Below are 71,780 nucleotides of genomic sequence, written 5' to 3'. Positions count from 1 at the left end.
GAAAAGCAGGGATCCTACACGCAGTGTCTGCAGAACGTATGTCTGCTAAAGGAGGAATCATTCCGAATAACCCAGTCAATGAAAAACGCTGAAGTCATAAGCAGCGAGATGCAGTGAAGAACCTTCAAGCGCCAAAGCCCTTGCTCCTGCTTCTCCCTTGAAGTCCTCAGCTCTGCCTGAGTAGTCGATCCTAGGGCACAGGACAGCCCAGGTGAGGGGGGTGGATTCTGGAGAACCTCTCCTCCAGCAGCACATACTTCTCTGTGTTGACCTCCAATCCAGATCGTTCCAATAGCACATCCTTGGTTCTCCCCCACCCTTTTTTTTTTTAATTTGGATCTAAATTTAATCTCAGGCAGGTTGAAGTCATGGTCTCCTGGTCGAGACCTCCAGGAGACTCATCTGACCCACAAGAGGGCCATCTGGGGGGACTCAACTTAAATACAGGAGCCAGCAGCCATGTCCCCGTCCAGAGAAAAAGAAGGAAAGAAAGAAGCCATGTCCTGCAGAAGGGAGTTCAGAGTACAGCTGAGGTCCCAACCCACATGAGAATCCCTGCATCATGAGGTTGAAAAACCTTATTATTTCACAGCTTTAGACTTGAGCAAATCCAGTAGCTGGCAGAGGGCAGCTCAGAGCACAGGTGTCTGGGTCAAATTCTCATTCCAGGTTTGACCAACTTCGGGACTGCAGGTAGTTGCCAAATCTCCTCATGAGGAAAACAGGGCTGCCCAAAGAGCTTCTGAAAACAAGAAATGATACTCATGAAACACTCAACATATTACACAAAGGCTCATAGCAGCACTAATCAATGCAGCCAAAAGGTAGAAACAGCCCACATGTCCATCAATGGGTGAACAGATAAACAAAATGGGTTCAATTCACATGCTGGAATATTACTCAGCCATAAAAAAGGAATGAAGTTCTGACACGCGCTGCAACATGGATGAACCTTGAAAACAACCTGCCCCATGAAATAAGCTGGTCCCCAAAGACCACATGTTGCACGATTCAATTTACATGACACATCCAGAATAGGCAAGTCCAGAGACACAAAGCAGATTGAGGATGATTGGGGAGTGACTGTTCCATGCATGTCAGGTGCTTTTATGGGGTGATGAAAAAGTTCTAGAAATAGATAGTGATGGTGTCATACAGCATCGAGAATGTACTAAATACCACTAATTGTATTAATTTTAAATGTTAATTTAAAATTAACCATTTTAAAATGGTTAATTTCTTTTAAGAGATAGGATCTTTCTATGTTGCCCAGGATAGCCTGAAACTCCTGAGCAGAAGAAATCCTCCTGCCTTAGCCTCTCAAAGCTCTGGGATTACAGACATGAGCCACTATGCCCAGCTAAAATGGTTAATTTTATGATAGGTGAATTTTACCTCCATTTAAAGAAAATACTCAGTATACCCTCTGCTATTAAGTGCCCAGGAAATGCTGGTAACAGATGTTTCTGATTTCTGAGGATCTTCGGTCCTTCCACGTCACTGCCAATGGGCTCTTCTCCACCTCCTCACAACAAAACATCGACAGTGGAATCACAGTGAAAAACTACAGTATTGCCTATTTTTAAACCACTTCTCCATTAAATTCTCAGCTACAAACATCACCCTATGTCTCAGTGTCTCAGATTTACAATGTAACAAGCTCGGGTCCAGGCCCCCCTTGTGACGTTCCCAGCCAGCTGGCTGTTCATATTCCTGGCATCTACCGCCTTTGTTCTGGGCCCACCCGACTCCCTGTCTCACTGTGTCATACGTATTCCTACTGACTGCTCTGAGGGCCATTGTGTCTGCCTCAGTTTCTCTTCTAACCACTCTGCACCCTTCTGTTGTACTAGCCTTCTGAACAGAGTGTCTCTTTTCGTCTTCCTGTTCAGTAGTTGCCAAGGGATGGACGGTGCTCTCCCTACAAAGAGCCCCAGAGACCGTCACGTGAAAACACCTGTTGGCTCCTGTCTGAGCACCCGGCATTCTCATGTGCTTTTCCCGGACAAGACTCATAGAATTTAGGATTTTGAGAATACAGAGAACTGGAATCAGACCCCTCATTCCATGAATGTGGAAATGTGTCCTAGGGAAATGCTGCTTTTGGTCGCAGGTGCCGGGTTCTGCCCTCACTGCTGTCTTGGGCTGCACTGAAGGCCACTCCGTGGGTTGGAATGAGCTCCTCCTCATCCCCCTCATCCCCTCTTTCCTCAACTGAACCCATGCCCTGGATCTCTCGCCCTTGGTTAGTTTCATTAAGTGTTTGCATCAGTGCTAAGACTCCAACATAGATAAACTCTGGGATTTCAGCTGCCGTTGTGGCAGGGACGCTTTCCCAGAAGGACAGGGGCTTCTAGCCCATCAGCCTAATCTCTAAAACAATCCCACTCTCAGTGCAGAAAGATAAGCCGCCAGAGTATCTCATTTTAGGGAGACACCCCCCTGCCTCCCAGGCTGACACAAATGGAAGCAAACCAGCCAGCCCCCGGCCCCCTCTCGGCCGTTTCCTCTGCCCCTTGCAGACGACTCCCTCTTACAATGGGGTCTCCCCTACGATGACCGCTGCAGTGAATCCCTCTGTCCCTCAAAGTCCACGTGACTCCTTTGCGAGGTAGACGGGAGCCCTGAATGTATTCCTCATTTTTGTTTGATTCACCCACTGTGTGCTGCGAGGTGTCTTGGCTGGAAAGCGGCAGAAGTTAAAGGTCCTGTTTTAAGTCTTGCTGGGGATGTCCTTATCAGGCGCTTACTAAAGATGTCCACTAGTGATGATGCTTCCCTGAGCTTTTCTGTATGTGTTTATCTCTTTGTCTATAAAATGGAAAGGGCCGTTTATTCTCCTAGATGTTTTGAAGATTAACTTAATGAAGCCTGCAAGGAGCAGAGTCGGGCGATACAAAAGACAGGTATTACTACCGTTTATCCACAGAGGTTCGCCGTCTCCCTGCAAAGCCACTTAGGTAAACAGGAAATGTATTGCAAGACAAAAATGACTCCATGCGTCTCAGGAGGTAGCCTTGGGGTCTTAGAGCCTGGCTGCCCAGGGCCCTGTGTGTAAATCCCGGCCAAGGATAAGAAGAAACCACCACGACAGTGGGAGCTAGGATCTTCAGATTCCAGAGCCAGATAATTTCCCTCAAAGAGAGAGAAAGCTTTCTCACTGGGAATCAAGGAAACAGAAAGCAATTGCATCAGAACCGCTATGGCTCACGAGCAGCCCAGGCCACCTAGAACACACAGACCGGTAATGCTGAGCTTTGAAATCCGGCTGACCAAACAGAAATAACGATCACAGGAAGACTGTGCACGCACCTCCGTGTCTGACTCGGTAGCCTCCAGAACACAACGGTGGCCAAATTAACATGCTTGGGAGCTCCATCCCCTGAGCTAATGATTTAAAGGGCAGTGAAACTGTTCACGATCATTTTTAAAATTTGGTCTCTGCCCCAGGAATGGAAATATTCTTTCCCATCAAGATGGTGAAATAAATACAAAAGAAAGATGCAGCCTATTTGGGAGCAAAATGTGGGAAAGATATTAACAGATCAAAAACCCTACCTGTGCATTTTTTTTTTCTTTTTTGAGACGGAGTCTCACTCTGTTGCCCAGGCTGGATTGCAGTGGCATGATCTCAGGTCACTGCAACCTCTGCCTCCCAAATTGAAGTGATTCTCCTGCCTCAGCCTCCTGAGTGGCTGGGACTACAGGAGTGCACCACCACACCCGGTTAATTTTTGTATTTTTTTTTTTTAATAGTGATAGGGTTTTACCATATTGGCCATGCTGGTCTTGAACTCCTGACCTTGCGATCCACCCACCTTGGCCTCCCAAAGTGCTAGGATTACAGGTGTGAGCCACCGCAACCAGCCTCACCTGTGCATTTTTGCCAAGGCTTGGCTTTTCAAAAAGTAGAGACTTATTTTTTTGATTTTTTTTTTTTTTTTTTTTTTTTTGAGACGGAGTCTCGCTCTGTCACCTGGGCTGGAGTGCGGTGGCGTGATCTCAGCTCACTGCAACCTCCGCCTCCCGGGTTCACACCATTCTCCTGTCTCAGCCTCCGAAGTAGCTGGGACTACAGGCGCCCGGCACCACACCTGGCTAATTTTTTGTATTTTTAGTAGAGACAAGGTTTCATCTTGTTATCCAGGATGGTCTCGATCTCCTGACCTTGTGATGCGTGCGCCTTGGCCTCCCAAAGTGCTGGGATCACAGGTGTGAGCCACCGCGCCCGGCCCAAACAGAAACTTATTCTTAGTGCATTTCCTCTTTCCTGACCATAGACCACACTCCTGCCATCTTCCCTCCAAACCTTCCCCGTGCCAGGCCCTTATGCAAGAGATTTTTGCTTTAGAGAAGATAATTTTAGAAAAGAGGTGTCCTGCTTGATGAAATCTTGTCTGTTCATACTTCTTAACTTGATCTCGTCTTTTAATATGTTTCTGCTTTTAGTGAAGAAATAGCAGGAAGCAATTATTGAAGCAGGTGTTTTTATGGGATGCATTTAATGAAGAAAATAATTAACATTGTTCAATCATTTAATGTTTTTACTAAAACTTGCAAACACTTAACATAATATTTGCTACATGCCAGAAACTCTTCTGTGTGTTTACATAAATATATTGGGTTGTTCAATCTCCACTGCTGATAGATGAGGAAACTGAGGCACAGAAGGGCTATGGATTTGCCCACAGTCATAAAGCTTGTAGGGCAAACTTGTCCAGCCCATGGGCTGCAGGCCATGTGTGGCCCGGGAGGGCTTTGAGTGCAGCCGAACACAAATTTGTAAACTTTCTTAAAACATTATGGTTCTTTTGTGATTTTTTTAAAGCTCATCGGCTATCGTCAGAGTATTTTACAGCGGTCCAAGACAATTCTTCTTCCAGTGTGGCCCAGGGAAGCCAAAAGTTTGGACACCCCTGTTTGTAGAGAGTGGAGCCAGAGTAAAACCCAGGCAGCTGACTCCCAAGTCCTTGCTGTTATAGACAGGACCACGTCATGAAAAGCTTGAGCTTTTTTCAGCTTTTATCCAAAAGATAGGCGATAACAAATGCTAGGTGGCGATGTGGAGAACCCTCTACACTACTGACAGAAATGCAAATTAGCACAACCACTATGCGGACAAGTTTGAAAATTCCTCAAAAAATAAATAAATCTACCATGTGATCCAGGAAACTCACTACTAGGTATACACCCAAAAGAAAGGAAATCAGGATATCAAAGAGATATCTGCACTCTCATGTTTATTGCAGTGCTATTCACGATAGCTAAAATTTGGAAGCAGACGAAGAATGGATAAAGAAAATATGGTCCATATACACAATGGAGTACTATTCAGCCATAAAAAAGAGTGAGATCCAGTTATTTGCAACAACATGGGAGAAACTGGAGGGCATTCTGTTAAGTGAAATAAGCCAAGCACATAAACACATATATTGCATGTTCTCACTTATTTGTGGGATCTAAAAATCAAAACAATTGAACTGATAGATATAGAGAGTAGAAGGATGGTTACTAGAGGCTGGGAAGGAGGGTAAGGGGGTGGGGGTAGGGAGAAGTAGGGATGGTTAGTGGATACAAAAAATAAAAAGAATTGATAAAACAGTATGTGATAGCACAACAAAGGGAATATAGTCGAGAATAACTTAATTGTACATTTAAAAATAAATACAATAGTGTAATTGGATTGTAAGAGAAAAGATAAATGCTTGAGGTGGTGGATATTACCCCGTTTACCCTGACGTGGTTATTATGCATTGCATACCCGTATTAAAATCTCTCATGTACCCTATAAATATATACACCTCCTATGTCCCCAGAAAAATTGAAAATTGAAAAGAAAAGAAAGCATGGACATTTTTTAAAGAGAAAGAAAACAAACTATAACCCCATAAAGTCCTTCACAGACACCCTTCTTTTTCACATTTATATGCTTTACAGAATTAAAATAATACTACACATTCACTTTTAGCTCCTAAATCCTTTGTGTTACCGTGTACTTCCCACGTGTTTTATTGCAACCGTTGCAGCCTCACCTAATAGTGACTCCCAATTTGCCTGGCTCCTCCCCTTTCGTGGGACATTGAGCTTGCTCCAATTTTTCACCGAAAATAAGAATTCTTCAGTGAGCATCTTTACATTGTATATTTTCTCACCATTTCTTTAGGATAAATGTAACAAATTATCATAGCCATAAGCAAAATCTAAAAGGTGTCATTAAAACCCAGTAGTTGTTCTTTTATACTTTAAGTTCTAGGGTACATGTGCACAACGTGCAGGTTTGTTAAATATGTATACACGTGCCATGTTGGTGTGCTGCACCCATTAACTCATCATTTACATCAGGTATATCTCCTAATGCTATCTCTCCCCTCTCCCCCTTCCCCACAATAGGCCCCGGTGTGTGATGTTCCCCTTCCTGTGTCCAAGTGATCTCATTGTTCAGTTCCCACCTATGAGTGAGAACATGCGGTGTTTGGTTTTCTGTTCTTGCAATAGTTTACTGAGAATGATGGTTTCCAGCTGCATCCATGTCCCCACAAAGGACACGAACTCATCCTTTTTTATGGCTGCATAGTATTCCATGGTGTATATGTGCCACATTTTCTTTTTTTTTTTTTTTTTTTTTTTTTTGAGACGGAGTCTCGCTCTGTAGCCCAGGCTGGAGTGCAGTGGCCAGATCTCAGCTCACTGCAAGCTCCGCCTCCCGGGTTCACGCCATTCTCCGGCCTCAGCCTCCCGAGTAGCTGGGACTACAGGCGCCCGCCACCTCGCCCAGCTAGTTTTTTGTATTTCTTAGTAGAGACGGGGTTTCACCGTGTTATCCAGGATGGTCTCGATCTCCTGACCTCGTGATCCACCCGTCTCGGCCTCCCAAAGTGCTGGGATTACAGGCTTGAGCCACCGCGCCCAGCCTGTGCCACATTTTCTTAATCCAGTCTGTCACTGATGGACATTTGGGTTGATTCCAAGTCTCTGCTATTGTGAATAGTGCCGCAATAAACATATGTGTGCATGTGTCTTTATAGCAGCATGATTTATAATCCTTTGGGTATATCCCCAGTAATGGGATGGCTGGGTCAAACGGTATTTCTAGTTCTAGATCCTTGAGGAATCGCCACACTGTCTTCCACAATGCTTGAACTAATTCACAGTCCCACCAACAGTGTTCCTATTTCTCCACATCCTCTCCAGCACCTGTTGTGTCCTGACTTTTTAATGACTGCCATTCTAACTGGTGTGAGATGGTATCTCATTGTGGTTTTGATGTGCGTTTCTCTGATGGCCAGTGATGAGGAGCATCCTTTCATGTGTCTGTTGGCTGTATGAATGTCTTCTTTTGAGAGAGAAGCGTCTGTTCATATCCTTTGCCCACTTTTTGATGGGGTTATTTAAAACCCAGTAGTTTTAAAGGAAAATTCTATAAAACCAAGGAACAAGTAATAATTCCTAGGGTACACTTCCAGAACACAACATTCACTTTACAAGGACATGCTGATACTCAATCTAAAAAGATTAAACTAACCTTTAAACTGAAAAGATTTAAACAAGCAGAAATACAAAGAGAGAGAGAGAGAGACTTTGCACCAATATCACTTATGAAAATTAATGCAAAAATTAGGCCGGGCGCGGTGGCTCAAGCCTGTAATCCCAGCACTTTGGGAGGCCGAGACGGGCGGATCACGAGGTCAGGAGATCAAGACCATCCTGGCTAACGAAACCCCGTCTCTACTGAAAAATACGAAAAACTAGCCGGGCGAGGTGGCGGCACCTGTAGTCCCAGCTACTCGGGAGGCTGAGGCAGGAGAATGGCGTGAACCCGGGAGGCGGAGCTTGCAGTGAGCCAAGATCCGGCCACTGCACTCCAGCCTGGGCGGCAGAGCGAGACTCCGTCTCAAAAAAAAAAAAAAAAAAAAAAAGAAAATTAATGCAAAAATTTAATTTAACAATATTAGCCAAATGAAATGTATTAAAAAATACACCACAAGCAAGCAGGTTTTATTCTAGAAAAGCAAAAGTAATTTCCTGGCCGGTTGCGGTAGCTCACGCCTGTAATCCCAGCACTTTGGGAGGCCGAGGCGGGCGGATCACGAGGTCAGGAGATCGAGACCATCCTGGCTAACCTGGTGAAACCCCGTCTCTACTAAAAACACAAAAAATAAGCCGGGCGAGGTGGCGGGCGCCTGTAGTCCCAGCTACTCGGGAGGCTGAGGGAGGAGAGTGGGGTGAACCTGAGAGGCAGAGCCTGCGGTGAGCTGAGATCACGCCACTGCACTCCAGCCTGGGTGACAGAGCAAGACTCCATCTCAAAAAAAAAAAAAAAAAAAAAAAAAAAGCAATTTCCTACATGTGTAGATTAAAGAAGACAAATGTTAGGATCATTTAGATAGACATTAAAATCACAATTAAAAATTCAACAGCCATTCCTGATGAGAGCCTTATTAATGAAAATTAGAAGGAAATTTGTTGAAAGTGACTGAAGACTTGAGAGAGAAGCAGACAACACTGCCTACTGTATTATCTTTAACTATTTTGGATATTCAATTATTACTATAAGAAAAAATAATATGAAAATACAGGGGGCCGGGCGCGGTGGCTCAAGCCTGTAATCCCAGCACTTTGGGAGGCCGAGGCGGGTGGATCACAAGGTCAGGAGATCGAGACCACAGTGAAACCCCGTCTCTACTAAAAATACAAAAAATTAGCCGGGTGCGGTGGCAGGCGCCTGTAGTCCCAGCTACTCAGGAGGCTGAGGCAGGAGAATGGCGTGAACCCAGGAGGCGGAGCTTGCAGTGAGCCGAGATCGCGCCACTGCACTCCAGCCTGGGCAACAGCGTGAGACTCCGTCTCAAAAAAAAAAAAAAAAAAAAAAAAAAAAAAAAAAAGAAAATACTGAAAGGTAAAAGCTAATGTTATCTTTATGAATAGATGATATGATTATAAACTTAGAAAAGTCCTATCTTACCAAAAAAATAGTATTAAGTGTTCAAAAAAGTTGCTAATGTTTAAAAATCACATTTTCTTTTTGCACGCATATGGACTTAAAAAATTTTATTTTCTATATATAATTATTAACAATAGCAATAAGGACTATATCACACCCAACATTTAACACAATGAGAAATGTACATGCATTAAACAAAATGATTATGTTAAAAGTTAAAAAGTGAAAGTGTCAGCTGGGTGTGGTGGCTCACACCTATAATCCCAGCACTTTGGGAGGCTGAGGTTGGCAGATCACAAGGTCAGGAGTTGAAGACCAGCCTGGCCAATATGGTGAAACTCCTGTCTCTACTAAAAATACAAAAAAAATTAGCCAGGTGTTGTGGTGGGCGCCTGTAATCCCAGGTACTTGGGAGGCCGAGGCAGGAGAATTGCTTGAACCTTGGAGGCAGAGGTTGCCGTGAGCCAAGATCGTGATACTACACTCCAGCCTGGGCGACAGAGCGAGAGTCCGTCTCAAAAAAAAAAAAAAAAAAAAAAAAAAAAAAAAAAAAAAACAGTAAAAGTGTCCCATGGGAGCTAAGAGAATTTGGAAAAAAAGAGTGAAGACCACCAGTGTCCTGCTTGGTTGGTTAGCTGTGAAAGTACATGTCTAATGCATAGGGAGACCAGTGATTTTTGGAACAAAATAAAAAGGCCAGAAATAAATCCATGCCCATATTGGAATCTTAGAAATTCATGGTAAAGATAATATTTCAGATCAAAGGGGCCAACCTCAATTACACAACAAATGTTAATGAGACATTGAATGATCTTTAGGAGGAATAGCTGGCTCTTGGCTTGTAAATTATGGGTGGAGTAAAGGTACTTATTTCAGAAAATAAAAATACAAACTAGAGAAAATTCTTTAATTTGGGGAGTGGAGAAGGTTTTACCGTGGTTGTTTTAGCATAAGACAAAGACCTCTCACCCCACCCCATCCCCTCCAAAAAGGAAATAAATGATTTGGCCAAAGATATCATCCATGGCAAATGGGGGAAATATGTGTAACGTATCCAAGAGATAAACTGTTAACCTCTCTAATACAGAAAGGCGAAAAAGTCTACAAGGAAAAGTCAACCTAAGGAAGAACTATGCAAAACGTATGAACAATCAGTCCCTAGAAATAGACAGGCAAGTGGCCAACGTACGCATGAAAGGGGCCGAGCTTTAACAATAAAGAAATAAATACAAATTAGAAGAACGAGATGATCATTTTCACCTGTCAGATGGGCAAAGACTGAAGGATTCAAATTCCTTTTTTGGTGAAGATATGAATGAATAGGTACATCCTGTTATGTGACACCACATTTTCTGGAGGAAAATGAGCAGTGTCTATCAAAATTTTAAATATACATACTTTTTGACATGGTGGTTCTACAAGAATTTATCTTTAAAAACAACGCAGGCATTGAGTCTATTTTCAATATATTTGTATATAATGATTTTTTAACAGAATTTTAAAATAGTGAACATTTGGTTCATCAAAAAGAGGCTAGAGAAATGTACTTTTGTCTAGACTGGAATTTTATACTGTTGCTACTAAAAATGAGATGGAATTTTGCTGTACTGAAATGTACAAATGATCACGACATATTTTGAAGTGACAGGACAAGTATGAACCCTTTTATTGTTAAAGTAACAATACATTTCTAATTGTCATACATATTGTTACATACTGTTATACATGCCCACACTATAAACAATTAGACATACATACATATATGAGTATTTACACACACACATACACACAATCCATCTATCTCCGAATCTTGGAGGACATAACAAAACAGTCATAACCATGAGTCTATTTTATTCTTTTGTGTTGTTTCAATTATTTATAGGTAGTTATTCCTCTTGTAATGAGAAAAATGTATAAAACAGTTCAAGTACTTAAAAATGAAGATAAAGGCTGGGCACAGTGGCTCACACCTGTATTCCCAGCACTTTGGGAGGCTGAGGCAGGCAGATAACTTGAATCCAGTTCCAGATCATCCTGGGCAATGTGGCGAAAACCCATCTCTGCAGAAAATACAAAAACTAGCTGGCCGTAGTGACGCGTGTGTGTAGCCCCAGCTACTTGGGAGGCTGAGGCAGAAGGATCCTTTGAACCTGGGAAGTTGAGGCTGCAGAGGGAAGTTGAGCAGAGATCGTGCCACTGCACTCCAGCCTGGGTGGCAGAGCGAGACCCTGTCTAAAAAAAAAAAGATGAAGATGAAAAGGTCAAAGGATCTAACATGTTTCTATAGCATTAGATGCATAGCACCAAACTACTTCCCGATGTGTGGATCTGGCTTGCCCTGCCCAAGTTCCATGTTGACTGTATCTTTTCATTCTCTTATGAAAACTGATCTCCGTGAATGGGGCGCTAAGAAAATTGCAGTGCAGCTCCTTCGTAGACAGGGTGCATTTATCCATGTGTGAGTTTCTCAAAATTCTTTCTCCTCCTTTTCTGCCGTCTACTGAAATGTGTGCCTTGGATGCTGCTGGTTACCCTCTAACCCACAGCATACTCGTGGGGATACAATCCAACAGCAACTAAAGTGAAATTCCAGCCTGTCCGTTTTGCTCTTTATTTAAACTACTCATAAGCAGGGACAGAGAGAGTTGAGCTGCACGGCTTACGCTGGGCCAGGGGAGTCTGAAAGTGCAGCAGGTCTCGGCTGTCCACAGAGCACCCTGCAGAAGAGCTTCCCCATCCCCAACAAACCCAGCCTGCTTGGCCCCCACCCCCATGCATCCGACTCGTGACCTTTCTCGTGACTCCTCCTTTCTCGTGACAACATAATTTATTTGTTCTTCACGTCCATTGCTTTTGGTCTGTGGCCTCCTGATAGAATGTAGGCCTCACAGGAGCAGGGATGTTTGTTTTGATCAATGATATCATCCAAGGGACCAGAGCTGTGCGTGGCACCTTGTGGGTGCTTGCTAGGTAACCTTCGGATGAACGAACAGCGGCTCTTCTCCCCATGGTAAAATGACTGATGTCCAACAGTCCCTTCCCAATGGCCATTCATAACTCAACGAGTTAGTGTAAAACTTTTAACGGATGGCAGATCTTGAGGATAAGATATCAAGTTGAAAAGATTAGTATCTTTCTTTGCTCACAGTTTAGATTCCTGGGATCTCAAGATTGGGAGGCCATAGAACCTAAACACAGATCAAAGGCTTGACTATGCCCTACAACACTCTGTTAAGTACTTGGCTGGCCTGGACTTAATCAAGTCCAGGGACAGAAAACTCTCCAGGCCATAAAAAACATGTTTCAATTTAAAAGTCTTTGTCTTTTTTTGCTTTTGAAAATTTGAACTTACATTAGTCCCAAACTTACCTGGCTGTGATCCCATTTATGAAGTAACTCTGCTTCCCCAGCCCCCAGCCCAGAGCCTTATGAGTCAAATTCCCTTCCTCTGTGGTGGGAGGAATTTGCCATCATGGTGCCTCTGAAACCCTTCCCTCTCCAGCCTAGGTCCGTTCAGTCCTTCATGGTGTGCTGTGTGTTTGCATTTCTAGATCTTCCAGAATCTCTGCTGTCCACTTTTGGCAAGTCCAGTTAGCCTGTGAAAATGTCATCCCCAGGGGTGAGAGGACTCTGGGTGGGTCCCTCCAGTGCCGAGGGAGACACCAGCCTCCAGCTTTCAGTAAATGCAGCCACAGACTACATTTGTGTTTTACAGTTTTGTTTGACTGTTTGTTAGTAATTTCATAATACTCCTTACTGATTTAAAAGTGAAAAACAAACTTTTATCACAATACAGATTCTTCTTGACTGATGGGGTTATATCCCAATAAACACATTATAAATTGAAAATACTGTAAGTCAAAAATCCATTTACTACTCCTAACCCACTGAACATCGTAACTGAGCCCAGCCTACCTTACACACGCTTAGGACATTCACACTAGCCTACGAATGGGCAAAAGGCTCTAACACAAAGCCTGTCTTATAATAAAGTGTTGAATATCTCATGAAATCTATTGGCTGTACTCAGTGAAAAACGGAATGGTTGTGTGGGTCCTCAAAGTAGAGACTCTGCTGAATGGGTTTCACTTTCACACCATCATCAAAGGGAAAAATCCTAAGTCAAACCATTGTCAATTGGGGATATCTGTACAGGAATGAGGCCTGGCTGACAGGCCTCTTGTGCTAACCATTCAGAGTTAGAGAAAATTAAGAGAGCATCCAGACATGGAGAATATCTTTGACCTAGATATTCGAAGAAGGAAACTAACTTATGGACCGGGAAATTGTTGAGGATTTCAAAGGTGGTGGGTGACAAGAGAGCCCAGGTGAGGAGGCACAGCATGAGTGCCAGGGCAGCAATCCCAGGCTCTGGCCCATGCTGCCGCTCAGGAGGAGGGCAGCTGGGTCCCATTTGCTCATCTCCAAAGTTGGGTTAACTAGATACGGTAATATCATTGAAGGACTTAGTTTATAAGTTTTCCAATTTATTGAACAATGCCTGCTCAATAAATGGTGGTGATCATGATTTCATTTGATTTAAACAACGGTTTGAGATAGGCAGGAGTGACACTAAAAATATTTAACAATCCACTGGGTATCAACCAACTAGCATGGACAAGGGACACGGTGGCAGCAGCCAGCTACACCCGGTAAATATTAATTGGCCTTGGAAATAGGTATTACTGCTGTTTTACAAACAGAGAAACAGACGCAGAGAGTTAATTGCCCCAAATAAATTACTGTGCATTTGAAATATGAGGACAGCTTGAGAGATTCAGAGAGACGAAACGTCTTTTACTGCCCTGCGCATTGGGTGTTTGGGTTGGAATACCGCATAGAACATCTTCTGCTTCCAATGCACCTATCTTCTAATCTTTTAAAAGCTTCAGTGTGAGGTCTGTTTCATAACAGGCTCTGAGAAGCAGCATCCCATTTTCAAAATGGATATGTGCCTTGTGATCTCCAGCAACGTTACATAATGAAATAATATCTGACCCTCTACATTGTCACCATTGACATGATATTTCAGCAGGGTGGGACCCGGCTGCCGTTTAGACCAAGCAAGAGAGGAAATGAAAACTATGCAGATACGGGGTTTAATAAATGCACTCCTGTCCCCGTGCTTGTCTCATGGAGAATGACCCAGAGTTAATGCACCTATTGTGCATCCACGAATGTTTCAGGATAAATATTTAAACTACAGCTTGAATCACACATGCTGGTGTTAAATTAAAGTCATTAGCTTCAAGGACTCTATTTCGGAAATGCACCGAGTCCATAAGCCACACTGTAATTCCAGTGATTTATACTGAACATACACCTATGCCTTTTTTTATTTAAATGCACAAAATATGCTAAGCCCCGAGGCGTTTGTATTGAGATACATTTCCCATGTATGACGTGCATGCCCTGCTACATGAGAATTAACTGCCTTCTTCCCAGCTACGTTATGGTGTTACTGATGGGAACAGGCTGTGATATTCCTGTGTAATTTCCATTCATATTGTATTAAAATGTCCAAGATGCATTTTATGTCAAAGAAAGCATCATTTAATAAAATTATTCACTATTACCCCATATGGAGATGTCAGACATTACTAATATAATCCTGAAATGATTGCACAGAAGTATCTTCAGGCTAAGAGGCGCAGTTCCTGTGCTGTAGTAGAAGTGGTTTGTTCACTCTATCCTCAGGTAACCAGTCTGAGTCTTGTTTGTTTTTACTCCATGTTTATATGGTGTCATCCCCACTGAGAGCCTTCTTTTTCCCTTATTTTCTCCTCTTAGTGATTCCATAGGCATAGAAATGGAAAAAAATAATAAACAAGATGCCTTATTTCCTTGATTCTGTAACACTATTTGTGAGTGATTTTCAGCTTCGGGCTGCATAGCGAGCTTGTGAAAGCATGCAATCCTGGGACTCCGCCTTAATGATTCAAAGTTAGAAGATCTAAGGAGGAGCCTAGGAGTCTGCATTTTTGACCAGCGTCCCAATGCCTTTTTTAAACCTATGTACTGTGTGGGTCATGCTTTAAGAAGTATTGCTAAGTACATTAACACTACTTTCATAGCTAAATTCAGTGTAAATTTCCTTTCCATTTTAAAGATGCCACTAAGTCAACTAAGACATACGAGTTTCACTCTCTTCTAATTTGTCACTGTTCAGCCTTCCCTCCTGCCCTCCATCATCTACCTATTCTTCCATTCGTCCATCCATCCATCCATCCATCCATCCATCCATTCATCCCTCCATTGGTCCGTCTCTCTATTCTTCTATCCATCCATCCATTCACCTATTCTACTATACATTCATCCATCCATCTATTCTTCTATTAATCCATCCATCAGTCAAGTCCATCCATCCATCCATCCATCCATCCATCCCTCCTTCTATCCATCCACCATCCATCCATTCTTCTATTTATCATCCATCAATCTATTACTCTATCATCCATCTATTGTTCTATCCATCCACCCATTCACCTATTCTATTATACATTCATCCATCCATCAATTATTCTATTAATCCATCCATCAGTCTAGTCTATCCATCCATCCATCCATCCCGCCTTCTATCCATCCACCCATCCATCCACCCATTCTTCTATTAATTCATCCATCAATCTAGTCCATCCATCCATCCATCCATCCATCCTGCCTTCTATCCATTCATTTATCCATCCATCCATTCTTCTATCTATCAGTCATCAATTTATTAGTCTATCAATCCATCTATTCTATCCGTCCATCCATCCATTCATCTATTCTCCTCTCCGTCCGTTTATTCATTATCCTTGTAATCATCCATTCATCCTGTCATCCATTCCTATTTTAACCATTTTTGAAGTATTATTACCTATCTCAGGATTCGGAGATTCTTGTCTTGAAGGGACTAAAAAACTTAAGAAGAGTTTGTAATTAGACAGCTTGTTTTCTCCTTTTATCTATTACTGAAAATCTAAACAATGCTCTGCTTTAAACAAACAACAACATAAAAGTAAAACAAAAACAAAATTGTTGTCTGCTTTACTTGAACTGCTTCCTATTACTTACATCCATGATGTCACTAACCATTAAAACTGAAAAGGCGTATCGAACTGTAATGAATCTAAGATCTTTATCCAAGTTACATGGCCTGAATGTGTGTGTCCTCTCAAAAATCACATGTTGAAACCTGATCTCCAGCGCAATAGTATTACAAGGTGGGGCCTTTGGGATTAGCTTATGAGGGCTCTGCCCTGGCTAATGAGATTGCAGCCCCCTGAAAGAGGCCTGAGGGAGCTCGTTCGTCCCTTCTGCCATGTGAGGACACATGGAAGGCTCCATCTGTGAGGAACGGGCCCTCACCAGACACCCAATGTGCTGGTCCCTTGATCGTGGACTCCCCAGCCTCCCCAGAACTGTGAGGAATACATATCCATTGTTCATAAATTACCCAGTCTAAAGTATTTTGTTATAGCAGGCAAGCAAACTAAGACACCAAGACCCTCCCCCACCAACACACACACACACACACACACACACACCTGTATAGCTATGGACATACTGACCCTAGTAAAAATCACCAACTGTTTGCCTTTGGTCCATTGAGAATTGAACTTAGCATTTTGAAGGATTTGAAGGACCTGACCCCTCTTTTATAGACTAGGAGGGTCAAGCATCCTGTGAAACACCCAGTAGGCCAGTACCTGCTGTATTATTATATTGATGCCAGGACATCTCACTCTCAGGTCCACTTGCTCGTTTTCTCATCTTGGGATAAATTTAGTTTGGTGAGGAATTTGTGCAAAGTAGATTACACAGAGTACCAATCTTAATGTTAAAGTCAGGTATATGCCTCTTTTTTTGCATGTGGACAATATAAGAATGTATCCTTTAATAAGGAAAAATAAGGTCTTAAACACTGCTTTTTGCAAAAATATTAAACCTGGATCCATTAATATTTTGAAAAGCTGTACTACATGAGAATTCATTTATTTACAGTAAAATTTTACTTATATGCATAGCACTATTTTCTTCAAAGTACTTTCTCATATATTAAACTGTTATAAGTATATCCTAGGAGTTAAGGTATATTCAGTTGTATATGTAATTTTAAGGAGGTCTAAAATCTGCATTCCCCCTGTCCTGCAAATCAGGAATTTATATGAGGTTAACCTCAAAAGTATATTTTAATTGCAATTTTGGGGCGATTTTTACTTTCTTAAAACTTTGCCCTTAGTGAGTTTTCCTCAACCACCACCGTGTGAGGAAGCACATTGCTGAAGGCCTTCCCATCCGCCCTGTGGTGGAGCCATCTTTTTCACATTGTTACCCAGGTATCTACTACTGACTCTTGCAAGGAGGAAAAGATGGCCTATTTTGACAACTACAAAACATAAGATTAACTATGTCCTCTAAAACGCTCAGCATTCACAATACCAAGACAAATGGCTATGGCTGGCACTGGTGTTGAAGGGCCACATGCCAAGGCAATGCTGATTCTCTTTAACCATCGGCTGCCAATTTCACCAGGGGCTGTGGCTACACAAAGTGAGTGTGTGGAGCACCACCTGGGGGGATTGTGTCCTCCAAACAAATTAGGTGTTTATCTTTAAAATCCTCACACAGGCTGGGCACAGTGGCTCAGGCCAGTAATCCTCACACTTTGGGAGTACAAGGTGGGAAGTTTGCTTGAGCCCAGGAGTTCAAGACCAGCCTGGGCAACATAGTAAGGCCTCACTGTTGCAAAAAAATATATATATATGTTTTTTTAATTAAAATTTTTTTTTTAATTTTAAAAAATATTTTAGGCTGGGTGCGGTGGCTCACGCCTGTAATCCCAGCACTTTGGGAGGCCTAGGTGGGTGGATCACCTGAGGTCAGGAGTTTGAGACCAGCCTGACCAACATAAAGAAACCCCGTCTCTACTAAAAATACAAAATTAGCCGGGCGTGGTGGTGGGCACCTGTAATCCTAGCTACTCGGGAGGCTGAGGCAGAATAATTTCTTGAACCCGGGAGGCAGAGGTTGCAGTGAGCCGAGATCGCGCCATTGCACTCCAACCTAGGCAACAAGAGCAAAACTTGGTCTCAAAAAAAAGGAAAAAAAAAAAAAAGAAGAAAAATTTTCAAAAGGACTACAGGCATAGTGGCACACACCTGTAGTCCCAGCTACTTGGGAGGCTGAGGTGTGAGGATCGCTTGAGGCCAGGAGTTAGAGGTTACAGTGAGCTATGATTGCAGCACTATATTCCAGCCTGGGTGACAGAGTGAGACCCTGTCTCAAACTAATAAATAAATAAATAAATAAATAAATAAATAAAACCCTCACACATGCACCAAACAGAAGGAATGATTGGCCACATTTTGATCTTTTCCGTCAAATCCACATATGCAAATAACAATTGCACCCAGAAGGGGCATCATTGACATAAACAAGTAGAAAGGGCCTCTGTGAAGGGCCTCACAGCCCAGGATGTGAAGGCAAGTGTCGATATCAGTAGCACCTCTGCTCCGTTCAGACAGTGATGGGCCATCCTGACTTTCTTCACCAGCAATCAAGACTTTGCCAGTGTCTATCCTAGAATATTGTGGTTTCTATGTAGAATATTTAAATATTTAAATTGTGTAAGTTTAAACTTCTAACTGGATTTCACAAACTCTTTGTTTTTTTGGAAGAGAGATGGTGGAAAGAGTGAAAACGGATCTGTGATATTCTACCCAGATCTTGGAGAAACACAAGTTTAGGGTATACGAATCCCGATCAGATTTCTCTAGACCCTCTGCTGGTGTCGGAGACTCTCAAGTCTCTGCTCCCCACATCCTCGCCTTCCACGTCTGCCCTTTTAAAATCCTTTCAAGGAACATTGACCTGGCTCAGACAAAACTGGCCTTTACAAGGGCGACCATGGGTAATGCAGACGGCATTCTTCAGAGAGGGCCGCCTGAGCTGCCCAGGTGATGGAGGCAACTGGGGTTGTCACCCAGGGACTAGGACCAAACGCTTGAAACCTGCCGTGTCCCCGCCCTGGGACCACTTGAGGACAGGCCTCCCAGGCGGCAGAGGGGCTGCGTTCCACCAGGTGGTGCTGCCTTCTGTGGCCAACCGTGGCCCCCAAAGCACAACTTGTTTCTGTTTTTCTTTTTCCCCCTGAAGCAAAGGAATTCATTTTATTCTTGAATTGTTCTACACACACACACAAAAGTCATCTCTTTTTTTGTCCTCAAAAAGTGTAAGTTTATTATTATTTTAAAAATTTGTTATTTCTATAGGTAATTGGGGAACAGGTGGTGTTTATTTACATGAGTAAGTTATGTAATGTGATTGTTTGTAGTATTTTATCCCTCACCCCCTTCCCATCCTTTTCCTCTGACTTCCCAAAGTCCACTGTGTCATTCTTTTTTTTTTTTTTGAGACGGAGTCTGGCTTTGTCGCCTGGGCTGGAGTGCAGTGGCAGGATCTCAGCTCACTGCAAGCTCCGCCCCCCGGGTTTATGCCATTCTCCTGCCTCAGCCTCCCAAGTAGCTGGGACTACAGGCGCCCGCCACCTCGCCCGGCTAGTTTTTTGTATTTTTTAGTAGAGACAGGGTTTCACCGTGTTCGCCAGGATGGTCTCGATCTCCTGACCTCGTGATCCGCCCGTCTCGGCCTCCCAAAGTGCTAGGATTACAGGCTTGAGCCACCGCGCCCGGCCCACTGTGTCATTCTTATGCCTTTGTATCCACATAGTTTAGCTCCAACTTATAAGTGAGAACATGCAATGTTTAGTTTTCCATTCCTGAGTTACTTCACTTAGAATAATAGTCTCCAGTCTCATCCAGGTCTCTGGTGAATGCCATTAATTCGTTCCCTTTTATGGTTGCGTAGTATTCCATCAGATAGATAGATGGATAGATAGATAGATAGATAGATAGATAGATAGATAGATAGATATAGATATAGATCACAGTTTCTTTATCCACTCGTTGATTGATGGGCATTTGGATTGGTTCCACACGAATGCTTATCTTACCATGCTAAATGCTAACATAAGGCTGGGTGCAGTGGCTCACACCTGTAATTCTGGCACTTTGGGAGGCCGAGGTGGGAGGATCATCTGGGATCAGGAGTTTGAGACCATCCTGGCCAACGTGGTGAAACCCCGTCTCTACTAAAAATACAAAAATTAGCTGAGTGTGGTGCTGGGCGCTTGTAATCCCAGCTACTGGGGAGCTGAGGCAGGAGAATCACTTGAACCCGGTAGGCGGAGGCTGCAGTGAGCCAAGATAGCTTTATTGCACTCCAGCCTGGGCAACAAGAGCAAAATTCCATCTCAAAAATAAATAAATAAAAAATAAATAAATGCTAACATAAGCATTTTGCAAAATACATGATAACTAACACTACAATTTTTGTTTCCTTTCCTGTTTCTATCTTTAGTTAAACTAACAAAATTTTGGTTTTCTTAGATTTCTGGGGGGCTATGTTGAACATTTGTTTTTCAATTGTGGTAAAATATATGTATAATAAAATGTGCTTTTTAACATTTCTAAGCTTACAATTAATTACATCCACGATGTTGAGCAACCATTACCCCTATCCATTTCCAAAACTTTTTCATCACTTCAAAGGGCAAATTTAAGTCCTGTAAATAGACATAGGCTTAATTAAGCAGATAAAAGAAGAAGCAGCGAGCTGTAATGGGTGATCAAGGTGTTACGTTTATAAGGAACATGAAACTTGGGGTTTTTTAACTAAGTGATTAAGCCCACAGTTCAAAGCAAAACCCAGAATTAAAGCTCAAGTTCACATGGAAGGGAACATTAGCTAATTCACTTGGACCCACCGGTTCTGAATTTGCCCCATTTCTTCTGAATACTTCTCTCTTCTCTCAGTCACATCGTTTGAAGGGCCTTCAGTTTGCCCCTTGTATTTAATTCCGGCAGGTCTTACTTGCCCAGTGCTTTCTGTTTTGTTGTGAGGTTATTTTTTTTTCACAGAGAATATGCTGCATTGAACACAGAACAACAAGACTCACTACGATGCTGCAGCCACAATAGCGTGTGATTTCAAGTCTTAAAAACCAGAATCACTTTTTTTCTCTGGACTGGAAGCCTATTTATTTTGGCCGGTAAACGAGGACTTGTCCCCTGCCTGGGGTGGGGATGCGGGGGAGAAGCTCTGTTCCGCTGGCTGTGGCAGCAGGCGGGCAGGCAGGTTCCAGTTTCAAGTTTGGCCCAGTTCCTCCAAGCTAGCCCTGCATTTGCAAGTCCCCTGACACCCAGCTGTCACCTGTGGAAAACAGAGAACCTGGGGGGATTTGCTGAAGGCAGCTCCTGAGACTTCCCACTCCCCACCCGCCCTCACAGCAGCAGCGGAGCCCGGGGCTGACGGAGTGGGTTTCTCTGGGAAGGACTCTGCCCTTGGATAGATCTGTATCTATGGTAACAGTAAGATGTTTGTGTGAATAACTGCAAAAAAAAAAAAAAGTCTTTCAAATCTCTTCTTCTAAACTGTCAAGGCATGTTATTTCCAGCTTCAAATATTATTTTTAATAAATAAATACGTATTTTTCCCATGTAAACACTCAGGCAACTCTCTTTAGGACTTACATGTTCCCAGGGTGCATAATGGGAGGTGTTTCAGTTACACACGAGGGAAACATGCTGTGAGTCAGAGGAAAGAGTAAATGATGTAAGAAAAGTGTTGTGTGTGTGCCTGCGTGTGTGCCTGCGGTGGGGGGGGCGATGTGCCTGTGTGGGGGACTCCCTGGAGTGATGGGCGTCAGCATTCTCATGACTGCAGCCTGGGAGTCTGGTTATTCCAAAGGACCTGGCGCTCGACGCCAGCATGACTGAAGCCTTGAAGGCAAGCAGGCACCCTCTGCGGGTGTGGTCTGCTGCCCAGAGGGCCAGGAATGGCATCCTTGCATTCCGATCATGCTGGTTCCCCAGACAAGGGCAGGGGTTCAAATTGGAATTCCTCCATCTGGGAAGAGAGGACTTTTGCGATTGGTGTATTCAGACCAGAGTATACACTCAGCGATATTCAGTCTGGGTGAAGTGGGGGCACTGGAAGGCAGAGGGAGACTGTGTGGTTGGTTCACTTTCTGGGGTGCCACTGAGTCCCCTCTACCCTGCAGATGCCTGCACACGGCTCTCTGAGTTGGACGTCACGGGAGGGAATCCTTTCTCCAGCGAGGCAGGTTCTCAAGACAAGCATATTCTTTCATACTTACACACAGGTCCAATGGAGAAAGGGGTTGGGGCCTCAGGTTAAAATGTGCCGCCGAGTTACACAGAGAGGCAGAGAGTGCCACTGAGCCCTGCCCAAAAGCTCATGACTGAGTGAACGTAGATGATGGTGATGTTTCCTTCCCCTGAAGCCCCACGGAACACATGTCCATTCCAGAGCACAGAGGAGGCGGGGTGGCCAGGGTGCGATGGGGCGGGAGAAGGTGTTGCCTGCAGTGCACTGAGGAAAGGTGGAAGGAGATGGGTCAGATGGCATTGAAGGGGAATTGTGAGAGAGCCGGGAAACTGACAATGGTATTTACCTGGCCAGGGCACGGGGAGGCCTCTCTCTATCCTGCTGATACTCGTCTGCTCCCTGGACCCATATTCCCTCTTTCCAGCTGCCTTAGTCTATTTTCAATTGCTTGTAACAAAACGCCTGAACCGGATAATTTATAAGAAAGGGAATTTATTTCTTCCAGTTATGGAGGCCTCTGAGAAGTCCAAGCTGGAGGTGTGGCATCTGGTGAGAGCCTTCTTGCTACTGGGGACTCACTACGGAACCCCAAGGCAATGCCGGGCTCCACATGGAGAGGGGGCTGAGCATGTTAACATAGCAACGTGCTAGCTCAAGCCTCTTCCTCCTCTTCTAAAGCCACCTGTTCCCCTCCCATGATAACCCATTAATCCATGAACCCATTAGTCCATGAGTGGATTCATCCATTCATGAGGGTGGAGCCCTCTTAGAGGCCCCACCTCTCAGTGCTGCCACACTGGGGATTAAGTTTTAGAGGAGACATTGAAGCAGAAACGCCTCTCTCCCTGCCTTGCTCCTACCAAACTTGTAAAACATTGCAATCAACTCTGAGGAAAGGAATGGAGGCAGGGGACACTAAGATGGGCACACACACACAGACTGGGTATTGGAGCCCACGGCAGAAGCGCTAGCATCCATCCAGCGCCCGCTGACTGCCGGGACTTGCACTAGGTGCAGCTGTGAAACGGCTCTTCAGGTGAGCAGACCTGTCCCGGTCTGCCGGTGCCGAAGCTAAGACTGAAGGAGGTCGTTTAGTGACACGGCCCGGACAGAAATCCAAATCTGTCCACTAGGCTTTGAGCCTGGAGTTTCTTTCTTCTTTTTTTTTTTTTGGAGACGGAGTCTTGCTCTGTCTCCCAGGCTGGAGTACAGTGGCCCGATCTTGGCTCACTGCAACTTCTGCCTCCCGGATTCAAGAAATTCTCCTGCCTCAGCCTCCCGAGTGGCTGGGACTACAGGCACCCACCACCATGATCGTCTAATTTTTTTTTTTAATTATTTCTTTTTTTGTATTTTACTACAGACGGGGTTTTACCATGTTGCCCAGGCTGGTCTCGAACTCCTGACCTCAGGCAGTCCACCCTCCTTGGCCTCCCAAAGTGCTAGGATTACAGGCGTGAGCCACCGCACCCGGCTGAGCCTGCAGTTTCTAAATGAGACGTTTGTCACAGTGGAGGGAGGTAGAGCACAAGGGTTAGGACTTGAGCCCTGGGCCAGGCGGTCTCGTGCAAGCCCCGCCTCTCCCGTACTAGCAAAGTTGTGAGGACAGCGCCTGCACGCAACACTGGCTCGCTAACTTGTAACTGTTGTTATTACAGAAAGCGTGGAGCCAAACAGATGGCAGAGGCCAAAGGAAGAGCGCGCTAAACCCGAGGTAGATCTGAGTTCGCATCTTGGCAATTGTTTAGCTGGGCCAGGGTAAGTGCCTCACTGTTCCTCATCTGTAAATGAACACTGGTGCTGAGGTTGGGGTGAGCACCTTGCCGGGCCTCAGTTTCTCATCTGTAAAACGGACTCCTGTGCTTGGCTTGTGGCAGGGGCTGGCGAGCAAGGGATGGGTCCTCAGGAGGCTGGGCCGTCAAGAGGCTGTGACCGCACCACCTGATGCTAGAGAACGAGAACGGCAGTGCGTGCCCAACCGACAGGAAGGACAGGGGACACTGGAACAGGGGAGGTGACACGGAAGAAATCAGGGGGACCCAAAAGTGGCCATGCCGAGGAGGAGGTCAGAGGGGGCTGGCAGAGAAAAGCCCAGGGCTGTGTACTCGCATCCCTCTGCTGCGGGCCCTTCAGGTACATTCAAATACCGGGCATGAGGCCCGCAGACAAGGCTTTGAAAGGCTATTGTTCTCCCATAAACAGAAGTGAAGGTGCTGGAAGAGGGCATGAGCAGGAAAATTATGGCTGGGCTGTGGACATCTATGGAGAAGACAGACATGGGTGTCACTGTTGAGCAAAGGAGAGCCCTGCACACCTGCCCAGGGAGAAAGCGCGCTGCCTTGGGCTGCTTCTGGCTGCAGAGCCAGCCTGGCAGATCTTATAGTCCCTCCCCTCCAGACTCAGTAGCAATTATGACGCCTCCATTTTTTTCTTTTTCTTTTCTTTCTTTTTTTTTTTGAGACAGAGTCTCGCTCTGTTGCCCAGGCTGGAGTGCAGTGGCGCTATCTCTGCTCACTGCAAGCTCCGCCTCCCCGGTTCACACCATTCTCCTGCCTCAGCTTCCTGAGTAGCTGGGACTACAGGCGCCCGCCACCACGCCCGGCTAATTTTGTTGTATTTTTAGTAGAGATGGAGTTTCACCGTGTTAGCCAGGATGGTCTCGATCTCCTGACCTTGTGATACGCCCGTCTCGGCCTCCCAAAGTGCTGGGATTACAGGTGTGAGCCACCGCGCCCGGCCCAACGCCTCCATTTTTATAGGCGTCTGAACTCCTTGTTTTCTTTGCTTCCTTTTGCTTTAGAGAAAAATGTAAGGAATTTGAAGACAGCCATCGTCCCTTACCCACCTACACATTCATATACATAGATGCAGAGACAGGCTACGTACCTTTAGATTATAGGAAAAAGTACCTTCTGGGGTGTCTCCTTGCAGCGCTACACGAGAGCAGAGTACGAGTCTGAGGTGGAGGGAGTCATGGCAGGACAAGCGTTTAGAAAATTTCTTCCACTCTTTGACCAAGTATTGGTTGAAAGGAGTGCAGCTGAAACTGTAACCAAAGGAGGCATTATGCTTCCAGAAAAATCTCAAGGAAAAGCATTGCAAGCAACAGTAGTCGCTGTTGGATCGGGTTCTAAAGGAAAGGGTGGAGAGATTCAACCAGTTAGCGTGAAAGTTGGAGATAAAGCTCTTCTCCCAGAATACGGAGGCACCAAAGTAGTTCTAGATGACAAGGATTCTTTCCTATTTAGAGATGGTGACATTCTTGGAGAGTACGTAGACTGAAATAAGTCACTATTGAAATGGCATCAACATGAAGCTGCCCATTCCACTGAAGTTCTGAAATCTTTCATCATGTCAATAATTTGCATATTTCTCTTTTATAATAAACTGATAATAACTAATGACAAAAAAAAGAAAAAAGTACCTTCTAAATTTGCAGCAAGAGGCAGGAGCAATCTTAAAAAGGGGGTTTGAGAAGCCAGCAGCCCACCCTTAGGTGGTCTCGGGATCCCTTCCTGCCACAGTAGAAGCCTGAATTTTCAGATTTTCTCCAAGTGTAAAGATAAAAAAGTAAATGGACCAAAACAGTTCAAAATTAAGTTGATATTATTTAAACACTTCATTATATACTCTGGCTTCTCTTCTGATTGCATAAAAACCAAAGGGAAACTCTCTGCCTTTTAGAAATGAGTTTGTCCAAAGGAATTTCTAGCCTTGAATTTGTACCAAAAAAAAAAAAAAAAAAAAAAAAAAAAACCCTAAAAACATATGAGTGATCAGTTGGCCCTGCTGGGGTCTTTCTGGTTGGAAGATGAATAAGGAAAGGCACATCTGACATTTCATTTCACTGACATTTTATTTTGTTCTCAGTCTTTTTTCCTCTGTTTCCTCAAGTACATTTTCTGCTATGATGCTGCAAACGGGCACCAGCGTGAGTCAGACCCATTTAAGACTGTTGAGCCTCACAGGTTTAGCGATTTAATTACGTGTTTTGTGGGATTTGCCAGCAGCGTGCGATCTCCCTGCATGCGTCAGGTCCACACATGGCAGTGTCCCTTGTCTCTCTCTGGGTTTGTTTGGTGGTACATCAGGCCAGTCTCTGGAAGCCTGGAATTAAGGATGCAAGCATGTCCATGCGCGTGGTGTAGGATGGATGGGGAAGGCAATCGCAGGAGACCTTCCGCTCCCTCCTCCACCTGGGGCTGGGCCCTGAAAACGTGAGTGGGATACGGTGAGGGTTTGTTGTGTGTGTTTGTTTTGTGAACATGCTGATTAAGGGTGCTGGCCAATCATACAGAAAGAAACATCTGGCAGGCACTTGGAAATGTGGAATGGGTGTTCAGGGCAAAGGGCCATCCAGTTCACCAAGTCAACAGATGCTGATCTTCACAGCAGTCTCTGCAACAAGATGCTGTTCCAGATGCCAGAGAGATTGCAGGAAGCAAACAAGTGCTTGGGGCTCAGTTTCTAGAGGGGGAGGGACCCCTGCAGAGGGACCAAGGCATCTGTCAGCCATGAGGCGCTAAGAGGTAGGAGGAAGCGCATGCAGAGGGGCAGGGAGTTAGGAAAGGTGGAAGGCAGATGGGAAGAGCACTGGAACAGGGGGAGGGCCCGAGGCTGCTGGGGCGAGAGGGCTTAGAGCAAGGGCACCTGTGCTGCTGCAGTCCCAAGAGCGGTGGTGACCGGTGCACAGTGTCGTGATGATACTAAGAACTGCTGCATTGTAAACTTTAAAGTGGTGAATGTTATGGTATGTGAATTGTATCTCAACACAAAAAAAGTGATTCATCACAAAATGGTTGAAAGCAGTTTAAAAATATTGAGTGATGTAAATTTAAAAATTAAAACCTCTTGATTCCTTCACCAACTACACCTTCCTGCTTTCCAAAGGGAAACCACGTTACCACTGTGCAGAAACCTTCTAGGACCCAAGTATATCTGTGAGTATCTTTTTTTCTTTTTGGCAAAAACAGGATGAAACTTTAAGTGGTGAGGCCAGGCGCGGTGGCTCAAGCCTGTAATCCCAGCACTTTGGGAGGCCGAGACGGGCGGATCACGAGGCCAGGAGATCGAGAGACGATCCCGGCTAACACGGTGAAACCCCGTCTCTACTAAAAAATACAAAAAAACTAGCCGGGCGAGGTGGCGGGCGCCTGTAGTCCCAGCTACTCGGGAGGCTGAGGCAGGAGAATGGCGTAAACCCGGGAGGCGGAGCTTGCAGTGAGCTGAGATCCGGCCACTGCACTCCAGCCTGGGTGACAGAGCAAGACTCCGTCTCAAAAAAAAAAAAAAAAAAAAACAAAAAACTCTAAGTGGTGTTTTGCAGCTCGCTTTGTTTATGGGGAGATAAACATTTCCATGTCAATTCAAGTGCCTTTGTTAAAGAAGTGCCTAGTATCCCCTTGTCTGGCAGTCCTCTCACTCACTTCAGCAGTCCTTTATCAATGGACACTTAAATGTTTCCAAAATTTTGTCATTAGACTCTGGACTGAACATGCTTGTGCTGGCATCTCTGTAACCTGATGCAAGCATCTGTGTTGCATGAATTCCTGGAAGTAAAACTGATGGGCCAAAGGACATGTGTGTTTTAGATCTTGACAAATATTGCCAAATGGCTTTCCAAAAACTGTTCCTAATGGGCAGGGTCCCAGCGGTCAAGCAGGCGCCGTTTCCTCCTACCCTGCGGGCTAAAGTCTTCCTCCTGTGAAGACGTCTCCAAGACCACTTGATTGGGGGTGATGGAGAAGGCAGGGCGTGGGGAGGGGAGCCTCAGCCCATCATGGCTTGAGCTAGGATGGCTGTATTTTCATTTGGATATAAACTGTGATTCTGATAACAAGGTTTTTGATCAAAGAATCCTGCTTTAAAAAAAAAAAAAACAGTAAGAAAAATAGGCCTGGCGCAGTGGCTCACCCCTGTAATCCCAGCACTTTGGGAGGCTGAGGGTGGATCACCTGAGGTCAGGAGTTCAAGACCAACCTGGCCAACATGGTGAAACCCCATCTCTACTAAAAATACAAAAATTAGCCCAGTGTGGTGGTGCATGCCTGTAATCCTAGCTATACAGGAGGCTGAGGCAGAAGAATCCGCTTGAACCTGGGAGGTGGAACTTGCAGTGAGCTGAGATCGTGCCATTGCACTACAGCCTGGGCGACAGAGCGAGACTCCATCTAAAAAAGAAAAAAATTTTTGAAAGTTTAAATAAGAAGAAGAAGAAGAAGAAAAAAAATAACATGTTTGGAAACCATTAACAGGTTCTTCTAAAGCCATGTTCCCTCTCCCTTCCAGAGTCCCATTTAACCCTGCTGTGGCCTCCAAATGGCACCCAATGAGCTTCACACCAGCGTTCACACCTGTGTAGCCCCATTTCACACCTAACAGAGAGGACCTGTGTTACCACAGGTAATGCAGAATGATGGTATTAAGGACATTGCAGCTTCCGCCTGGGGTCGTCTGATCTCCCATTCTCGAGTAAGATAGCACTGTGTCCTGAGGGCAAAGGGGCAGCCCTTTGAGATCCCAGGTGAGGCGGAGCCGGCCTGGAAGTCACCCTCAGTCCCTCAGCCTGACCCACACCATGCCTGTGGTCTCCTGGGAGACCCTGAGCCAGCACCACCCCACTGAGGTGCTCCTGAATCCCAGCCCACAGAAACTGTGTGAGATAACCTGTGTTGATTGTTGTCTAAGCTGTAAAGGTTGGGTGAGCGTTATGCAACAATGGATAACAGTAGACCTGGACTTGTGTGGTTTGGGGTCCTAGATGCTAAAAATCTGGTTTTATACTTGGATTTAAACCCACCTCTGCCTCTGCCCCGTCGGAGGTACTTGGCATTTCCTCCCGGGTTAGGACATCCAGCCCCAGGCATCTCCTCTCATGACCTCTACCAAAGTGGTGACAGTTCAGATGAAGGTCCTTGGTATGGACAGGAGTTGTGAGGGCGGACAGAGTGACTCGGTGATTGAATACTAAACCCAAATTTAAGATAAACTTGGGTCATTTGGTCCTATAATCTTTGAAAAAGCAATTATGTATAACGGCAGAAGGTTTCAGCTGGATGTCAGATTATACGGATCTGAGAGTCAGTAGGAGGCAAGAAGAGTGGGAACTATTCCTTTCAATGTGATGGTGGGAAGCGAAAACAGAGGGCTCTTTTCTATTGTTTCTTGGTTGGGTTGTCTATTAAGGCATGGAGAGGTGAGCTTGTGTTGTGGGACTAAAAAAAGGGATTCATAGGAGGAGATTAAAAATGCAATCGAGAGAGGGTTGTGGGTGGAGAGGGGTGCAGAAAGACCGGGGTCAACTTGACTCCTGTGGTTTCCCTGAACTCTGCCTCATTCTGGAGAGAACTGGGGATAACTGGCGTCTCAGTGGGACTGTGGAGTCCACAGGTACGGAACGAGGCGCTTGTCCAGCTGAGGTGGGTCTTCCTGGAGTTGGAAGCATGGATGTGCAGGAACCCCGGGAACCCCTGTCACGAAGGCTGGCAATTCCACCTGAGAGCCAACTCGAGAAGTGGCCATCAGAAACCTGTGATGATGAGCCCGGGGCTCTCCTTTTGCCTGGTGCACCCCAAATGTGGGGACTGTACTTGGCACACACACAATGGGCATTTAATGCACATTGAATAAATGACGTTTGAATGCGGTCTCTCAGAGTTGGTGATTACCGAAGTCAGAATGGAGGGAGGTCAAGGGGCCGTGGCGTGAGGGAGGGAGGAAGGAAGAACCTCGTGGCAATGGCCAAACTGGGAATCCAGAGGTAAACTGATCCAGCATGGGGGAGGGAGGCTTAGGATCTGGAGATGATGTAATAAGAGTAGCAGGGCCTGACAGGGAGGCAGCAGGAATGTGGCTGGAGGAGCCTCCAGGAGCCGTCTGCCAGGGTCGTGAGAATCCATGGGCTGGGGCCAGGGAGAGGAGAGGTCGAGGCTGGGACCACGGTGTCCTCTTCTTAATCAAAAGCTGATGCATTTTGTTTCCTCTTGAAGGCCTCCTTGTTCACAACAGTCAGGGCTTTGTGCTTCTCTCTGAAATAAAACTTTTATCTTAAAAAAAGAAAATGTATCCAATATAGTATATCATAATCACAGTATTGGGAACTTTCCCGACTTTGGTGGGAAGGAGGAGGAAGTCGTGGGCTCACTGGGGCACGGGAAAAAATACCAGAGAAGTCCACTCCTAATTTTATTTCTCTCCTCTTCTGCGTTTCTGCTGTAATGGATTGAAAATACACAGGAAATGTAATGCAAAACTTGGCTTTGATTTTTTTTCCCCCCACCTAACCCTGTAAAGGTTTGGAAAGACTTGATTACATGGCAGGGAAAGTAAAAATGCGGATGAAATTCCCTGACGCTCAGGCCACATGACCAGGTGATAAGGCCTTCTGAGACTACCAGCAGCTGCTGCTGGCTCAGGTGCGGCCTGTGTGGGAGGACTCGTGTCTCGGTGGTTACAGAGAAGCTGCTTTCCACTGTGTGAACCAGGACTGAATCACAGGCCGCTTGTTGTTCTCTCTCGGCCTTGGAGGGCTTGGGACGTTCCTGTTGCCCAACACCCTGGTGAGCTGAGAACATTCTGTAGATTAATGAGGTTCTCTCCTCCGGCTTAGCAGGTCTGTTCTAGCCATTTGACCAAACGTGCTCTGATATTTTCTACCAGCTTTAGAACGACAGACTGCAGATGTGGGCACATAAATGTCTGGGAGGGGCACACAGATACTGTGGGAGCAGTGGGTCTGGCTTAGCTATTGGGAGATCTCGGTCGTCCACATGGCGCTAGGTAGAAAGAATGCCCTGACGTGAAAGTGACAGGCAGCTCGGCAATTTCTTTATGGCCTGAACTTGAGTGCGGCCTGTGCTAGAGAAAATAGACGGTGCTTCTCAAAAACAAAAGCTAGCAGCCTGCGAGGAGCGCTGTGCCTGCGAGTTCCTGGGAACAGGAGGGGGCTGTTCCTCCGCCCCTGGCTCCAGTTTCACCCAAGTCACTTCACAGCAGTTGGAAGGAGGTCACCAATTGTGAGTGTGGGGCGGGGGGCGGGGAGGGAGAGGAAGTGAGATGAAAAGGGAAGGCCCCGTTCAGCTGGGAGAGGAGCTCGCGGGCTTTCCCGCGGGCCGGCCTGAAGTGGAAGGGCCCGGGGCTGCCTGCCACCCTCGGATGCCACGCAGGTGCTGGGAGGGCCCCCCGTCCGTGGGCTCAGGGACGTGTTCGCACCGACAGGCACAGAATGGAAAGCACCTTGGGGAAGAAGCGTGTCTCGCCATCTCAGGAGGCAGGCCGGGCCTGCAGACCGCCAGCCCCTCCCCGGCGCTCACTGCAGCTCCCCGCCGCCCCCCACGTGCTGGGGAGCGGGTCCGGTTCCCCACCAGTTTGCTTCTGGTCTTTGTGTTTGCTCTGGGGCCAGGCGCGCCCTCTGCTGCAGGCCTGGGCTCCTGTTTGGAGTTCTCCTTACATTTATTGCTAAATTGTCTTGAAAGGCAGTGGCCACACCAACAGAGGTCGTCCGGCCTTCTTCCCACGAAACGAAGCGCCCAAGTGAAAACGCATGTACCCGCGGCAGCTTCTCGGCGGCGGGCTTCCTGGGACGGAAGACACAGGCTCGCCCCAGGGAGACGGAAGCAGGGGATCGGCTGGAACTCAGCTCGCCTCCTCCTTTCTCAGCAGGGCAGAGAATCATGGGCTTGTGCTGACGAAAGCTCCAGAAAATGGACTCATTTAACCTTTCCAAAGATGTTATCCAAGCTGCAAAATCTTGGCAATCTGAAGACCTTTTAAGTCGATATACCAAAGAGCTTTAGTCGGGATTGAATGCAAAATGCCAAAATTTCACTTTTAAAATCGTCGTAACATCTAAATACAACCTAAGCACACTTGTAAACTGATGCCGAACAGGCACTTTGAGAGCCCTCCCTGCACCCCTTCCTCGCCCCCTCCTTTGTGCAAATGCTGTTTGCCCAGAACTTCAGCCACTGAAAATCCTGGGAACTTTCTCTTCCTGGCTGGCAACCTAGCAGTTTGGACTCCCAGAGGAGGTTTTGAAATCACTGAGGGATTTAAGCCTCTCTGTGTCATAGAAAAGCCAACACCCTCCCAGTTGAAGGTGGCCCCAAAGATGCGGGCCTGGGACCCAGGACTTCTGCGGGAGAGTGGAGGCCTGGGTGCCCCCCGCCTTGCCCTGCACATGGTAGGTGCTCAATAATTACATACTAAATATTCACACAAAGCAGTGATCCTGCCGAAGAGATCCACTGCAATGCACCTGGCTTCCTAGAAGCAGTAAATGAAAAGCTTTTCTATTTTTTAAAACAGAGAAGAGATTAATGAAGCCCTGACGTAGAGGCGGAGAGCTCAACAGAATCAAGACGTGCGCAGAAGCAATTTGCTTCTGAAACTCTAAACACGGGTGCTTTAGTACTTCCTGACACTCCTCAGCAGCAAGCAAATAAATATTTACATGTGGAAGGAAACTGTCCTTTGAAATGTAGGTTGTTCTATTCAGAAGAGAAATACGGCAAGGTTCCACTGCTTTAGTGGCAACACGCGTTATTTATGTTTTCCAGTTTGAAAATCATGCGCTTTCTATTAGGACCCTTACGTGGTAAACACCGATTCCCACATGAAGCGAATTAGTCTGGCGACCCTCCCCCACCCCACTCTTGCTGGTTCAGGGACAACAGCATAAGCTCTGACCAATCACCGTTTGTTTTATGCTTTGATTACCTGGTGAGCTAAAAGCAATGATAGTAAAAGCCTGGACCTGCCATGTATTCAGTCTGTATTTGTTACTCTCCCCTTTCTTCCATTTATGAGTTTGTTCCCAAAAGATTTTTTTTTTTAAACTTCTGACTCGAGTAACTTTTCCTCTGATCTGATCTGATGTCAAATTAGTGGGTGGCAGGAGAAAGCAGGCCACATGATATCATCGTTTCCTATTCAAACAGATGGCTTTTTTTTTTTCAATAAAATACTCTGACTGCAAGGCTATAAGTGTGCAGATAATTGTGCTGCTTACTCCGATTGGAGGTGTCTCCAGGGAGTTTCCACACGCAGGAAGCTTTCCTGTTCTGAGGTTTTGGAAGAACACTTTCAGCAGGATTTCGGGTCACTGAAATGAAAGTGAACTACGCTCTGTACAAATGCATCATGTTTAATTCAAGAGAAATTCATTCATTTCTTTGTTCTATAAATATTTACTGGCAGCCCGTTTTGTATAGGAGGCTGCCACCTCCCAAAAGCCCCCCGCTCCTCGAGTGGGTTAAGCCTGATACCCCTCGTCAACAGATGTGCCCAGAGGCCTGGGGTGCCCAACACAGGCTCGTTCAGGTACGACAAGATAACAGGGCATGCCTGGTCCTAGAGTTCAAGGGCTTGTCTTATTTTATTTTAAAAATCAGACTCTTAACTGCTTGTTTAATCTAGATGTTAACACTCAACCTACAGCTACCTGAAATATGTGAGTGGTGTTTAATAGATGATAAAGATCATATATTGCTCTCATGGAAAGAATGCAGAAATATAGGTGTCCCTTGTAGTCTTTAGTGTGTCCCCATAATCAATGTCCCCAGCTCATTAATGGAAAGGTCCCCTCCTCCTCCTTCCCCATCGCTGCCCTCATTCCTATAATGTAAACAGCCACCAATGGCTCCTATTTCTTTGTTCAAACAAACAATAGCCTTTATAACGAGGAAGAAAATTAGTATCAGGTGAAAGCCTCACTTCAGGGTGCTTATGGCTTTTTCTTTTTTCCAGAATAACAGAGCACGCCAGTGATCATAAGAAGAAAAATTCACACTTAAAGTTTGGAAAGCAACAGGACAAAGGTCTGTCTTTAGTGGTGCGTAGACATGCTCGTGATTGAACTGGAAATAGTTCTCTTTCCTTCTCTCTGCCTTCCTAACTGAAAAGCTGCAGCGTGGGGAGACAGGCTGCTCAGAGGCCTGGAGCCAGAACACGCACCCTGGCTTTGGTAGGGCCGGCTTGCTTGGTTAGAATCGAAGGAAAAGCCTTGTTATTTGGGAAGCTGGGCGTCCTCACCAAATTAGGGGATTTAATTTGCAAATATCCAAGGAGTACTTTGAAATGAAAGACGAACTAAAATGTGCTCCAAGGCCCTTGATTTTTCACCAGTGTAGGAGGATTCTCTTGCTGCTGGACATACGTGAAAAGCACCGTCTGATTTAAACGCAAGAGACAGAGGAGAGATTTTATAAACATTTTCTACCATTCCATGAAATCAATTCCATTCAGGGCTAGAATTCAAGAAATAATCCATGGGCGAGTATGTCCGATGGTAAACCCACACGATTATATTGTTATCCTTTTGTACATTTTTAAATTTTTTTATTATTTGATATTATCACAAAAATCGCTGGAACAGGACCCATGAGCTGTTCCTTCACTGCCTAGTGTTTTCAGAGGCTGAGAGAAGCATTAAGCTCCAATTGAATACATGATTTCCAATGATTCCATTAATTTTTCGGGTTTGTGGTAGGATTTGATTTACTTATTTTGGACTTTAACACACCAATAAAAAATAAATATCAAGAAATAGTAAAATTTGTTGCTTCAAAATAACCCTGAAAATATAGAGATTAGTGAAATTAAGCAAATTCAAATAGAGAAATGATTATCGTTCATTTCCTTAAGGCACAGAAATTTTTTTTTTTTTTTTTTTTTTTTTTTTGAGACGGAGTCTCGCTCTGTCACCCAGGCTGGAGTGCAGTGGCCGGATCTCAGCTCACTGCAAGCTCCGCCTCCCAGGTTCATGCCATTCTCCTGCCTCAGCCTCCCGAGTAGCTGGGACTACAGGCGCCCGCCACCTCGCCCAGCTAGTTTTTTGTATTTTTTTAGTAGAGACGGGGTTTCACCGTGTTAGCCAGGATGGTCTCGATCTCCTGACCTTGTGATCCGCCCGTCTCAGCCTCCCAAAGTGCTGGGATTACAGGCTTGAGCCACCGCGCCCGGCCGTTTTTTGTATTTTTTAGTAGAGACGGGGTTTCACCGTGTTAACCAGGATGGTCTCGATCTCCCGACCTCGTGATCCACCCGTCTCGGCCTCCCAAAGTGCTGGGATTACAGGCTTGAGCCACCGCGCCCGGCCGTTTTTTGTATTTTTTAGTAGAGACGGGGTTTCACCGTGTTAACCAGGATGGTCTCGATCTCCCGACCTCGTGATCCACCCGTCTCGGCCTCCCAAAGTGCTGGGATTACAGGCTTGAGCCACCGCGCCCGGCCGTTTTTTTTGTATTTTTTAGTAGAGACGGGGTTTCACCGTGTTAACCAGGATGGTCTCGATCTCCCGACCTCGTGATCCACCCGTCTCGGCCTCCCAAAGTGCTGGGATTACAGGCTTGAGCCACCGCGCCCGGCCGTGTTTTGTATTTTTTAGTAGAGACGGGGTTTCACCGTGTTAACCAGGATGGTCTCGATCTCCCGACCTCGTGATCCACCCGTCTCGGCCTCCCAAAGTGCTGGGATTACAGGCTTGAGCCACCGCGCCCGGCCAGGCACAGAAATTAAGACTAGGTTTGAGAACCTTCAGTTTTTAAAAACTGGACGATACTGGCTAAGTGAGGACTGGGCGGTCATACTCCACACACGCCCTGTGTGCTTGAAGTGAAGAGAGGACCGCACTGAAATGAGATGAGCTGGAAGGAGGTGCAGCAGTGAAGGAAATCCTTCTGTTGGGAGAATTCATGTTTTAGCATAATCCTTTCAATAGGACCCAGCAGTGATGTGAGGAGCGGCTCTGGGGCTGATTTAGATTCAGACAGTCTATCACAGGCTGTGTGGTTGCATCCCTTTGGGCCAGTCTCATTTTAGGTCCAAATATGCAGGAGTGGGGCTCTGGCTTCCAGATGTTTCAGGCTGCAAAAGGCTGGGGCCACCATCTTTAGAGAAAATCCATTAGTTTGATTTTCTTGGGGACCAGGAAGAAAACCAAGAACACTCAATGGACTGTGGGACTCAAAGAGTCCACAGGAGGCATTTGTAAGGGGCAAACCTGCATGTGCCCAGTAATTTTTGAAGCTCACAGTAGAAGTGGAGAAGCAGTGATGGGCCCCACAGAACCAGGGGCTTGGGAACGATGGAAAAGGAAAAAAATGATTGAAGGACAGCTGGAAGAAAAAGGGAAGCTTCCTTTTAACTGGATGCTGGGTCTCAACCTTGAATAGTTCCAGGCCTTCGGAAGCCTTTTCTCAGGGGGCATGGCCTGGGGACTCCCTGCTTGCGCTGCTGAACTTGCAGGGAAGGAGAAATGGGCAAGGCCAGAGGCGACCATCAGGTGCTCCATAGGCACAGAGGCAGAACTCAAGGTTTAGCTTTACCTTAAGAGGGTGACTGCAAAGTGTGCTCCCTGGACCAGGGGCATTGGCCTCACCTGGGAGCTTGCTAAAACTCCAAGTTGCTCTCACCCAGACTGAATCCAAAATGCTGGGTACAGCCCCGCAATCTCGGCTTTCACACTTTCTCCAGGTGATTCTGGTGCAAGCTAACCTTTAAAAAGTCCTGGATACCATTCCCAGAGGCTGTGATTAAGTTGGTCTAGGGCTGTGGCCTAGACCTGGGGGTTTTGGAAGCCCACAGGTGATTCTGATGTGTGGCCATGGTTGGCAGGCTGTTCGTAGTGCTGTCCAGAGGTCCTGCTGTGGGATGGAAAGGGTCTGTATCTGCACTGGCCAATGTGGGGGCCAGCCCTGTGGCTACTGAGCACTTGGCCCCTGGCTAGTGCGACTGAGAAGCTGAATTTTTCATTTCATTTACTGTTGATTAAGTTTAAATAGCTAAATGTGGCTAGTGGCTGCCTTATTGGATAGCAGAGTTCTAGAGCCACAGATAAATGTAATACTGTCCCATTAGTTGATTTAAAAATCCAATGCCTCTGTAATCCCAGCACTTTGGGAGGCCAAGGTGGACGGATCACAAGGTCAAGAGATCAAGACCATCCTGGCCAACATGGTGAAACCCCTTCTCTACTAAAAATACAAAAGTTAGCTGGGCGTGGTGGCAGGCACTTGTACTCGCAGCTACTCGGGAGGCTGAGGCAGGAGAATCACTTGAACCCGGGAGGCGGAGCTTGCAGTGAGCCAAGATCACATCACTGACTCCATCCTGGTGACAGAGGGAGATTTCGTCTAAAAAAAAAAAAAACGCCTCACAGAGTTAAATATTTAAGTTGATAAGAAAAATGGTAGTCAAGAGTCTTGGAGGATTATTTTAAAATCCACTTTTGGTGATAAATAGATAAAAACAGTGTAGTAGAGCCCAGAAGTTCCTTCTGATTTCTAGCTGTTGGAGCTGACTTCCTCAATTTTACTTGCAGGAGAACTGCTTCCTAAAGGGCACCTTACCCAGCCATTCCTGCATGCAAGTGTGTATGAGAATTGGAGGGGGCATTAGATGAAAATCCAATTCCTGGTCTCTATCCCAGATGTTCCTATCCAATAGGTCTGGGTTGGGGCCTTGGAAACTGCATTTTTGGCAAACCCCCTATTGATTTGGACGCACAAGTTTCAAGGAACAGGCGCTAAGGATCACTGATTTAGAATCTGTCCATCCAGGAAAGCCAGAGTCACCACACTTGAGTACAGTGGGTTTTGATGTAGGAAAGGTCTTTATAATTCTTTCATGAATTCACCAAACTTTAAAAGCCATACTATTTTCAAGACTGTGCTAAGCTGGGGGAGAAATTGGTGAACAGAATTCAGTGCCTCCCTTTAACTAATAACATAAATACACTTCTTGTTGCTGTGTAGTTAATATTCGCAGCTGCTGAAGGTGCTGCAATTCACCGGGTGATTGCTGAAAACTCCAATCAGTGCCTGACTTATGTTCCTTTCCACACTGCACAGGAAGGGCCTTTTTGGGTAGTGGCTACAGCTGTTAACTGTTTGTGGGCTCAGCCTTCACATGCTATGTTACAGAAAGCCTTTACCCTAATCCTAAATGCTGCTTCTTTTATTAATGTATTATTCAAACTGAAATACTTTTGAAAGTAAATGGGGACAAAATTAAAAATTCTTTCAGGACAGCAAGATTGTCTGGGACACACTGGGAGGTACTGTCACCCTAATTAGGCACCATTATTACTGGGGGAATGAGAATTATGAGGTCACACAGCTAGGAAGGGGCCGAGGCCCCTGCATAGGTCTGTCTGATTCTATCCTGGGTTGAATTCTGTGCCCCAAAATTCATGTCTACCCAGAACCTCATAATTTGACCTTATTTCGAAATACGGTCTTTGAAGATGTAATTAATTAAGATGAGGTCATATTGTCAACTGCCTGGCTAAGTATTGAAGGTGTGTCCCAACCTGCACAGGGTCCATTGGCAAAACCTGGAAGACTTACCGGTTCCATGTAGTTAAGGAAATCTCTAATTATTAGCTGACTTCTAAGCTAACTAAGGACAGACTTCAGTGGCTATACATGACAAAGAATAGAGACTTTACAGAATTAGTTCAGAAAAGGCACTAAAGAAACAGTTAGCTATACCTATAACAAACAACAACAAATCCTCAAGAAGGGAAAAATATTTCCAAAATTGTCACATTATATTATTTAAAATACCTAGTTTTAAATACAAAATTATGAAACATGCAAAGATACAAGAAAATATTACTCATTCATGGGATAGGAACTGTCTCTGAGGAAGCTTAGACATTGGGATTATTCAACAAAAACTTTGAATCAGCTGTTTTAAATATATTCAAAGAACTAAAGAAAACCATGTCTAAAGGTCCAAGGAAGGGATGATAATGCTGTTTCAAGAAACAGAGAATATTAAAAATGACATTTAAATTATAAAGAATCAAATAGAAATTCTGGAGTTAAAAAGTACAATAATGGAAATACAAAATTTGCCAAAAGAAAGTCTTAACAGCATACTTGAGCAAGAAAAGCAGATTTGAAGATAAGTCAATGGAGGTTACATAACCAGAAGAAAAGAAATTAAAGAATAAAGAAAAGACATGAAGCCTCAGAGACCTGTGTGACATTAACCATAACAATATATGCATAATGGGAATCCAAGAAAGAGGAGACAGAAAGAGGCAGAAAGAATATTGGAATAAATAATGACCAAAATCTTCCTAAACCTGTTGAAAGACATAAATCTACACATCCAAGAAGTTTGATAAACTCCAAGTAGAATAAACTCAAAGAGATCTGCATCAAGACACATCATAATTAAACTTTCAAAAGATAAAGACAAAGAGAGAATCTGGAAAGCAGCAAGAGAGAAGCAACTCCTCATGTATAAGCAATTCTCAATAAGATTTACAGCTCATTTCTCATAAGAAGGGAAGCCTTCAGGATAAGATGAAGATATCCTAGACAATAAATTGAATCCACACAAAGAATAAAAGAACACTGATAAAGGTACCTACAAAAGTAAACATATAGGACAGTTATTAATGTAATTTTTGTTTGTAACTTCTCTTTTTTCTTTATTTTGTATTTCAATATATTTTTGGGGAACAGGTGGTGTTTGGTTACATGAATAAGTTAATCAGTGGTGATTTCTGATATTTTCATGCATCCATCACCCAAGCAGCATACACTGTACCCAATGTGTAGTGTTTTACCCATCACCCCCTCCCACCCTTTCCCCTGAGTCCCCAAAGTCCATTGTATTATTCTTTTTTTTTTTTTTTTTTGGTACTTTAAGTTGTGGGATACATGTGCAGAACGTGCAGGTTTGTTACATAGGTATACATGTGCCATGGTGGTTTGCTGCACCCACCAACCCGTCATCTAGGTTTTAGGCTCCACATGCATTAGGTATTTCTCCTAAAGTTGTCCCTCCCCTAGCCCCCACCCCCTGACAGGCCCTAGTGTGTGATGTTCCCCTCCCTGTATCCATGTGTCCTCATTATTCAGCTCCCACTTATAAGTGAGAACATGCAGTGTTTGGTTTTCTGTTCCTGTGTTAGTTCGCTGGGAATGATGGTTTCCAGCTTCATCCGTGTCCCTGCAAAGGACATGAATTCATTCTTTTTTTTATGGCTGCATAGTATTCCATGGTGTATATGTGCCATTGTATTATTCTTATGCCTTTGCATCCTCATAGCTTAGCTCCCACTTATGAGTGAGAACATACCATGTTTGGTTTTCCATTTCTGAGATACTTCACTTAGAATAATGGTCTCCAATTCTATCCAAGTTGCTGTGAATGCCATTATTTAATTCCTTTTTATGGCTGAGTAGTAGTCCATGGGTGTGTGTGTGTGTGTGTGTGTGTGTGTGTGTATCCATAAGAATATGGAACCAGTCCACATGTCCATCAATCAACAAATGGATGAGGATAATGCCTTCCAGCTCCATCCATGTCCGTGCAAAGGACGTTATCTCATTCCTTTTTATGGTTGCTTAGTATTCCATGGTGTATATGTACCATGTTTCCTTTATCCAGTCTATCATTAATGGACATTTGGATAGACTCCATGTATAAAAGACACTTTTAATTCAAAGACGTAAGTAGGTTGAAAGTCAAAGAATGGAAAAAAATATTCCTTGCAAACGGTAACCAAAAGAGAACTGGAGAGCTATACTAACATTCGGCAAAAAAGACTTTTATGACAAGAATTGTTATAAGAAATAAAAGGGTCACTCCATTAAGAAGATATGACAATTAGGAACATATATGCACCTACAAACAGAGCTTCCAAAATATGTAAAGTTATGAGATAATTGAAAAGAGAGAGTTCAACAATAATATTTATTTGAAGATTTTAATATACTCCTTTCAATAATGGATAGAACAACTAAACAGAAGATCATCAAGGAAACAGAAGACTTGAAAAAATTACAAACCTACTAGACTTAATAGACATTTATAGGACACTCCACCTAACGACAGCAGACTGCCCATTCTTCTCAATTACACATGGAACATTCTCCAGGATAGACCATATGTTATGACATAAGTCTCTATAAACTCACATCATACAATCTTCTCCAACCCAATGGAATAAAACTAGAAATCAATAATAGAAGAAAAACTGGAAAATTCACAATATATGGAAATTAAACAACACACCTAAACAATCAATGGATCAAAGAAATCCCAAAGGAAATTACAGAATATTTGGAGATGTATGAAAGCAAAAACACAAAATACCAAAACCATGGGAAGCAGTGCTTAGAGAAAAATTTATAGTTGTAAAGTTCTGCTTTTGAAAAGAATAAATATCTCAAATCAATAACCTAGCTTTATACGTTAAGGAACTAGAAAAAGAAGAACAGGCAGGGCATGGTGGCTCAGGCCTGTAATCCCAGCACTTTGGGAGGGTGAGGCAGGCAGATCACAAGGAGGTGGAGGTTGCAGTGAGCCGAGATGGCGCCATGGCACTCCAGCCTAGGCGACAGAGCTGAGACTCTGTCTCAAAAAACAAACAAAAAGGCCAGTCGCGGTGGCTCACGCCTGTAATCCCAGCACTTTGGGAGGCCGAGGTGTGTGGATCACGAGGTCAAGAGATCGAGACCGTCCTGGCTAACATGGTGAAACCCCATCTCTACTAAAAAACAGACAAAAAAAATACCTGGGCATGGTGTTGGGCGCCTGTGGTCCCAGCTACTGGGGAGGCTGAGACGGGAGAATGGCGTGAACCCGGGAGGCAGAGCTTGCAGTGAGCTGAGATCACGCCACTACACTCCAGCCTGGGTGATAAGAGCAAGACTCCGTCTCAAATAAATAAATAAAAATAAAAATAAAGGAAAAGAGCAAACTGAAACCCAAAACGAGCAAAAGGAAGTAAATAATAAAGATTAGACTAGTGATAACAAAATAGACAGTAGAAAAACAATAGAGAAACGAAGTGAAACCAAAAATTGGCTCTTTGAAAAAAAAATCTACAAAATTGACAAACCTTTAGCTAGTCTGACTAACAATGAGAAGATTCAAATAACTAAAATTAGGAATGGAAGCAGGGACACTGCTACCAACTTCATAGAAAAAAAAAAGAATAAGACTATAATAATTGTATGCTACTAGGATTTGGATATGGTTTGTTCTTACCAAAACTTATGATGAAATTTCATTCCCAATATGGCAGTGTTGAGAGCTGAGGTCTAGTGAAAAATGTCTGAGTCATGGGGGTGGGTCCCTCATTAACACATTAATACCATCTTGTGGGAGTAAGTTCTCACTCTCATGGGACACTGTGAGTCCTGATTTCAGCAGCAGCTGTTCCAGATGTGCTCTCCTTATTAACATGCAGCTATTATTCTGGATGTTTCTGTATGGATAGTTTTAGATAAGATTAGCATTTAAATTGGTGGACTTTCAGGAAAGCAAATTGCCTTCTGTAATGTGGGTGGATCTCATCTAATCAGTTGAAGGACTGAATAAAACAGCCTAACCTGTCCAGAGCAAAAAGGAATTCTGTGGTAGACAGTCTTCAGACTTGAACTGCAGTCTTGGCTCTTCCTTAGCTCTCCAGCCCGCCAGTCCACCTGCAGATTTTGGACTAGCCAACCTCCACAACTGCATGAGCCAATTCCTTAAAATAAGTCTCTTTATGGATACACTACATATACACATCCTACTATTTCTCTTTCTCTGGAGAACTCTGACTAACACCATCTTCTACAGACAGGACCAACAAGCTCTCAGATTTACGAAGAATTAATATTTGGGAAGCCCTCGTGTATATAGACTTCAGACCATTTGAGGTGTTGACTGAAAGCAAAATAAACATAATAATAAAAAGAAGTCTTAAATATTAGCTTTGGCCTCATGAACAGCTGCAGAAATCCAGACTGTATCCTCTCCTAATACTTCCTTCCTGCTGTGTCATGTATATATTTATGAGTTAATTAATTTTCCTTTGACTCCTCTCTCTTCTCTCTCACTATTATATATACGGTTTGTTTACAGTTAACGATAATTTAGTTCATAGGTTTCAGAATAACACAACTACAGTGCAAGTGGAACTTGAGAATGAATGAACATCCGGGATTGAGGATGGATGCAGTCAGTAACTATTGTCACCCACTGGTGAGGGAGTGAGTACATTTTTTTGTTTGAAATAAGGAGAATGGCATTGTCTCAAACAGATCCAGTTTGTTACTGTTGTTATGGGTGGAAATGAATGTCAGGAAAGAAAATTATATATGTAAATCTAGAGAGTCAGATGAATAGATTTCAAAGGGTGTTTGTCATTCCTTTGTATTCTGGCAGACTCCCCAGGGTGTGTATCAGTGGACGGAGTGCTGGGTCTTCCCCTACCAAAGCTGAAATGCAAGTAAATCCTCGCTCTCCCTGCTCCTTGGTGGTCTGAACTCAGGAGCCGGACCTGTCCTTACCCTACAGGATGCTCCCACATGGATCTTTGACTCATCCACAGCAAAGTGATTCTTTGAATCCATTTATAGTGACTGTATTGTCCAATACTAGAACCCTGGCCAAACTTTTCGTGCAAAGAGAGAGCTGTGCTGCTTCCTGCTTCTTGACCTTCCAGAATTTCTGGAGTTCTTAGCAGCCTTCTGAGTTCTTAGTGCTGTGACCCTCGTCCCATTCAGTGTCCTACCAAGGAATGTTTTGTACTTAAGATGGTCAGAGGCAGTTGTTTTGGTTGCAACAAGAACCCTGACCAGTACAATGGTTTTGCACCACAGATTCAAGACCCAAGGCAGGAAGTACCAATGCTCTGGTGCATGGGCTGAGACCATGAGAGGAAGCTGCAGAGCAAAGGCCCATGTGCTTTCTGTGGCTAATCCAGTGTCCTACCTCCTAAGACACAACAAAAAGAAGTTTGGTGTTGGCCTATTGTATCAGGAGCAAAGAAGGAGGTTAAAATGTTTTTCTAGGATGTTCTCTGTAAAACCTTCCTGATGCAAAACACTTCTTTCTAAAGAGTTGGGATAGGCTGTTTAACCCCTAGCATCCCAGATTCTTCCGTAGACAAAGACTGTGTCCTGTGGTTCTGTTGCTGTGGGTACCTACTCCAGGCCTTACCCCTGGATGGTAAAAAGCTGTCAGGTGTTGATAGAAGAATTAGCACCATAATAAAGTGCCCCCCACCCAAGTAGTATTGGAAGAGTTTAAAGAGAATGGTAATAATAAGAGCACCTTGGAAGAAAAAATCAAACAAGCATCTGCCATTGCATTCTATGCTGAAATTAGATCAAATTTTATTTTTAACACAAACCTTTATGCTCGTTTAGGACTAAAAGACACACAGTGCCAACAGGTACTAACCTAGTTCAGGAATTTTACCTGCTCACCAGAATGTCTAAAACGTATTGTCCCACAAGTAAAGATTTTGCCCTATTGTGTTTGTTTGTTTGTTTGTTTTGAGACGGAGTCCCACTCTGTCGCCCAGGCTGGAGTGCAGTGGCCGGATCTCGGCTCACTGCAAGCTCCGCCTCCCGGGTTCACGCCATTCTCCTGCTTCCGCCTCCGGAGTAGCTGGGATTACAGGCGCCCACCACGCCCGGCTAGTTTTTTGTAGAGATGGGGTTTCACCGTGTTAGCCAGGATGGTCTCGATCTCCTGACCTCGTGATCCGCCTCCCAAAGTGCTGGGATTACAGGCTTGAGCCACCGCGCCCGGCCGCCCTATTGTTTTAAAACACCATTCATTCCCATGATAGAAACCAGTGCAAAGCATAGGATGTGTTTGGTGGAGATAAAAAATCCTTGAATGAATTTAGATGGTGATAGTGATGATAATGATGATGGATGTATTAAAGACTCTAGCCGGGAGCGGTGGCTCACACCTGTAATCCCAGCACTTTGGGAGGCCAAAGTGGGCAGATCACCTGAGGTCAGGAGTTCCACACCAGCCTGGCCACCATGGCGAAACCCCCCCTCTACTAAAAATACAAAAATTAGCTGGGTGTAGTGGCCGGCACCTGTAATCCCAGCTACTTGGGAGGCTGAGGCAGGATAATTGCTTCTTTTCTTTGAAACAGGGTCTTGCTCTGTTGCCCAGGCTGGAGTGCAGTGGTACAAACACGGCTCACTGCAGTCTCAACCTCCTGGGCTCAAGCAGTCCTCCCACCTCAGCCTCCCTAGTAGCTGGGATTATAGGTGCACATCACCACATGTGGCAATTTTTTTTTTCTTTTTTTTGTATAGATGAAGTCTTGCCATGTTACCCAGGCTAAGGTTCTTATATATTAAGTGACTTTGATTGTAGATAATAGATTTAGAACCAAAATATGGATCTCTTGCCTCTCTAGTCAGTGCTTCTTGTACTGGAATGGATCTCTAGACTTGGTGTAATACCTCCTCTCAGTAGTGTGTATCGAAGGAGAAGAGAGGGCAGAGTAGGGGTAGTAGGGTGAGCTGGCCATTTTCTTGTGAGTTGAAAGGCTTAGACTCAGACCCTGTTGGCACTAAGTCTCTTGTGATTTTTAAATAAGTCTCCCGCTGCCTCAGTTCCTTTCTGTAAATCAGAGCAGAAGGGAAATTGTAGGATACTCTCCTAATATGATCTCGTGTTCTAGGAAAGTCGTATGAAGGAGGAGGTGAAAGTAGATCATCTATTTTATTTCGTATGATTTTACCAACACATCTGTTGAAATTTTTTTAAAACGTCATCACTCTGGTTCACATTTGCTTTTTTACGACACATATTTGAGAATTCAGCCACTGGGCTTATTTATACTCATTATTATTCTAGGATAATCTTTAGGGTTTGAAATCACTTATAATCCCATAACACAAAACTGTGGCGAACATGTCCTCTGACCCACACTAATTATTTTCTATAAAAATGGAAGTCATGGATAGCCCTAATTAAATCCCTGCTTAGCAGGTGCAAGTGCTCAGGACAGCTCTCTACATGATCCATAGAAACAAATCAAGGTTTGTAGTTGGAGAACCACTAAAAGCAAGCCAATGAGCATTCCTGTGGCTTGTAAACACAAAAGAAAATATTAAAAAGCACACATGAGATACAAAGTATACTATTACAAGCAGGCCCGAGTCAGCCACTCAGCACAGGCCTTAGAGCTGTGTCAGTGTTGCTGAAGACCCTAAGGACTGGGCCTTCCTGGCACCATTTCTTCTCCTTCCTCCCAGAGCCACCATCGTCTAATGTTGTGTTCATAATTGACTTAATTTCCTTCCTCATTTTCCTATGTAACTATGTATCCTTAAAGCATATGTTGCTAAATCTTGCATATATTTGAAGTTTCTATTTAAGATAAGTGGCATTATATTGTAGATAATCCAGTTTGGGGATCAAGTTTATATTTGGGAAGTCATCCATGGGTGTTGACATTTTCAGCTGAATGTCATTCATTTTCAGTATCCTATAGAATTCCATTACATGAAGATCCCATGATGTATTTACTCATAGGAGGATTTTTTTCTTTTAATTACACAATTATATTATCTTAATATTATACACACATAACAGTTATCATACACTATTACCCAAAAGTTGTCAACATTCTGTGAATATAGGCTCCAATACATAGAAGATTGAGCTGTGAACTCGTTAATTTTCTATATAGTTTCTTTGGAAACCAAAGATTTCAAAGCCAGAGTTTTTGCCAATCTCCTCTTTCTGCTTCATTAGGCCTGCCTTTCACGGTAACCTGTTCCTCAAATAATATTTCTCCCAACTGTGACACCAACTAGATGTCAAAGCCTCAGTGATATCCGTTGATGTCAAAACATCAATTTATGTCAAATATAATTTAACCTAAAGCCAAGTTTCCTTTATTGGAATGATAATGTCATTTATCAAATGTCTTCTCTTTCACTTTCCCTGATTTTAGTTATTAAAACAACACCCCACTTCAATGCGTTCATTTGTAAAATAGCAATGCCATTACTAACTTGTGTCTGTTACAGGGAGTATCCTATGAAGATGGTCTCAAAGCACTTTGAGATGAACAGAATGTTCTATAAATGGGAATTGAAAATAATCAAGACATTCATGGATCCAAACAGGCCACAGAAATACCATAGCAACAAATGAACAATAATTGCTGCATTATGGGCTCTTTCCCCAGCTGCACTCATGCAATCAAAGCTCTGCTGCGTCTTCAGAAGGAGCCCAGGTCAGGTCTGGCTGCCATCACCCATGAGGAAGACGTGCGGAGCCAGACAGATGCCTGGAGGAAAGGTGGGTGTGTGCTGTCCTGCCCCATCCTCTCTGTTTCCCTCCCACGTGTTTGCAGAGACGTCCTCAGCGTGGAACCAGGGCCCTTGACAGAGACATTGTCATTCCGGACACCCCACACCCAAGCCAGTTCATCCAAGTCACCCGATAATGATGTGCTCTGAAGAAACTACCTGTTGCAGCAAACTCCTTACCTTACTGGACGTGTCGTGATAGCCAGCGCAGGATGAGGCCGTGGGAGGATCTTAATGACACAGTCCACCCTGCAAACCAAGGTCAACAAGGCGGCAGGTATGGCCACGGCCCCTCACCGTGGACTCTGTACGAGCCAATACACGGTGTGCTGTTCCCCAGTTATTTCTGAATACAGCCACAGGGAGATGTGAACCAGCCCCACTTCCCTAGGGCACACAGAGGCTAGAAAGGATCCACAGGACCTGTTCAACTTGCCAATGATCCCAAACTCCTGATCCAGGCAGATCACTAAGACAGAGAAATATTCCCTTTTCTAGGAATGCCCTCTGGCCTCACCCTGCTCAATGATGTGTCCACTAGCTCGACACACCCCGGTTAGTGGGGGCATCTTCTCCAGCGGTGGGGGGGACTGCAGTGGGGGCAGCTGCGGAGATGGCAGAATCTTTCCTGCGGGATTCTGGAATGTCGTATCCCCTCTGGAAGAGACACAAGGAGTGAGGGCGACACTGGGAAGGGTGTGGGAGGGAGAGCCTTCCTTACTGCCTGGCGTCCCTCAGGGGCCAGTGACCAACCTTATTAGCCACCTCTGTGCATTCAACCGCTTCCTCTCTCCTGAGGCAGCCAGAGCCTGAATATCTCAGCAAGGCATTAAGAAAGGCTTTAATAATTGATTTAATTAAAGTCTAAAAATTATAGAACCAGCTCCTATGCGTTGAGTGATTTCAGAGCTCTCCTTTTCTTTGCCATCTTCGAAGGGTAATCTGGATGCTGGAGGGTTGCTCTCTGGCTTGACAAACTCAGTTTGTTTCCATAGTTACAAAACACTTGTGCTCTTCCCGACCCACAATCCATCAGGAGGGGTACACTGGCTGCCTGGTAACTACGAGATCATTTCCTGAATTGGCAGACCTCTTTAACACTGTCTAAACATTAGAAAGGTGGGTGACCACACCTGTTTTGTGCACTCCCTGACAATCTCATTTTGATTTAAGTATTTTGTAGGAAGCAAAGTAAAGACGATTTGCACTACAAATTACAAATATTTATATCTAATCCCCCAATAAATGGGAATTTCAAGGGAAAAGGCGGGAACTTGAAAGAGCGCGAGCAGTCGCTGCCGTGCCCCAAGGAGTTTGCTCTCGCCCGGGCTGACTCCATGAGTCCAGCTCTCTCCTTGGAGAAAGGAAGCTGTCGGGGAAGCCGAATGCCATGGTAGTCAAGGGCCAGGCAGCAGATCTGAGAGACCTGGACATACATCTTTTTCTTTTTTCTTTTTTTTAGACAAAGTCTCGCTCTTGTCACCCAGGCTAGAGTGCAGTGGCGTGATCTCGGCTCACTCGCAGCCTCTACCTCCTGAGTTCAAGCTATTTTCCTGCCTCAGTCTCCTGAGTAGCTGGGATTACAGGCATGTGTGCCACCACGCCCGGCTAATTTTTGTACTTTTTGTAGAGACGGAGTTTGCCATGTTGGCCAGGCTGGTCTGGAACTCCTGACCTCAGATGATCCGCCCACCTGGGCCTCCCAAAGTGCTGGGATTACAGGTGTGAGCCACAGCGCCTGGCCACGTAAATCTTTTTCTCACTACATGTGGATAATTTATTCTCTCTTAACTGTATTAATAGTTCCCTTATCTTTGAAAGAAGTAACTCATGGCTTTGTTGAGAGGATTAAATAAGTGAAGGATTTAGTACAAGTATGTATTTTACACTCTATAAGTGATCATTGCTATTTTGCCCTATTGTTTCAAAACACCATTCCCGTGGTACAAAACAGTGCGAAGTATAGGACATGTTCAGTGGAGATAAAGAATCCTTGAATGAATTTAGATGGTGGTGATGATGATAATGACGATGGATGTATTAAAGAGTAGCCAGGCACGGTGGCTCACACCTATAATCCCAGCACTTTGGGAGGCCGGGGTGGGTGGATCACTGAAGTCAGGAGTTCCAGACCAGCCTAGCCAATATGGTGAAGCCCCCTCTCTACTAAAAATACAAAAATTATCAGGGTGTGTTGGCGAGCACCTGTCATCCCGGCTACTTGGGAGGCTGAGGCAGGAGAATTGCTTGAATCTGGGAAGTGGAGGTTACAGTGAGCTGAGATCGCACCAGTGCACTCCCACCTGGGCAACAGAGTGAGCCTGTCTAAAATTAAATTAAATTAAATTAAATTAAAAGTCTAGAGCCTTTCACGTAACTGTGGTTGCATTTGCTCCACTTCACATAAGAGGCTGTTTAGCATGTGATTACAAGTGGCCCTCAGGCCAGAGTGTATGAGTTCAAGTCTTGTCATTATTTCACACTAGATGTGTAATCTTAGGTAACCTCCGCAGAGTTTATTATACTTGCGTAGGTTTCCTTATCAGTAAAATGGAAATAATAATATAAATCTCATTGCACTGGTAAGAGGATTAAGTGCACTCAGATTTCTAAAGGGCTTAGACCAGTGCCTGCTATTTAAGGAACAGACTCCACCACGCGGAATGAGTTGGACACGCTGTGACACGCACAAACCTCTCAGTCTGCTGTGTGAGCTCTTTCTCTCCTGCCACCTTGGATGAAATCTTCTGCTGGTCCTCATAACTTTCATGGCCACTCCTGAATTGTGCAAAGTCCTCTGGTCACTTATTGAAGTAGTAAAGACCTCATCTCAGACACTAACGTGCCTGGCCCCACACGAGAAAGGACTAAACTTCATCGCATGTTTCTCTTCCTCCAGTTTATGCTGACCTAAGGGTACATGTGAATTTGTACCTTTTGCTAAGAAGGTTGGCGGAGGGACAAGAGTCATGGAATTGAATTTTTACCACTTCCTTTAAAAGTCCCTCGTAGGCCCTGCACCTTGCGTGGAATGTGGTTGTAGCTGACACTCATTATCTTGAGGCCTGGGCTGAAACGGGGGGAAAAAGAATCCCATTCCCCAAACCCCAGCTTCATGAAGGAATCATTGAAAAATAAAAATTGTGTGTATTTATGGTGTACAGTATGATGCTGTGACATATGTGTACACTGTGAAAGGGCTCGATGAAGCAAATTAACTCATGTATCACCATATATATACACACACATATATCTTACTATACACACACACAGATGAAAACATTGAAGATCCACTCTCTTAGCGATGCTCAAGTACACGATACATCACTATCACCTGTGGTCGCTGTGCTGCGCACTATAGAGCTTCCAAACTGCCTAACGGACGTTTGTGCCCTTTTACCAACATCTCCCCAGCCAACCAGCCCTCACCATTCTACTCTCTGCTATGAGTTCTGCTATTTTAGTTTTCACACATAAGTGAGATCATGCTGAATTTGTCTTTCTGTGCCTGGCTTCTCTCACTTAGCATAATGGCTTCCAGGTTTTTCCATATTATCACAAATGACAGGATGTTCTATTTTTTTAAGGCCGAATAGTGTTTCATTGTATATGTGTATATATAAGTCTGTATATACACATACATACCACGTTTTCTTTCTTTTTTTTTTTTTGAGACAGGGTCTCATTCTGTTGCCCAAGTTGGAGTACAGTGGCTCAATCTCGGCTCATTGCAACCTCCGCCTCCCAGTCTCAAGCAATCCTCCCACCTCAGCCTCCCCAGTAGCTGGGACTGCAGGCATGCAGCACCACACTTGGCTACTTTTTAAAAATATTTTGTTGAGACCAGCCCTCACCATATTTCCCAGGTTGGTCTCAAACTCCTGGGCTCAAGCTATTCTCCTTGGCCTCCCAAAGTTCTGGGATTATAGGCATTAGCCACCACGTGGGGCTATACCACATTTTTCTTATCCTTTGAATCATAGATGGACTTTTAGATGAATTCCAAGTCTTGGCTGTTGTGAAGACTGCCACAGTGAACACGGGTGTGCACACATCTCTTCGACATACTGATTTCACTTTCTTTACATATACACCCAGAACTGGGATTGCTGGGCCATAATGGTAGCCCTATTTTTACTTTAGGTTAGTTTTTTTTTTTTCCACCCAGGCTGGAGTGCAATGGCATGATCATGGCTCACTGCAGCCACAATCTCCTGGGTTCAGCCTCCCAGGTAGCTAGGACTACAGTGTGTGCCACCATACCCGGCTAATTTTTTAAAATTTTGTAACGACAAGGTCTCACTATATTGCCCAAGCTGGTCTCAGACTCCTGGGCTCAAGCAGTCCTCCCACCTTGGCCTCCCAAAGTGCTGAGATTACAGGCGTGAGCTACCACACCAGGCCTATTTTTAGTTTTTTTTGAGGAAACTTCATCTGTGTTCTATAATGGCAATACTAATTTACCTTCTCAACAACAGTGTACAGGGGCTCCCTTTTCTCCATATCCTTACGAATAGTTATCTTTTTTTTTTTTTTTTAATAATAGCCATTCTGACAGGTGTGAGATGATACCTCATTGTGGTTTTTATTTGCATTTCCCGACTGATTAGTGAGGCTGAACATTTTTTTCATATACCTTTTGGCCATTTGTATGTCTTCTTTTGAGAATGTCTATTCAGGTCCCTAGCTAATATTAAAATCTGGTTATTTGTTTCCCTTTAGTGGAGTTGAGTTTGTTTGTTAATTAATTAATTTATTTATTTATTTTAGTTATTTTTTCGAGATGGAGTCTCGCTCTGTTGCCCAGGCTGGAGTGCAGCGGCGCGATCTCGGCTCACTGCAAGCTCCACCTCCCAGGTTCACGCCATTCTCCTGCCTCGGCCTCTCAAGTAGCTGGGACCAGGCGCCTGCCACCATGCCCAGCTAATTTTTTGTATTTTTAGTAGAGATGGGGTTTCACCGTGTTAGCCAGGATGGTCTTGATCTCCTGACCTCATGATCCACCCTCTTCGGCCTCCCAAAGTGCTGGGATTGCAGGCGTGAGCTACCGTGCCCAGCCTTGAGTTTCTTAAATAGTTTGGATATTGGCCGGGCGCGGTGGCTCAAGCCTGTAATCCCAGCACTTTGGGAGGCCGAGACGGGCGGATCACAAGGTCAGGAGATCGAGACCATCCTGGCTAACATGGTGAAACCCCGTCTCTACTAAAAAATACAAAAAACTAGCTGGGCGAGGTGGCGGGCGCCTGTAGTCCCAGCTACTTGGGAGGCTGAGGCAGGAGAATGGCGTAAACCCGGGAGGCGGAGCTTGCAGTGAGCTGAGATCCGGCCACTGCACTCCAGCCTGGGCGACAGAGCGAGACTCTGTCTCAAAAAAAAAAAAATAGTTTGGATATTAACCTCTTATTAGACGTATAATTTTCAAATATTTTCTCCTGTTTTGTAAATTGTCTCTTCGTTCTGCTGATTGTTTTCTTGTTGTGGAGAAGGGTTTTGAGTTTGATGCACTCCCCTTTGTCTACTTTTGCTTTTGTTGTCTTTGCTTTTAGGTCATAGCCAAAAAAGAAAAATCCCATTTGTAATACTTATATATGTAAAACAAATGTGACATTATTACTCTCAAAATGACAAATCTTAAATGATACATTCTCAGTTTCAGTCACGTATTGGGAGTCGAATCTAATGTAGCCTGCACAAATACTAATTTTCAGTTACCATATATACATTCATACCTGTTATAATACTGGGTTACAAGATTTAGCAAAAAAAAATGTGAGAAACGTAGTTACATTTGAATACCAAATAAACACAAGTAATTTTTATATGAATCAATCCTCTGCCATACATGGGGCATACTTACACTAAAAATGTATTCACGGCCAGGCGCGGTGGCTCAAGCCTGTAATCCCAGCACTTTGGGAGGCCGAGACGGGCGGATCACGAGGTCAGGAGATTGAGACCATCTTGGCTAACACGGTGAAACCTCTTCTCTACTAAAAAATACAAAAAACTAGCCGGGTGAGGTGGTGGATGCCTGTAGTCCCAGCTACTCGGGAGGCTGAGGCAGGAGAATGGCGTAAACCCGGGAGGCGGAGCTTGCAGTGAGCTGAGATCCGGCCACTGCACTCCAGCCTGGGCGACAGAGCGAGACTCCGTCTCACAAAAAAAAAAAAAAAAAAAAAAATGTATTCACTGTTCATCTGAAATTTAAATGTAACGATGTTTTATATTTTGTCTGGAAACTTCCAATAATTCTTTTATTGGAGGTAGCTTGGGTTTTCAAGCCTAGATCAAGTAGAGCATTTTGGTTACAAATAACAGATGACACGTCTCATAATCGATGAGTAATTGGCATTATCCCACAGAATAAGAAATTGAAAAGAGGGTGGTTCCCGTGTTGGTGAAACACGTTCCTGGTCATCCCTTTTACAGTTTTCTCAGTTTCCATCACAGGTCAGATGCAGCCCCAACATCGCGTCCTCTCACAGGACATCTTAATGGGTGCGACCCAACCCTGGGCCGTCCTTTTGTAATTAAAGGAAGAGGTGTTTGAGACCCGTGGGAAATGGACTGGCCTCCTCTCCTAGGGTTGGCTGCTGCTTGTTGGGGATGTGGATAAGGCACTTAGGGTCTTCGCCCCACAACAGAGAGACGTTCAGTTGCCCCTGGAGGCTGTCCAGGGAGATGCTGAGTTGGTGCTGGCTCAGTAGTTCTGGTGGGTGGTGGCTGGAGGCCCAGGCCTGGAGGACCTGCCCGGTGAGGAGATATGGGAACGGGCACCCACATAACAATCTGGCCACTTTTCCATAGGGCTGCTGTGCTATGCCAGGGTCCACTCCAGTCTCTAGTCACCTCGGATTTTTCAGAACCCGGACGTGTTACTAGGGAAGGCTGAGAAACAGCAAAGATGCAGCCTGTCCCTCCCTCTGGGAGCTTGGTCCCGGGAGGAAAGGAATTGCTGCCTGGTCAAAGACATCTGTGGGAAGCGGCTGGAGACCCCAGTTGAGAAGCCCAGCCCAGCAGGAAGGAATGGGATCAGGACCGGCTTAAAAAAGCAGAGTCTGGCCACGTTCTGGCAGAGCGGCTGTGCTGTGTGGGGTCCACTTCACTCCCCTGTCGCCTCAGATACTCCGAAGTCCAAAGGCTGGAATGGCAAAGTCACCCAAAAAGCAAGGAGCTGGCAGCCCGCCTGTCCCCCTGGGCGTGCCATCCCAGGGGGAATTCAGATCTCTGTCAGCTGGAGAGCTCCGGCAGGGGTAGCTGGAGGCCCTGGTTGGGAGGTCCGGCCTGATGAACAAGACACCTGCTAAGCAGCAGTCCGGACATTTTTTTTTTTTTTTTTTTTTGAGACAGAGTCTCGCTCTGTCGCCGGGCTGGAGTGCAGTGGCCGGATCTCAGCTCACTGCAAGCTCCGCCTCCCGGGTTCCCACCATTCTCCTGCCTCAGCCTCCCGAGTAGCTGGGACCACAGGCGCCCGCCACCTCGCCCGGCTAGTTTTTTGTATTTTTAGTAGAGACGGGGTTTCACCGTATTAGCCAGGATGGTCTCGATCTCCTGACCTCGTGATCCGCCCGTCTCGGCCTCCCAAAGTGCTGGGATTACAGGCTTGAGCCACCGCGCCCGGCCTAGTCCGGCCATGTTTTAGCAGCTGTGCTGTGCTAAGGGATCTCTTCGCCCCAGGTTGGCTCAGACTCTCCAGAGCCTGGAGGCTGGAAGGGCTAAATCTCCTGAACAGCAAAGACAGCAGCCCACCCCTCACCCCGGGAGCTCCTTCTTAGGGAGGTGCAGGGCAGTGCTGGTAGCTGGCTGGAATTCCCAGCCAGGGGGCCTTTATCTTGTGGGGTGCCGTGGAAGTGGGCCTCTTTCCTAGGGGTATGTATGGGAGTCTAACCTCCCTGTTTGCCAGAGCTGCAGCTACTTTTTCCAGAAAGCCCAAGGATCTAAGACTCCAGGGTCTCCATGCATACCTGAGCAGCTGCTCTGCCCAGACTCCACGCAGCTCTGTGCTATACTAAAGACCGAAGGCCCTGGTGAGTGGGTTCACAAGGAGATCTCCTGACCCAAGGGTTGCAAAGATCTGTGGGAGAAGCTTGGTTTGCCAGGCGGTTCATTCATTCACTGCTTCCCTGGGTGAGGGAGAATCCCTGGCTCCATGTTGCTCCCAGGGGAGCCACTGTCCTGTCTTGCTTCTCTTCATTCTCTGTGGGTCAGATTGTTTCCTTGATTAATCCCAATGCAAGGACCTGAATGTTTCAGCTGCAGGAGTTGTATTTACTCACCCCTTCTGCTTCTCTCTGTGAGAACCGTGCACACTAGCTTCTAGCCGGTCACCTTGGCCCATCCCCCCAGATATTGGTGTTAACATTTTATTACTTCAAGTGAAGTGTGGAAATCTCCCGCCCTCGCTTAAAAAATGATCAACATGATTTATGCAACACAGGAGGGGAAGGATAATCTTTGGAATGCATACATTTCTGCTCTTCCAATTGTCCTTTCTTACTTCTTGATGCACCAAGGTTTTTTCTTTTATTGTTTTCTTTCTGTTTGAAAAACTTCCCTCAGCCATTCTTAACCCTCTTCCCATTTAGAAAACCAAAGAAAGTGCAGTTCACTTCCAGGTCTCATTTAGTTTTACATAAACACGCTCTTGGAGTCTGAAGCAAATCTGACTAACTTTCATTTGTTTTTCTTTTTTGAGATGGAGCCTCTGTCACCCAGGCTGGAGTGCGGTGGCTCGATCTCGGCTCACTGCAACTTCCGCCTTCTGGGTTCAAGCCATTCTCCTGGCTCAGCTGCCCCAGTAGCTGGGATTACAGGCATACATCACCATGCCCAGCTAATTTTTGTATTTTTAGTAGAGGCGGGGTTTCAGCATGTTGGGCAGGCTGGTCTCAAACTCCTGACCTCATGATCCTCCTGCCTCCGTCATACCAGAGTCCTGGTATGGCAGCCTCCCAAAGTGCTAGGATTAGAGGCGTGAGCCACTGTGCCCAGCCAAATCTGACTGACTTTCAATGTGAAAATAAAATATAAATGCTGTTGTTGGAGTTGTTTCTAAACAGAACTAACTTCAGAATTGTCTGAATCATCAGATTCACATATTTTGGAAAAATAGGATTCATCAAAAGAATCTTCGGCCAACAACATCATTTGGGAATGTTGTTAACATCACGTGTAGGAATGCTACGGTTTCTAGGATTTGACATTTTCAGTGGTTGAAAATTACTATATTTTGTAAATGGAAATACCACTAACTAAATCCAGAATGCCCTAAATAGAATGCTGTCTGTTGTTTCCCAAGTCAATATACTACAGTGATGTGAAAATAATAATAAACGCAAGATATTTCATGGCAAAGTTTTATCGGGGTAAACGCTGCTGCTGCAAGCACAGCTGGCGCGTATTCTTGGGGCAAATGGGAAAAGGGTTAAAGGTAAATATCTAGTGAAAATTCTTTTAGTTTTCCCTCATCTAAGGATGTCTTTATTTCCCCTTTATTCCTGAGGGATAGTTTCACCAGGTAGAGAATTAGCAGTGGACAGTTTTTTCCTTTCCTCACTTGGAAAGTGTTGTGCCACTTCTTTCTGGTCTCCATGGTTTCTGATGAGAAATCTGCTGTCATTCAAAACGGTGCTCACTTACAGTGAATGTGTTATTTCTTTCCGGAAGTTTTCAAGATTTTTTTCCTTGTCTTTAGTTTTCAGACGTGTATGGTTCCCTGGCATGAATTGATTTGGGTTTATTCCCTTTGGGGTTTTCTCAGCCTCTTGAATCTGTTGTTTGTGTCTTTCACCAATATTTGGAAGTTTTCACCCATAATTTTCTTGAACATCCTTTTGTCTTCTCTCTTTCTTCTTTCCTTCTTGAAATCTAATAATACAAATGTTGCATCTTTTGTTATTCTCCCCCTGGTGCCTGCAACTGTTTGTCTTTTTCAGTCTATTTTCTGTTGTTTCTTTTGGGCACATTGTTTTGCTCAATCCCCAAGTTTGCTCTATTTTATCTCCTGCCATCTTCACTGTACTAGTGAGCAAAGCTTGTGACTTTTTTTTTTTTTTTTTTTTTTTGAGACGGAGTCTCGCTCTGTCGCCCAGGCTGGAGTGCAGTGGTGCGATCTCGGCTCACTGCAAGTTCCGCCTCCTGGGTTCACGCCATTCTCCTGCCTCAGCCTCCCACGAGTAGCTGGGACTACAGGCCCCCGCCACCACGCCTGGCTAGTTTTTTGTATTTTTTAGTAGAGATGGGGTTTCACCAGGTTAGCCAGGATGGTCTCGATCTCCTGACCTTGTGATCCACCCGTCTCAGCCTCCCAAAGTGCTGGGATTACAGGCTTGAGCCACCGCGTCTGGCCTAATTTTTCGTATTTTTAGTAGAGGCGGGGTTTCACCATGTTAGCCAGGATCGTCTGGATCTCCTGACCTCATGATCCGCCTGCCTCAGCCTCCCAAAGTGCTGGGATTACAGGCATGAGCTACCGCGCTGGCCACTTGTTACCATTTTTTAAGTTCTGTAATTTCCATTTTGTTCTTTTTTATAACTTTTATTTTTTGGATCAGATTTTCTGATTTTTTATTTGTTTTAAGAGAATGTAATGCTTGTTGAAGCAGTTTTACAATGGCTGTTCGAAAATTCTTTCCAAGCAATTCAACCTCTGCTTCATCTCCATGTCAATGTCAGGTGATTGTAATTTCTTATTCAAGTTGTGACTTTCCAGAGTCTTGGTATGACAGGTGATCTTCTGTTGTATCTTGGACATTTTAACCACTAGGTTAGGGAACAATGGACCCTATTTAATTCTTTTGTTTTAGCAGGTAGCCATCCTGATTAGGTTTAAGCACACAGATCTTGGCCTTTTTTCATATGCTGTGGTTCCAACGACAATTTAATCTTCAGAGCTTTTGTGGAGTTATTTTGGGCTGCTCATTTTTCTTGTACTGCTGGATCTCCCAATGGTCCCTACTGGTGCTGCCTAAAGAGGCAGATCGTCTCCCCACGCCAGGTCCCTGGTGCCCACAGGTTGGGGAGAGGAGTCTGCAGACAGTGGGGCTGAAGAAACTTCCTAGGTTAGGTGCTTGTTGCAGTACGTCCTTCTTGCCTATGTCTCCCATGTCCCTGGTTAGGGGAGGGGAGGCTCAGGTTCTCTGGGGAAGTGATTCCTCTGGTTACTTGCTAGTGGAGCTTCTGAGTGATCCTTCTTCTTGGTGCTGCTGGGCTTACGGTGTTGCTGGTGGGATCCCACAAATCTGGGGGAGGAATGAAGTTACCTGAGCGACCTTCTGTGGCTAGGGTGTGGGTCACAGTGGATTTTCTTTCTCTGCTGGATGGTGGGTTGTAAGATGCGCTGCTATTATTTTGTTTCTCCAGTCCTGGGATCTCTAACCAGCTTGTCTTCCTCTCTCCATCTTCTTGCGGTCTCCTTTGGTTGCCTCTTGTATTATGATCAGGATCTATAGTTGTACTTAGTAGAAGGAGCAGGGAGAACAGCGTCCTTCCCATAAAAGCCTGGACTTGAAGTCCTCATTGGACCCCTTTTTATTAGGGGTGAACCCCTCTAATAAAACCCTCAACCAACTTCTTCCTAAACATTATGAGACAGCATTGTATTGACTAACCATACATAAAACAATCAGTAGCAAGGGGAGTAGAATTGCCACGATTGACTTACAATGACCAGCATCCACTTACTGGGTTGCTAAGACCTGAACAAAATCAAGATTCTATTAGCAAAGAAGGAAAAATAGAAAGTTGGCCAGCAGGCCGGGCACGGTGGCTCATGCCTGTAATCCCAGCACTTTGGTAGGCCTAGGTGGGCAAATCACGAGGTCAAGAGATCGAGACCATCCTGGCCAATATAGTGAAACCCTGTCTCTACTAAAAAAAGAAAAAAAAAAAAATTAGCTGCACATGGTAGTGGGCACCTGTGGTCCCAGCTACTTGGGAGGCTGAGGAAGGAGAATCCCTTGAACCTGGGAGGCAGAGGTTGCAGTGAGCTGAGATTGTGCCACTGCACTCCAACCTGGTCACAGAGGGAGACTCCATCTAAAACAAAACAAAACAAAAACAAGAAAGTTGGCCAGCAGTGCCTACCCTAAGTAGATTATTTCACTAGCATGATGCAAATAAAAATCCCAACATTTATCTTAATAATTATTATTGATGCAGAATTTGGGGTGAAAGAGCGTGTTTGCTACCTATAAATAGGATTCCCAGCAGAAGAGAGCGCATACTGGGTTATGTTTCCATGCTAGTGGGACCACAAGGAAAAGCACCAAATGTGGATACACAGACCTGGGTTCAAGCTTTGGCTCTGTCTCTTGATAGCTACATCAGGCAGAAATTTTGGCTTGTGAGTGACAGAAACCCAAGTTTAAGTTAAAGAGAGAAATTACTGGCTTTTTTTTCCCCCTTTTTTGGATAATTTTTTAACATTTAATTTTTGTGGTACGTAGTAGGTGCGTATATTCATGGGGCACATGAGATATTTTGCTATAGGCATATAATGCGTAATAATCACATCAGGATAAATGGGGTCTCCATCTCCTCAAGCATTTATCCTTTGTGTTACAAACAACCCAATTATACCTTTTTAGTTATTTTAAGATGTACTATTAAATTATTATTGACTATAGTCACTCTCTTGTGCTATCATGTACTAGGTCTTATTCATTCTTTCTATTTTCATGTACCCACTCCCCCCCACCCTGCCCTCACTACCCTTCTCAGCCTCTAGCAATCATCATTCTACTCTCTATCTCCATGAATTCAATTGTTTTCATTTTTAGCTCCACAAATAAGTGGGAAAATGTGGTTTGTCTTTCTGTGTCTGGCTTATTTCACTTAACATAATGACCTCCAGTTCCATCTGTGTTGTTGCAAATGATAGGATGTCATTCTTATGGCTGAATAGTACTCATTTCATTGTGTATAAGTACCACATTTTCTTATCCATTCATCTGTTGATAGACACGCAGGTTGCTTTCAAATCTTGACTATTGTGAATAGTATTGCAGTAAACATGGGAGTGCAGATATCTCTTTGATATACTGATTTCTTTTCTTTTGGGTATATACCTACCAGTAGGATTGCTGGATCATATGGTAGCTCTATATTTTGGCTTTTGAGGAGCCTCCAAACTGTTCTCCATACTTGATGTACTAATTTATATGCCCACCAACAGTGTAGAGGGTTTCCTTTTCTCCACATCCTTGCCAGCATTGGTTATTGCCTGTCTTTTGGATGAAAGCCATTTTAACTGGGGTGAGATGATATCTCATTGTAGTTTTGATTCACATTTCTCTGATTATCAGTGATATACATAAACTTTCATCTATCTGTTTGCCATTTGTATGCTTTGAGAAATGTCTATTCAGATATTTTGCCTATTTTATTTTTGTTTAATTTTATTATTACTGTTATTATTTTTTGAGATAGAGTCTCACTATGTCACCCAGGCTGGAGTGCAGTGGTGCAATCTTGGCTCACTGCAGCCTCCGCCTCCTGGGTTCAAGGGATTTCCTGCCTCAGCCTCCTGAGTAGTTGGTTCTACAGGTGCCCGCCAACACACCAGGCTAATTTTTGTACTTTTAGTAGAGATGGGCTTCCACCACGTTTGCCAGGATGGTCTCGATCTCCTGACCTCGTGATCCACCCGCCTTGGCCTCCCAAAGTGCTGGGATTTTGCCTCTTTAAGTTGGATTATTAGAGGTTTTCCTGTAAAGTTGCTCCAGCCCTATATATTCTGGTTATGAACCCCTTGCCAGATGGGTAGTTTGCAAATATTTTCTCTTATTCTGTGGGATGTCTCTTCACTTCATTGATTGCTTCCTTTGCTGTGCAGAAGCTTTTTAACTTGATGTGAAACCATGTCTCCATTTTTGCTTTGGTTGCCTGTGCTTGTCGGGTATTCCTCAAGAAATCTTCGCTCAGTCTAATATCCTGGAAAGTTTCTCCAATGTTTTCTTTTAGTAGTTTCATAGTTTGAAGTCTTTAAGTGGAATCCATTTCGATTTGATATTTGTATATGGCAAGTGTTGGGGTTTAATTTCATTCTTCTGCATATGGATAGCCAATTTTCCCAGCATTATTTATTTATTTATTATTTATTTAACTTTAAATTCTGGGATACAAGTGCAGAATGTGTCGGTTTGTTACATAGGTATTTGTGTTCCATGGTGGTTTGCTGCACCTATCAACCCGTCATCTAGGTTTCAAGCCCTGCATACATTAGCTTTTTATCCTAGTGCTCTCCCTCCCTTCACTCCCCACCCCTGACTATCCCCAGTGTATGATGTTCCCTTCCCTGTGTTCATGTGTTCTCACTGTTCAACTCCTACTTACGAGTGAGAACATGTGGTGTTTGGTTATCTGTTCCTGTGTCAGTTTGCTGAGGATGATGGCTTTCAGCTCCATCCATGTCCCTGCAAAGGACATGATCTCATTCCTTTTTATGGCTGCATAGTATTCCATGCTGTATGTGTACCCCATTTTCTTTATCCAGTCTATCATTGATGGGCATTCAGGTTTGTTCCATGTCTTTGCTGTTATAAATAGCCCAGCACTATTTATTGAAGAGACTCTCTTTTTCCCAATTCATGTTCTTGGCATGAAAATTAGTTCACTGTTAAGTGTATGGATTTGTTACTGGGCAAATTTTTCTTATTCTCTCTATTCTGGTCCACTGATTTATGTGTCTGTTTTTATGCCATTACTACACCATTTTGGTTACTATGGCTCTGTAGTATAATTTGATGTCAGGTAATGTGATTCCTCCAGTTTTGTTCTTTTTGCTTAGGATAGCTTTGGCTATTACAGGCCTTTTATGGTTCCATAAAGATTGCTTTGGGTAGTATGGACATTTTAACAATATTGATTCTTCTAATTCCATGAACATGGAATAGCTTTCGATTTTTTTGTATACTCTTCAATTTCCTTCATCCACGTTTTATAGTTTTCATTGTAGAGATCTTTTACTCCTTTGGTTAATTTCTAGGTATTTAATTTTAGTTGTAGCTATTAATATTATAGATGTGATTTTTTTCAGATTTTTCACTGTTGGTATATAGAAGTGCTACTATTATTGTGTTGATTTTGTATCCTGCAACTTTACTAAATTTGTTTATCAGTTCTACTCATTTTTTGGAGTCTTCATTCCAAATATAATTTCATATTATCTGCAAATGAGGATAATTTGACTTTCTTCTTTCTGATTTGGATGTCCTTTATTTCTTTCTCTTGTCTGATTGCTTTAGCTAGGACTTTCAGGACTATGTTGAATAACATAGCGCTGACTGAATAACATAGTGGTGAAAGTTGGCATCCTTGTCTTGTTGCAGATCTTAGAGAAAAGGCTTTCAATTATTTCCCATTCAGTATGATACTAGCTGTGGGTCTGTCATATAGGGCTTTTATTAGGTTGAGGTATGTTCCTTCTATATCCAGTTTTTTTTTTAGGGTTTTAAGTTACCAAGGGATGTTGAACTTTATCAGATGCTTTTTCTGTGTAAATTGAAATGAACATATGGTTTGTATTCTTCATTCTGTTGATAAGATGTATCACATTGATTGCTTTGCATATGTTGAACTGTCCTTTCACCCCTAGGATAAATCCCACTGGATCATGATTAATGATCTTTTTAATGTATTGTTAAGTTTGGTTTGCTAGTATTTTTGCATCAATATTCATCAGGACTTTTTATTAATGTTTATTAGGGATCTTGGCTGTAGTTTTCTTTTTTAGATTTACTAGATATTTGTCTAGTTTAGGTATCAGGGTTAATACTGGCCTTATAGAATTAGTTTGTACTCTATTTTTCAGAATTGTTTGAGTAGAATTGGTGTTAGTTCTTCTCTAAATGTTTAGTAAAATTAGGCAGTAAAACCACTGGGTCTGAGGCTTTTCTTTGCTAGGAGACTTTTATTATGGCTTCAATGTTGTTACTTGTTATTTTGGATTTCTTCAAGGTGCAATCTAAGTAGTCTGTATGTGTCTAGGAATTTATCCATTTCTTCTAGGTTTTCCAATTTCTTGCCATATAGTTGTCCATAGTAGACTTTAATAATTGTTTGAATTTCTGTGGCATCAGTTGTAATGCCTCCTTTTTCATCTCTGATTTTATTTATTTGGGTGTTCTCTCATTTTTAGTCTGGCAAAAATTTGTCAATTTTGTTTACCTTTTCAAAAAAAAACACTTTTGATTTCATTGATTGTACTGTTTTCATTTAAATTTCATTTCTTTCTGTCCTGATCTTTATTATTTCTATTTCTGTTTTGTTTTTTGAGACAGAGTCTTGCTCTGTCTCCAGGCTGGAGTGCAGTGGCATGATCTCGGCTCACTGCAAACTCCACCTCCTGGGTTGCGGGGTGCTAGCTGATTTCTGCCTCCTCTTGCTTTCCACTTTTGACAGCGCAGCACTGAGTTCCACTGGAAAGTCCCACAATTGCCGCACTCTCCTTCCCCCAAACACATAGATTCTCTCTTCAAGGTATGTGGCTGCTGTCTGGGGGTGGGGGAGGGGTGGCATCAGCAATTCAAGACTCTCTTTCCTACTCTCTTGAGCACCTCTTTCAGTGATATGGAGTTAAAATCAGGTACTTTGATAGCTCACCTGATTTTTGTTCTTATTAAGGTGGCTTTTGTGTAGACAGTTGTTAAATTTGGTGTACCTATAGGTGGGATGATCAATCAAGGCTTCTATTTGGCTACCTTGCCCCCCACCCCCACCCATTGGCTCTTTTTAACTAGGTCCTGGCAAGAAACAGAGGGCATGGGGTAGGGGAATCTGCCTCCATGAACACCTTGCAGCTTTCAAACCAGAGAAAGAAAACATGCTTTCCCATGTCTCTGACAACATTCTCAGCAAATCCTCTAATTGGCCTGACTGAGGTCACAGCATTCACTGTAACCAAGAGGATAGTCCAGATCGGGCCATGTGTCCATCCTTGGGATTGGGTGGAGAGGAGGATTAGTCCCACTGGAACTGCAAACCATGTTGGATTAACTATGGTGAGAATCAAATGCAAATGTATACATAAAAGAAGTTAATAAGTCGGCACAGTGGCTCATGCCTATAATTCCAGCACTTTTGGAGACTGAGGCAGGTAGATCTCTTGAGGCCGGGGGTTCAAGACCAGCCAAGCCAACATGGTGAAATCCCATCTCTAGTAAAAATACAAAAATTAGCTGAGCGTAGTGGTGCACACCTATAATCCCAGCTACTCAGGAGGCTGAAGCATGAGAATCGCTTGAACCCAGGAGGTGGAAGTTGCAATGAGCGAAGATCAGGCCACTGCACTGAAGCCTGGGTGACAGAGCGAGACTCTGTCTCAAAAAAGAAATAAAAGAATTATATAAATGTACATGCACATAAAAGGAAGATATTATTACTAACCTCCATTCATCCTGTCAATGTAGATGTATTGAGCACATATGCTAGCACTAGATGTCTGGACATTTGTAACAATTTCCATGAGGGCAGGGACTTTTGTTTTGCTCATTACTTCATCTTCTGAGCCTATCACAGGCACTGACACATAATAGAAACTTCACCAATAGTTGTTGAGTGAAATCTATGAATGACCAGCATTATAACTATCTATTATCAATTGCATGTAACATGACTATGTCCTCCTTGAGCTTTGGGGTAGTGCCCCCAGAGCCTGGTTCATGAAAGGCAGTCAGGACATGCTTTCTTATGAGCAAGCGAATGAATGAATAGAATACCTTTCTATGTTCCAGTCCTTTTATTAGTAGATGAAAAACTTGGACCTTGTCTTAATCCATTTATGTTGCTACAAAGCAATAACTGAAGCTGGGTAATTTATCATCAAAAGAGGTTTATTTTGCTCACGGTTCCGCAGTCTAAAAGAAGCATGGCACCAGCATCTGCTTGTGGGGAGAACCTCAAGGTGCTTCCACTCATGGCAGAAGGCAAAGGGGATCTGGCGTGTGCAAGGATCATAATGGCAGAGAGAAAGCAAGAAGTTGTAGGGGAGGTGCAAGTGTTTTGTTTTGTTTTGTTTTGTTTTGTTTCGACGGAGTCTTGCTCTGTCGCCCAGGCTGGAGTGCAGTGATGCGATCTTGGCTCACTGCAAGCTCCACCTCCTGGGTTCATGCCATTCTCCTGCCTCAGCCTCCTGAGTAGCTGGAACTACAGGCACTCGCCACCACATCCAGCTAATTTTTTTTTGGTATTTTTAGTAGAGACAGGGTTTCACCGTGTTAGCCAGGATGGTCTTGATCTCCTGACCTCGTGATCTGCCCGCCTCAGCCTCCCAAAGTGCTGGGATTACAGGCGTGAGCCACTGCGCCTGGCCACCAGGCTTTTTATTACCATCAGTTCTCATGCAAACTAAGAGTGACAATTCACACAAGTGAGACTGTCACCAAGTCATTTATGAGGGATCTGCCCCCAAGACCTAAACACCTCCCACCAGGCCTCATCTCCGACACTCGGGAACCAACTTCAACATGTGACTTGGCAAAGCCAAACAACTATATCCAAACCACAACAGTTCCTGAGGTGAGGTGTAGCATTTATGTCTTATTTGAGGGATCCTTTATGCATTCTGCTCATAGTAGTGTTGTCTGTCTGGGATTTAATTTTCTCAGAAGGCAGCGACTGTGTCTGTCACATTCACTTTTTGCTGATTCAGCAGTGGTGCTAGAGAACTTCCAGACTGAATGGAAGGAGTGAGAGAGAAGGGAAGAGCAGGCCTCATGAATGCACAAGGGAGCCAGGTACCAAGCTGTTAGGAAGAAAGACAGGTGGTATGTGACAGACTGCCACGGTTACCACTTGAGACCGTCACTACAGCAGTTACCACTGTTACTACTTGAGACCATCATTATGGGACTGAATGAAGAGGGATGAACGTAGAAATGAAAACTTAAGACAAAAGAAACTGTTTGTTTTTTTGTTTGTTTGTTTTGAGGCAGAGTCTCGCTCTGTCGCCCAGGCTGGAGTGCACTGGCGCGATCTCAGCTCACTGCAAGCTCCGCCTCCCAGGTTCCCGCCATTCTCCTGCCCCAGCCTCCCGAGTAGCTGGGACTACAGGCGCCACCACCACGCCCGGCTAATTTTTCGTATTTTTAGTAGAGACAGGGTTTCACCGAGTTAGCCAGGATGGTCTTGATTTCCTGACCTCGTGATCCGCCCGCCTCGGCCTCCCAAAGTGCTGGGATTACAGGCGTGAGCCACCACGCCCGGCCAAAAGAAACTCTTTTAATGGAAAGGGCCAGGGGAAGAAGAGAGCTCCCTGCTTCTAGTGAGCAAAGGCAGCAACCCTGAGCTTCTCTAGCCCTTTGTATTTATTGGGGGGAGGAGGAGGAGGTAATGACTGGTCAGCTGCTTAATTGATCACAGGTTCACATGATTGCTGACAGGCTTCAGATGTGCCTATTCACAAGACACACTTGTGCCTGGGTCGTGACTGCCCTCAGCATTCCTTCTGGGTGGCAGATGCAGTTTGTCAGTTTGCCAACATCCTGCTTTCATGAGAACAGTTTGCTGTTTACTCATATAGCCTCCAGTGGTATGCTGAGTTGATCACGACCCTCATCCTTTTGGCCTTCAACAGTGGTAGCCAAGGGACAGACTCTGGCCTCACAGGGTCCACTCACTGTGTGTCTCAGTCTGTTTGGGCTGTTATAGCAAAGTACCATAGGCTGGGTGTCTTGTAAGCAACAAAACTGTATTTCTGACAGTTCTAGAGGCTGGCAAGTTCAAAGCCAAGGCAGATTTGGGGTCTGCTGAAGACCCATTTTCTGGTTCATAGATGGTACCTTAGTGCTGTGTTCTCACACAGTGGAAGGGACAAGCAGTCTCTCTCGGGACCTCCTTTATAAGGGCACTAATTCCATCTATGAGAGCTTCAGCCTCATGACTTTATCTGCTCCCAAATGCCCCAGCTCCAAATACCACCACCTTGGGAGTTAGGATTTCAATGCTTTGGGTGATGTAAACATTCAGACCACAGCCTTGTGGGACATTGGGCAGGTTACCTTCAGTGCCTCATGTTCATTAGCTGTGCAGGGGAGGATCGTAACCACACAGGGCAAGAGTAAGGCATCAGCAATATCACTAAGGACACTGCCTGGCTGAGAGGTAGCACCAGGAAATGACTATAGTTTCCATGTGGCCTGCATGTGTGCCACAAGAAGGTCCCACTTTTCCTCTTGGTCCACTTGATCGCCCATTGAGTAGTCTACGCACTGCTACAATTTGCTAGTAGTACATCAACTACGAGTTGATGCAGTGAAGTTGGCCAAAGGAAAAACGAGGCATCTGGAGTCTGGCTGGATGTGCTTTCCACGGGCTCTTCCCACAAATGACTGTGTCTCCCTGCTCCTGCTCCTCCAGGACCCATGTCCTCCCCATCATCCTCTCATGCGTGTTGTCTTCAAGAGGAGGTAGCCCTTTGCTATCTGAAACCACACAATGAATGGAGGCTGCTGGAACGTACTCGACACTAAATCTACTTTATAACTTTTTAGTGTCTTTTATCTGGTGCCTCAGACTTCTGTAAAAGGAAAAGAATTTCAGCACTAACCAGAATAGCCTTCAGTTACTGATGGTATCAGTAACCACCCAGGGCTTTGCTTGAGAAGATACAGCCACTTCTAGCCATAAATTCATTTTTCAAAGACCCCTGCCTATAATACCTGGGTAAAACCACGCAAGAACAAATGGTATTGTTCACATTAAACAAAAAAGCAAAATTTACAACAGTGCTACCCATGCTCATGTCCCACATCTATGGAACCAGTTTTTACGTTTTGAAGCACAGAGGAGTTTTACTGTCTGGGCATACCCAGCAGGAAAGGGTCAATCATTGGTGTTATCTGAGCAAGTCCATGTTTCCCCTTACATGATACCAGTAACCAATTGCTGTCCTGAGTGATTTTTCCACATTAACTCACTTAACCCTCACAAGAACCCATAAGGTAGGGACTATATTTAGCTCCATTTTACAGGAAAACACGAGAGGGAAGCTGTGTTACTTGCCTGACATTAAACGTCCGCTAGACGATGGTTGGGGGACCCGGGTTTGGACTGAGCAGCTCCTGCCTTTGTCATCCGTGGCACGCACCCTCTTGCTCAGAGGAAGTCCCCGGCATCAGCCCAATCCTGGCTTGGAAAAGTCTCAACCTAAAATGAGTGGGAGCAGTTTGAGTATCATGAGTAAAATTTGGGATAAAGGGCCGGGCGCGGTGGCTCAAGCCCGTAATCCCAGCACTTTGGGAGGCCGAGACCGGCGGATCACGAGGTCAGGAGATCGAGACCATCCTGGCTAACCCAGTGAAACCCCGTCTCTACTAAAAAATACAAAAAAAAAAAAACTAGCTGGGTGAGGCGGCGGGCGCCTGTAGTCCCAGCTACTCAGGAGGCTGAGGCAGGAGAATGGCATGAACCCGGGAGGCGGAGCTTGCAGTGAGCTGAGATCCGGCCACTGCACTCCAGCCTGGGCGACAGACCGAGACTCCGTCTCAAAAAAAAAAAAAAAAATTTTGGGATAAAGATTTAATGTTCCCTTATCAACAAAACATAAATAGCTGTGCTTCCAAAAGAAAAAAAAAAAAACTTTTGGATATTGAAAAGGCATTTCTTTTATTTACATAATGATCTGTATCTGGATGTACGGGAAACAAATCCCAGGTTGTAACAATACTCACAGCTCTGAGAAAGATACCTCTTATTATGCTGCTAATACAACTGATTCTAAATACAATTGATCCTCTTAAATTCCATTTGGAAAAATAAACTTTTTATTTCCCCATCTGCTTGCTTATAATCTATTTTTCAGAAGCAACTGAATATACATTAGACATAAAACTGAAATATTTGCTAAAAATGTTAATGCATACTGCTCCTGACACATTTATATGAAGGACAATTTCTTGGTGATTGAATGATTTTTAGGACTACTTTTTGAAACATCCCTTGTAAGTAATGTAGACCTAGACTGTTTCCTGTAGTGTTAAGCATTCAGTAATTATTAGGAGGCAGAAATCAGCTTACTTTGTAAATTAGTTTAAGTGATCGCTGCTCCTAGGAAAAAGAGAGACTGTTCCCAGTGCCCCTGATGACAGGTGGGGGCCAAGATAAGGAGCATCCTGTTCTGTGGACATCTTCTTTTCACTTCTCCCCCTGCGTACTTCAAAAACATTTCATTGGCACTTTTTAAATTACGCAAAGGACATTTTAGCAGTGTTATGACTGAGGAGAGCATAAGGGAAATATAGGAAAATACAGCTCAACAAATTTGTATGAAAGTGTATGTCAACTGCCCCTCCAAACAGGCTCCAAATTGAAGTGGTGGAAGTAACAGTTAATTTTTAGTTCCAAAAGATTAAGAGTCCCGCTCTCTCCTGCGGCACCTCTCCTCCCCACCCTCTGGAACTTTTTGCTTCAGTGTAGCTCCATTTATCGTGGTGGTGCTCAGGCTGGGGCACTTTGTTCTGGCCAGGCAGTTATCTGGGTCTGGATCAGTCCCTTTACTGCAGCCTTTATTGGTACTCAAAGGGTGAGGCTCATAAAAAACAGGACCAAAGAAATGCAGCCACCACGGCTCGGGAGCCAGGCGAAAGCAGGAAATGATAACAATCTCTACCAGGGCTTTCAAGAGCTCGAAGTTCTGTAAGAAAATGTGAATCACGGCCCATCTGAAACGAAGCCCCTGCAAGCCAGGATGGAAAGGAGGTGCCGCCGTCTAGGAGAAAGACGTGTGGAGCAGACACAGATGAGCAAAGCATCTGGGGTTTTATCAGCATCCTTCTTGTTCCTGGAAAAAAAAAATGTAAACTTTGCACAAAAAAAACACCACTTTTTATTTGTTTTTTTCCTTCCCTTCCCTCTGGTAGCTTTCGGAAAAGACCAGAGCTTAATAATTCAATGACCATAAAAATTTCTTCAACTTAATGAGAAATTCAGTTCTTTCCTTACAGGGCAAAAAATCTCTCACATTTTCACATTATATCATCATGGCAGGGAACACTACATCCGTGCGGATAAACACCACGATCCGCTGAATAAAATCTCTCAGGAAACCTGAAGCCATTAACCAGACCGTGCTAAGGCAAGGGAGATTAAGATTGAGGGCAACATCGCGGTGGAGTCTATTTATAGATGCCCACATGATGAAGAGGTCGAGGAAACCTTTTTTGGTCAACTCACCAAAGCTTTCACTTACATCTGGTTCTGATGGGGCATTAAACTCCTGTTACATTCTGGAAAAACAATTCAGCTGACCACAGACCACCACGTCGACTTTTGGTCTACACTGGAGAGAACTTCCTCCCTTAGAACGTTGGAGGAATCAAACAGAACAAGGTCTGTTGCTAATCTGATCTTTAACAGGGAAGAGATTGTGGGAGATTTAGAAATCAATCTCTTGGAGGTAGATGGGTTAGAGGAATGAGTGGCAAAAAAAAAAAAAGACACAATATGTAAAGGGAGAAAAACTGAAATGAGAAAAAGAAAGAAAAAGAACTTTCAAAAATATATGTTCTATTTAACATAGTGGATTGACCGGATGGATTTTATCTTCTCTTTTACCTAAAACTCTGCATAATAGTTTAAATATATTATTCACAATAACAAAGAACATGAGAGGAAAAACAGTAACCAGTGAGATATTTCAACAAGGGTACAGAAGGCAGGAACAGATGAGAGGTGGTAAAGTACAGGGAACGTGTCTACAGCTGAAGACATGGACAGGAAGAGGTCGTTTACCACAAGGAGCCCAACAAAAAGGGTCTCTTTCCATAGCTGGGCCGCAGGGCAGGAGCTCTCTCCCTCCTCCATCTCGCAGGGATGGGGGTGCTCCAGGCAGGGGACCCAGGAAAAGTCTCCTCAGTGCAGGAGCCCCTGACCACCTGCTCCCAGACAATCGGAAGCCCGGGTGGGCAGCCTTCCCCCCACGGGGGAAATGAATGACGCCCCCAGCCCACAGGCCCTACCGTGATTCAGTCTGGTTTTTAGTTCCTCAGTCGTCAGTGTGAAAGGACAGTCCAGCATCACAAGAAATTTGATTTTAAAAAAATAATGAAAATTACAAAAATTAACATAGAGTTAGCAGTCTATAAAGAGAGCAGAAAAAAACTTAAAAAAAAACCTATATTAACATCCTTAGATAGGCAAATGCTGCATTCATAAAACAGCAAGATGAACGCACATGTGCATACAGAGAATAAATCACAGCTCCTGCAATTTGTAGGAATGATAACTAAAATAAAACAAAATTTTTGGCCAGGTGCAGTGGCTCATGTCTGCAATCCCAGCACTTTGGGAGGCTGAGGTGGGAGGATTACGAGGTCAAGAAATCAAGACCATCCTGGCCAACATGGTGAAACCCTGTCTCTACTAAAAATACAAAAATTAGCTGGGCGTGGTGTTGGGTGCCTGTAGTCCCAGCTACTTGGGAGGCTGAGGCAGCAGAATGGCATGAACCTGGGAGGTGGAGCTTGCAGTGAGCCGAGATCCCGCCACTGCATTCCAGCCTGGGTGACAGAGCGAGACTCCGTCTCAAAAAAAAAAAAAAAAAAAAAAAAAATATTCTGTAGAAGGTCTGAAGGATAAAG

At 44.5% G+C, this 71,780-nt stretch overlaps 2 protein-coding genes across 9 annotated transcripts; both read left to right on the top strand.

Annotated features, from left to right (window-relative positions):
- Positions 1–25,059: 25,059 nt before the first annotated feature.
- LOC126941266 (10 kDa heat shock protein, mitochondrial-like) lies at positions 25,060–25,516 on the top strand. Its single transcript, XM_050767614.1, has one exon. The coding sequence runs from the start codon at positions 25,088–25,090 to the stop codon at positions 25,394–25,396; it is 309 nt and encodes a 102-aa protein (XP_050623571.1). The 5' UTR covers positions 25,060–25,087; the 3' UTR covers positions 25,397–25,516.
- A 4,800-nt stretch (positions 25,517–30,316) lies between these two features.
- LOC126941264 (uncharacterized) lies at positions 30,317–48,883 on the top strand. 8 transcript variants are annotated; one of them, XR_007721208.1, is made up of 4 exons: positions 30,318–31,128; positions 33,860–33,930; positions 43,004–43,116; positions 46,921–48,883. XR_007721208.1 is itself a non-coding variant. In XM_050767611.1 (2 exons), exon 1 carries the CDS (start codon positions 31,169–31,171, stop codon positions 31,883–31,885), a length of 717 nt encoding a protein of 238 aa, XP_050623568.1. In that variant the 5' UTR covers positions 30,317–31,168; the 3' UTR covers positions 31,886–32,294; positions 33,860–34,749. The 8 variants fall into 8 exon arrangements, 1 of the variants encoding a protein (XP_050623568.1); XR_007721209.1 differs by lacking the exon at positions 43,004–43,116 and having other exon boundaries at positions 30,317–31,128; XR_007721211.1 differs by lacking the exon at positions 43,004–43,116 and having other exon boundaries at positions 30,317–31,128; positions 33,860–33,944.
- Positions 48,884–71,780: the final 22,897 nt, after the last annotated feature.

Source organism: Macaca thibetana, chromosome 18 (assembly GCF_024542745.1).
Source record: "Macaca thibetana thibetana isolate TM-01 chromosome 18, ASM2454274v1, whole genome shotgun sequence".
NCBI lineage: Eukaryota > Metazoa > Chordata > Mammalia > Primates > Cercopithecidae > Macaca > Macaca thibetana.
The sequence above is the reverse complement of the archived record's forward strand: the minus strand, read 5'-3'. Positions and strand labels throughout refer to the sequence as shown.

What these genes read in the sequence shown, in the direction of transcription:
- LOC126941264 (XM_050767611.1), top strand. Translation starts at nt 31,169, where the DNA reads ATGAAAAGGGAAGGCCCCGTTCAGCTGGGAGAGGAGCTCGCGGGCTTT.
- LOC126941266 (XM_050767614.1), top strand. Translation starts at nt 25,088, where the DNA reads ATGGCAGGACAAGCGTTTAGAAAATTTCTTCCACTCTTTGACCAAGTA.